Consider the following 72,089-nt stretch of genomic DNA (forward strand, 5'->3'; position numbering starts at 1 on the left):
AAGCCTCATATTTAAAACTTTGCTCGAGCCTTATCAGCATGCCCTTAAGTCTGTAATTAGTTTTTCCAAACTACATTAATATAAAGTGACAAGATTTTTAAGGGAATATGTATCCCCTCATTGCAAGATATAAAATCCTAATTTTTCTAACTACAGGTATGTTTCTGGTCAGCTCTGAATGAAAAGCATTGGTGGGGTTTTATACATTTTCTTACTTCGGAGATGACATGCAATCAACAGAAGAAAATTAGATTTTCTTTAAAAGTGAAAAATGAATGTGTAAAACTGGGAAAATGGAGATGCAGAGGAAGGAACTTGCAAGCAAGGCTAACTTATTATACTATTTGTCCAAGCATCCCCATGTTTCTTTTAAGACTGACACTCGGTCTAAAATTCAGGATATTGAACAAGTTTTAACATCTCAAAAAGAATACAGGCTTTCTAGTCTAACTTTGGTGGTCTACATAATGAGAGACTAAGTGTCCAGAAGCTGTTCAGTCCATGAGGGTGAATGTCTCTGACATCCCAGTCTTAAGATGGAGGCCTGTGAGGTGCTTAGAGAGGCATAGGCTTTTTTTTCAGTCCATGTTGGAAGGCAGATGAATCTGGGTTCTGATGTCAGCAAAGGATAGTAACAGGAACAGCAACAGGGCATAGGCATTTACCAACAGAGAGCAAAGAAAGGCTGGTGAAACATACTGGTTTTCTTCAGATACCTTACATTGGGCCACCACTGAAAGGTACAGCCCATGTATGGAAGGGTTCATCAAGGGAATGCCCTCACAAACCTATCCAGATCTCTAAGTTGATCTCAGTCCAAAGAAGTTGACAACCAAGAGCAATGATCACAGCTTGGCAATGAAACTGAATGTACTCAGTGATGAACTATTTCTTGATTCTCTTGTTCAGGCTATTTTTGACTGCTGATGGAAATGAAATGTGCTCACTGTACGTGCAATGCTCTTTCTTGATACATAGAAGAAAACTTTCCCTTTTCTCCTCTCTAATCCTTTACCACTAGAAATCTCCTCAAAATGAATCCCTGAGTCCTTGTTTACTGACACTTGCTGTGTGCTTTACACATCCCAGCAGTTCGCTGAAGCATTAGATCTGAACAGTAAAGAGAAATAATGAGGACAAGAGAGATGAGACAAACGCCAGTCAAAGCGTGATAAAAGAGATGAACGCTTACTTGAAGGTACAGTGGCCTCAGTTAATGGTGTCTCTCATGCTTTGAACTTTTTGAGTTCACTGTGAAGCTATCTGACGAAAAAAGTTGAAAAATATTGAGCAACCAATGAATGTGGAAGAGAAGTACTTTCTAATAATGTGTAAATTAATAGAAGAAGAGAGAGCAGATATATAAAAATGAAAAGAGGAGTACAGTAGGGTTTGCTGATAATTTTATCTTATTTTATATAGTATGATGTGGCAGTTTTAAATTTACTATTATCATTCTTCCATGAAGGAGTATTTTCCAGACTTCTTTCCTTGAACTTAGCCAACCTTTTGTGCTGTCTTCTAAATTGGAAGTACTGTCCCTTGATGCTAAATGGTATTTTAAAAGAAAATACTTTGAATGTCTGATTTGTCTTATCTGGGATTATTTTCTTTTGGAAATCAACAGTCATGCAAGAAATTGTACTGTCCTGAGAAAGACATTGGGAAGCACAAAGGTAGAAACGAGAGAGAGAGAGAGAGAGAGAGAGAGAGAGAGAGAGAGAGAGAGAGAGAGAAGAAATACCACTGCTGTTTGTTCCCTGGAACAGACAACTTTGTATTGCTATAATTAGATACAAGAGACTATTGTGTATTTGATGAAGAAGTTTATATAGCTTATGCTTTCAGAGATTGAATGTCCAGAGTTTCTTAAAGATCAAATTAATTACCTTTATAGAATTTAATTCAATAAAGCACCCCAAGAATTATATAAAACTTCCTCAGGTCAGCACCCAAAGTAACTTGATGACCATCTATTAGATTTCTCTAATAACATTCCACATCACCTATAAACACAAGCATATTAAGCCCAAGATCTTAGCTCATGTAATCCTTTGTGGGTACACTCAAACTGTCATCAAGCTATACCATGCCTCCTCCTACCATCTAGCTGATAAAGACTTTCCAACTCAAGCTCTATTATATAGGAATTAAGACCTTGACCACAAGGAAAGAACATTGGCACATCTGCTATGTCTAATAAGCTTCTTGCCTATGTTACAAATGTATGTTCTTTTCTTTCCTTTTTTAAAATTTAAATTTGAAACAAACTTGTTTTACATGTCAATCCCAGTTTTATCACCCTCCACTCCACCCCTGTACCCCTCCCAACCACCATACCATTCCCTTTCTGCTCCCCATGGAGAGTGAGGCCTTCTGTTCCAGATCTTCAAAGTCTGTCATATCATTTGGAGCAGGGCCCAGGCTGTCCCCCATGTGTCTAGGTTGAGAGAGTATACCTCTATGTGGGATGGGCTCCCAAAGTACATTTGTAAACTAGGGATACTGATCCACTAACAGAGGCCCCATAGAATTCCCAGTCCTCCTAACTGACACCTATGTTCAGTGGGTCTGGGTTGGCCTATGCTGGTTTCCCAGCTATAAGTCTGGGGGCCATAAGCTCCCCCCTTTTTACGTCAGCTGTTTCTGTGGGTTTCTCCACCCTGGTCTTGACTGCTTTGCTCATCACTCCTCCCCCTCTGCAACTGGATTCCAGGAGTTCGGCTCAGTGTTTAGCTATGGGTGTCTACTTCTTCCATCAGCTACTGGATAAAAGTTCTAGGATGGCATATAAGGTAGTCACCAATCTTATTACTGGGGAAGGGCATTTAAGGTAGCCTCACCACTATTGCTTAGATTATTAGCTGGCATCATCCTTGTAGGTCTTTGAATATTTCCCTAGTTCCAGATTTCTCTTTAAACCTATATTAGCTCCCTCAATTATGTTGTCTCTTTTCTTGCTCTCCTCTATTATTTCCCTGACATAATCTTCCTGCTTCTTAATATCTTCTTCTCTCCCTCTCTTTCACCTAATTCCCTCTCCCCCCCACATGCTCCCAATTTGCTCAGGAGATCTTATCCCTATCTGCTTCTCTGGAAGACCATGTATGTCTCTTTTAAGTTCCTCCTTGTTTCCTAAAATTTATATATGCGTGAGTACATTGCACATTTGTCTTTTTGTGACTGGGTTACCCTCACTAAGGAAGGTTTCTTCAAGTTTCATCCATTGGCATGCAAATTTCAAGATTCTATTACCCCACCACCACACACACACTCCATTGGGTAAATGTACCACATGTTCATTATCTGTTCTTCAGTTGATGGGCATCTAGGTTGTTTCCAGGTTCTTGCTATTACAAATAATGCTGCTATGAACATAGTTGAACAGATGTCCTTGTTGCATGGATGTTGATCTTTTGGGTATATGCATAAGAGTGGAATTCTGGGTCTTGTGGTAGACTGATTCTCATTTTCCTGAGGAACTGCCATACTATTCTCCAAAGTGGCTGTACAAGTCTGTCTTAGAGATGGTTTCTTGTGTCACTGAGAAAAAGGTATATTCTTTTGTGCTTGGATGGAATGCTCTGTAAATGTGTGTTAAACCCAATTGTGTCATAACTTCTGTTAGTTCCTTTGTTTCTTTGTTAAATTTCTCTCTAGTGAACCTATCTAGTGTTGAGAGATAGATGTTGAAATCTCCCACTATAACTGTGTAAGGCTTCACATGTGATTTGAGATTTAGTAATGTTTCTATGTTCCTTTGTATTTGGGGCATAGATGTTCAGAATTGAGACCTCATCTTGGTGGATTTGTCTTGCAATGAATAAGAAATGACCTTCTTATCCGGACGTTAGTGGCATAAGCCTTTAATCCCAGCACTTGGGAGGCAGAGGCAGGCAGATCTCTGTGAGTTTGAGACTGGCCTGGTCTACAAGAGCTAGTTCCAGGATAAGCTCCAAAGCAATACAGGTAAATCCAGTCTCTAAAAACAAAACAAAACATAAAGAAATGATCTTCTTCATCTCTTATGATTGATTTTAGTTTAAAGTCTAATTTGTTAGATATAAGTATTGCTACAACTGATTGTCTCTCGGCTCCATTTTATTATAAAGTCCCTTTCCTTTGCTGCTCTTAATATTCTTTCTTTATTCTGTATGTTTGGTGTTTTGTTTATTATGTAGCAAGGGGACTTTTTTGTGGTTTACTCTATTTGGTGTTCTGTAAGCTTCTTGTGTACTTTCATTGGCATGCCATTCTTTAGGTTGGGAAAGTTTTCTTTTATGATTTTGTTGAATAGGTTTTCTGCAAATAAATATGTTCTCTGTCAAATAAATTATTTAAATACTTAATGTTTTATCGGGGATATCCTATGTGAACAAAATATTATTATTTGCATAAATAATAGTAGGCAATAATTTTTAAGCACTATATTGTTTTACTTATTGATAGTACTTAAAATGACAGTTGCTGATCCCCAGCTCCTGGGATTACATGTCCCTGTATAATTAATTCAATTCTTTCTTGAAGATTATGATACCAATGATATTAAGGTATAACCTTCACAATTAGAGACTTCTCTCTGGCTTTGGTGAAGCAACTGCCATATTCTTTGAAGATGAATTGTTTATATCAGTTTAAGCTGTGGACATGTGTTCAGAGAATTAGCTTGTGTAGTAATAAAGGCAGAAAGTGGGTGACAGCATTCCTTGGCTTTGAGTCCTGGCTTGTTTAGAAAAGGACAGTGAGCTGACAGCAAGCACGCAAGCACTCATTCTGCCTCTGCTTTTTACTATGGTTGTGATAGGACTAGAAGCTTCAAATTTTTGTTGCCTGGGCTTCCTCAAAATGATGGACTGCTAGCTAGAATCAGTAACTAAACTAAAGGAATCCATTCTCCCCCTTTTAATAGCAATAGGAAAGATGACTGGGCAATTAGAGTAAAATGGAGTTGAGCCTTTGGTCCATCAGCCTATGAGAAAAGGGAATCCTATTGACCCTTGTTAGTATGTAATGACTTTGGAAGTAGATCCTGCTCTGGTTTAAGCTCGAAGGCCACATTTCAGAAGAAGTTGACACTGAGGGATCAGAGAAGTAATGATCATCAGCTTCCAGATGTGCAGAAACTGAAAAACTAAATAGGAATCATTTTAAACCACTGGAGCTTGCATAGTTTTTTTTCTTTTCTTTAATGCAGCACTAGATAACTAATCTATCTGCTTGGAGAGTGCTAAGGCATAAAGATTCATACTGTCTTAGTCACTGTTCTATTCTTATGAAAGAGAAAATGACCAAGGCAATTCAGAAAAGAGAGCAATTAATTGAGGGCTTGCTTAGAGTTTTAGAGGGTTAAGTTACCACCATCATGGTGGGAAACACACAAGCATGGCTCTGGATCAGTAGCTGAGAGATTTATGTCCTGACTTAGAGATAGTAGGAGAGAGGAGCATGGAGTGAGGGAGGGAGGGAGAAAGAGAGGGAGAACTAGCAAGAGAGGGAGAGAGAGGGAAAGATACAGGGGGAGGGATGGAATGGGGAGGGAGGGAGAGGGAAAGAGAGAGGGAAAGGAAGAGGGAGGGAGATGGAGATGGAGAGAGACTGGGCCTGGTGTTAGCTGTTAAAACTTCAAATCTCACTCATAGTGACACACCTCCTCCAGCAAGTGCACATTACTACTAATAATCCTTCTCACAGGTCCACTAATTGGTGACCAAGCGTTCAAAAATAAGAGCCTTTTGGGGCCATTCTTATTCAAACTACCACACTTACTAATCTAAAGGATCTTTTTATAATTTATTTATTCTTCTAATTTTCATTAATTTCCAACCACAGTCTCTCTCCTTCCCCCATCCCCTCCATCTCCCCACCCCACCTCCAGTCCCCTTCTCATAGGTAAAGGCTCCTATGGGGTGTCAACAAAGTCTGACACAATACGTTGGGGCAGGGCCAAGCCCAGTCCCATGCATTAAGTCTAAGTACAGCATCCTCTCATAGGGAATGGGCTCCAACAAGCGAGCTCATGTACCAGGGTTAGATCCTGATCCGACTTTCATTCTGCTCAAATAGTTCAAGCGTGACAATGGTCTTCCACATACAAAGGGCCTAGATTGGTCCCTTGGAGTCTCCATAGCTGTCAGTCTAGAGCTCATGAATTCCTCAAGCTTGGTTCAGCTGTGTCTGTAGAATTCTGCATTATGATCTTGACCTCTGTAGCTCATTTGTTTCCTCCTCTCTCACTCAGCTGGATTTCTGGAGCTAGGCCTGGCTCTTGGTTGTGGATCTTTACATCTAGTTCCATCAATTACTAGATAAAGGCTCTGTGATGATAGCTGGGGTATTGTCCAATCTGATTACATTGGTAGGCCAGTTCAGACATCATCTCCAATATTGGTAGATGTCTTAGCTGGGACTCAAAGTAACCAACCATAATTTTAGCACCAGAGAATCCATATTAATTAGAACTACCTTCTATTTCTCTGTTATTTGAAGAAACCAAGGAAACTGCTCTATAACACAGGGATAATTATTGAATGCCTATAACTTTGTTGCTGACTAAATAAGCCAAATCAGAGATGAAATAACTAAGACTTATTGTGAATATATCTTATTTATCAACACTGATTTGAGATAATATGTAGTCAGTACTTATTTACTTATCTATCAATTTATCTATCTATCATCTATCTATCTATCATTGTGTGGATGCATACATGCCACAGTGAATGTGTTGATCTGGGTCAAACTCAGACATGTGGAAAGACTCCTTCCTTATCCAAGGTACTATCTCACCATCCCATCCCTACATTCAACTTTTGACACAAGAGTCTATTATCTGAATTTTTCTAGGGCATTCATTTCATGGAGTTCTTTTAGACAGCATAAAACTTTCATTGTGTCCTTCTTATTGAGATCTGCATTATAGACATTTTCTTCCAAAGGTCGGTGAAAAAGCTCAATCAATAATGAAATCTATATGCCAAAGGTCTAATGTTAATTATGGAGTTCATTAGAGACAATGAGAATTACTGTTTACTGTAGGCAGAACTTGCTGGCTTGATTGACATCATTCACCAACCAATATTTCCCCTAAACTCTTGGAAAATAACCTCATTTCTGGGTCCTCCCTGGTAGATCTGTGGGTGCCACACTGCAGATAGAGATACCAACAGCCTTGAAGCCCTACACTGAACAAATCCTTCCTGGTATAACTGACCATTTTATTCCTTCAAAAAAAAATCTAACACTGCCTTAAAATATGGCAGGATCAGAATGTCACCCTAGATTTATTCTAGCATTGGTTATGTTTCTGTCTCTTTCTAGATGTCATAATATATGTGGCCATCACTGCCTGACTTTCTCCAATTTGTTTTGTATTGTGGAACACAAGCCAATTCTAGCCAAGTATTGAATCTCAGTGAATTCTGTTATACTGTTTTGTAATCTGCATATTCAAACCACTATGTCTGCAATATTATTTCAATATAATTCATGCTAATCAGCTTCATGCAATCAAAAATCTTAGAAGGCTCATATTTAAAAGAAAAATCTCTGAAGTGTTTGCTTCTCATTAGAAACCAACATTACCCTGGTGCACGAAAGGACTTTGGGAGCACATTCCCCATGGAGGGATATTCCTTTAGCCTAGAGGCAGGAGGAAAGGCCTAGTCCCTACTCCAAATGACTTTACAGATTTAGATGCTCCCTCCTGGAAAGCACCACCCTCCCTGTGAAGTGGGGAGTTGGGGTGGGAGGGGAGTCAGTAGGCATGGGAGGGAGGGAGAAAGGGAGAGGGAACTGGAATCCATATTTAAAATAAGATGAAAAAAAGAAAAAGAAACCAACATTACTATGTTCATTTGAATATAAGAGCATATTAATTTGGGTAGAATAAAATCTGACCAATCACTGGCACCAGGAAGAGATCGTCAGTAACTACCCTTGCAGAGATGAAAAAGAAATACTTGCATATAATTTCTCTGGACTGAGGAAAAATGACTGAATTCAAGCACATGATAGGAACGGAATCCACAGCCACTGAAAGTTTGAGCTGGAAGAGATCTTAAGTTATTTGCTACATTGTGCATAATAAAGGCAACATAGTTTAATGTGGTATGGAGCTAGAGAGAAGAACATTATGGTTTAATTGTATCTCAGCTGTGTGACCACACAGCAACATAAGCTCTCAATATCAGTGTATATTTTTTTGAAGTCAGAAGTTCAAATACATGACAACAATGAACTCAGTCATGGTGTTTTTGAAAAAGACAATGTAGAAAAGTATTGTGTGTGTGTGCCTGCATGCGTGTGTGCGTGTGTGTGTGTGTGTGTGCGTGTGTGTGTGTGCGTGTGTGTGTGTGCGTGTGTATGCATACAGGTAGTTAAAAAGTCTTATTGTTTCCTCATCTTCTAGAGTAGAATATCTCCACAATGTTATACCATCTGTACCCCAGACATGCTGATGTAATAGCCAACTGATATCTGATAGTAACAAGATTCTGAAGAGAAGCTGTTATAAATTTATTATCCAATAGGCCATATTTAATTGGAGATGGCATCTATTATCCATTTCTACAGGATGCAAATGAGGCAACAGGGTGGAATGGAGAATAGGAGTTTTGTCCTGTTCACTGAAACTCCTGGCCTTTCATATTTGTAAATATTTCAGTGTTCCATAATATTCTTTGGCTCAAAGATGCATCATATTTCTCATTGCCTACACTATATTCAAAGAAATGCATTTTATAGCACCTAAAATTCTGAAGAAAAATTTTTTTTGAGTTAGAATTCTGGAATCATACCAGAAGCTCAATCAAATTTGACATCTATGCATATTTAGAAGAACCAAGAATGTCTGAATATAGTGTTTTCCTACTGATTTATTCAATAATGTGATAGAAGGACCCTGGGCAGGAATTTGAGGACAGAAGGTGATGTAATTAAAGGGAATCAGGCTAGTGAAAAAGCAGAGCACTCTTAAAATTTAAAACCCCAAGGGAAGAGGCAACAAACAGGAAGTGTTCGTCTTAGTTGTGTTCCTTCTTCTTCATGTACCAGGTAGAAGGAAATAATCAGAGTGGTTCCTATATAAACCCTTCGATGAGGTTGGTCAATGTGAATGGTGTTACTGGTAGAAAGATGCTTCAAAATTTCTTATTGTAACAACGCTTTAATAGTATATACAAAGCTTGACTAGATCTATTTTGTGAATACACCAAGGATTATGAATACATAAAACACACCTAATAATTAGTGGACATAAATCATGTTTGAAATATAAATGGCTCCTTTTCCAGTGATGTTCATGATTTGCCAGTTTGTACAAAGTAAAATTATATCCTAATATAGAAAATGATATTTTTTGAAGCATGCATATGTGAGTTTAAGATTCACTTGGGAAAATAAATTTTTGAATATTGCTGGTCTTTACAATGCTATTACCAGAATTAGTCGTTAACTTTGAACTGATTTGTGTCAATCCTTTTCAACGTATCAAACATTCATGCTGTGAAAACATCAGATAAATGATGCCAATGCCAATTTAAAGCCTGAGAAATAGCAATGGGTATCTGAAAAAGTATTATTATAATCACATTTAATTGTCTGCATAGTGAGTCCCATCTAAAGCCACATAAAATGCAAGTATTTTATTCTTTTTTTCTGCCTTTAAAATGACAAAATGTAGAATATAAGATTATGGTGTGAATAAAATGTAAATGCTTTTGACCTTGGACACAAAGGAAAGTGAATTCAGAGGTCAAAAGAAAACAAACTCAAAGTAAATGGTTGGTCCTCTTACAAGGGGGAACATCAGACTCATATGGGTTGTCAGACAAGAGAACCAAAGAAATATTGATGGTGTAAGATGACAAAGATATGAAAAGAGAAAACAGGAAAGATGGGTGCCATTATTTGCAAAAGAGAAGAATTCTCTGCACATAGCATAGCCACTGTTTACTATCACTGCATGAGGAGAAGGGGGTGCTAAACTTTATAACTAAAAGCAGAAATAGATGCATACATTCAGGAGACATAGTTACTTCAAAAGGGTTCACATATGTACAATATGTACATATACTATCTTGGATATGAGAGAGAGTCAAATTTTTAAACTTAGTCCTGTAAAGGAGATAGAGACTTTGTCAAGATATTGGTTTTGTTAAGTGCAAAAAAAAAAAAAATGTTTCTTAAATATGCCTTTTTACCTGGATTTAGACCCAATATCCAAGAGGGAGGTACAATTACAATTAAATGCTTGTATATGTCACAACATAAAGAGGACACATAAATTATATGTCAAAATTGCATTTAAATTGTGAAATTATCATTCATACATATATAAAAATCTTTTAAACTTGATAGTATTAAAATTATTCTAGTAAATGATTGATTTTAGAAAAAAATATCATCTGAGATTGGAGAATTATGAATCAACAGCCTAGAGCCAATGCTCATGTTAGAGGTGGTGAAGATGAAAGATCCAATCCTAATGAACAGCTGTTTTTCAGCCTCTGATTTAGTATATTTGCCAATTTTCCATCATTGAAGGCAAGTCAGACCATGAAACTTGAAGAACACTTGGCCACAGAGGTACAGGTAGATATAAAGACACAAAGCAAAAAGTTTAGATCAGGTCAAGTGAAATATGTCATGCACAGAAGTAGTCGATTACAGAGCTGATGGGTCAATACAATTTGCAGGAGAGAAATACCAAGGTGTTTATTGTTGCACCTTCTTGAAATTGACGTCTATTCTGCAGATGTGAGAATTACCTTTTGCAGCTTCCCATTTCTCTTGAAATAATGCACATTTAACAAACAAATTGGAATGCCAGCTAACACTAGGCAGATTGATTTCCTTTCTAATCCTTAGATAACAGGTAGTAAAAACTTTAAATTGGGAAAGGTAGGTCCAGCATTCTGTAAATGTTGACTCGGTAATCATCACTCAATTGTTCTGTATTTATGCAAACAAAAAGTTAAAAGTTAATTTTGTTTCATTGACGGAACAGTCATTTGTTTCACTTATAGATGAGCAGAGTAGTTTCACTATGAGAAAGAGACAGAGAGAGAGGGAGAGAGAGAGATCTGTCCATCAGCAAGGTTTCAGAAATAGCTCCTTGGGGCACAGGTTCATATTGGGTGTGAGTGATATGGAGAATACAAAATAAGTGACAGTTGACATTGAGAGTATGAATAAAATTCTTTCTTTTAGAAGAAGAAAGGAAAAACCATCTTTCAAAAGAACACGTGGAAGGAAACATGCTTGAGGCACATGGGATTCAAGAGTTACAGAATTAATTTCTCTAAGTCAAGTCAGACTGAACAACCAGAGAAAGGGTACCAGAGATTCAACTCAGTTTAGAAAGAAAATTCCATCTATGCCAAAATAACAGAAAACCCTTTCAATCCCTCCAGAAATCAGGGGAAGTCAGATTATAATAAATTTGCTCATGTTAAATAATAAACATTAGGAACAAAAATTATAAGTAAAGATTCATCCTCAGGCCTAAATAACCAGTGACAATTGTTTTGCTAAGCATATTAAACTAAATTTAAAATAGTCTTGTGAAGACTCATTATTGTAAGCCAAAGAAAGGAAAAGGTATTTCTGGGGCAAAAACACATGGAGTGAGATGTTACATTAAAAAAGAATATTTGGGTGAAGAGTTGATAAATTATGATAGAGACTTCATTTTGTCACAGAGATTTAATCATAATTTACCATGGTTAGTTACATCAATTTGATTTTATATCAAGAACATCCTAGATCCTGCTGTTTATGCCTAAACTTATAGAAGAATACCATGTGAGAGGAAGAAATAGCAAATATCAGCATAAGTTGAAAAAGATTGTAAATCCACCCACACTGACAGCCAGTGCACATCTTCATGATTCCTGTAAGGTGAATATTTTAGTTGCAAATACAGCTCAATAACCAAATGAATATTTGATACATGTAAACAATTCCTTCTCCATATTATTGGAAACACTTGACCAAACACACATTTTCACATACAACAGAAAGAATTTCAGGAAAGGGCCTCTATAAATTGCCATATATAAAGCTTAATGTGTTTGAACAACTATTCAGAAGTATTGCTCACAAATAGTTATAAGGCCAAATCAAGACCCTGTTCTTAAGAGGTAGATAATTACCAAGATAATCATAGGAGTATGTCCTGAGTGTTTTTGAAGTAAAACAAAGAAATCCCCAATCTTGCCACCTGTTGTGACAGGTTCTAGAGAAATGGAAAACTGAACTGAGTCTTTAAGGAGATGTAGAAGCTAGACAGTGGGTGTACCCGAGGAGTGTGTTCTTGACAGAGGAAGGGAATGCACAAGGAACAAAAAAAAAAAAACATGGCCGCTCCCAATCTGTAGCAAGGATGCTGGTAATTAGGGTAACTTCAGTGTGCAGCAAGCTGGGCCTGGTAGGATATGAGACTGCAGAGGTCGCAATCAGATTCAATCATTACAGACTTTTCTATGGTAAATGGATGCCAGAAGTCTTAATGTACCTTTATAGCTGAAAACATTCTAAGCGTCCATTTTTAATCACTCCCCAGTTAAAGCGCTCTAGTCTCTCTATCATACTGTTCAGAACACCTGTGTCTTATCATCTCTCTCTTAAGTTCAGTTCTTCCTCTTTTCCTTTCTCCACAATTCCTTTGGAACGTCACTGGCTTCTTCTGTTACTTCAGGTTATGTATTCAAATCTAAAGACTTGGATCTGGGATCTACAAATAAAACAGAGTATAAAGTATTGTTTTTACTGGTTCTGAGTTCTCTCACTCAGGGTACATACAACCTTTTCTAGTCCCATTTATTTAGCTTCAAATGTCTTGCATTACAAAAGATGGGCAGAAAGATGATTTGAGTTTGAGACCCAAGACACTAAATAGTGCCCCTTAGGCAACACAAGGAAAACACATTCATTAACCTCAACAATGTGGCTACCCGAACAAGCTGACACAAAGACAGCACCAGTTTAAAGCCAACATGGACAAGGGAAATTTCACATAGTCCTACCCATCTAAGAGTGCTCAGTGACCGCTAAGACAAGGAAAATCAGTTCCTTCCAGGGATGTCCCTCACACATGTTCTCCAATCTCAATGTCTTACACATGTGTCTAAGAGCAACACTAAGTGGTCTCATTGGTAGACATGTAGAGAGGGGTGGTGGTTCATGGATTTGAGTAAGAAAGGCAGGACCCGAGAGGAAGTGGGGGCATAATGTTGTAAATGCAGTGCTCATGAATGAGGTTAAAAAATTAAATAGAGAAATTCCATTCCTGATATTAGCATTTATTTATGATTTATGTCCTACTATTGCTGCACAAATTTACCAGAAACAGTGTAAAAATATACAGATAGTAAATCTTTAAGTGAAAATCCGAATGGTAAAAAACTGACAAAACTTTCATTTCTGACTAAAATTTCAGTACTGAGACTCGGAGAAAATCTAAAGTCGAGGCAGACTTTCTTGCATCTAACATCTAGAATTCTGAAATCAACTACAGCAGTGGAAAAAGTCACACCAAGCAGGAAAGAATTTTTGTTGACCTAATAACTTTTATTAGTTTTGTTTCTTTATATAAATCCAATGTCCTGTATAAATGTTTATTTTGATTTGATAGCACCTCTCCAGAAAAAAAAAAAAGAAAAAGAAAAAGAAAAAGAATGAAAGAAAGAGGTCAGCCCCCCTGCAGGAAGGAGATAAATAATAAAGTAAATAATTGCTGCTGACACATCCCAAAGTAACTGCTTTTGTTCTGTAACAGTGTCTGTTAAGAGACACTTTAGTGTAAGAAGGATATATATATGCTAGGCAATATACATATTGCCTAGTATGGGAATGCATCTGGAGCCAGACCCAATTTGCAGGATCAGTTTCTGCTTGAAAGCTCTGTTACCTATTAAGGGGCTGTCACTGTGGTCAGAAAGAGTCCTGTTAAATGACACTAAAATTTGATATTTTTGCACACTTTCATGAGCACAGGCAGGTGGCGAGTCAAGAACATGAGAACTAAAAGAAACAATGAGCAACCAGTTGATAAAATTCTTAGCCCTGATGGTACTGTGGAATCACAGCTCTGAGTCGAGTCCAGCTTTGGAAGGTTCAGCCACCTGCCAGTGTGCAATATATAATTATCCCCATTTCTAGCTGGCAAAGTATAAATGACAGAGGTTAAGGACTGTGTCCACAAATAGTGAGTCACTGGCAATGGAACATGAAATTAGGTCACCTGCATTTTGCAAACTACATGAGCTAATTTTCAGTAAGCATGTCCCCCCCAAATTACACAATGCCGTTAATGCTATTTGCTTTTAAAACAGCTTTTGAAAAACAAAGCACACACAAAAAAAATTGTTGGAAAGGAACTTACTGAACTGTGGACACACATCAATTTATTCACATGGCGTGCTATATAGCTGTACTTTTAGAAAGCCTATCTTATCAAATAAAACCAGTGAACTTAAAGCCAAATTGAACTACAGAATTATTTTAAAAGAATAAAATAATCTGTGATATATTTTAAATATTTTGCACATTTTATTCACCATATGAAAATAGAAGTCAAAGTTTCCATAGGTATGGATTTTTTCTTGTGTTTTCTTCTTTAGTATTACTGAGGTTTTGTGAGTGAGTGTGTGTGTGTGTGTGTGTGTGTGTGTGTGTGTGTGTGTGTGTGTGTGTGTGTGTGTTGGGATGAGTATGCCCCACAGAGTGTGTGTGAAGTCTGAAGACACATTCAGGAGTCACTACTCTCCTTCCAGCTTGCTAAAGCAGGGTATTTCTTGTTGCTGCTGCCTCTCATTCCTCCCATCCCTGTCTCTCATCTCACTATGGGAATGCTGGGATTACAGATGAGCACCTGGCATCCAAATTTTTATGAGGTATTATTGGATAGGTCAGCTTTCAAAGATAGTACTTGATGGGAGATGTCATTCTGTAAACATGTTTCTTGTATCGGTTAATGAATAAAGCACTGTTGGCCAATAGGAAAGCAAGATAGGCAGGACTAAGAGACTAGAAGGATTCAAGGCAGTAGTAGGGAGGAGTCAACAAGGAGAGACTTGAGATAACATAGGCCAGGACCCTCTCTCTGTTAAGATGAGACCACGTGGAAATACTTAGGTTAATAGAAATGGGTTAATACTTAAGATAGAGTTAGCCGATAAGAAACTAGTAACTGGCCAACAACATTATATCAAAAACAGTGTCTCTGTGTGTTATTTGGGACCAGGCTGGTAGAAAAACCTACTCTTTAACAAGTACTGTTAAACAGTATGCCACATCACTGGATCTCTTGTGTTTTTCTTGTGCTAGACACACTTTTATATTCTGTTGAACAAAACAAAGTGAAAAAACAAAATAAGGAAATGAGGTAGGTAAATATCCCATTTCTTCAGGGTCCAAATCACTCCTTCCAGACACTAATATATCCTGTCTCTTGTAGATTTGAATGAAATAGTACCTGGTCCAGGTGTCCATGGTTAAACACAATAAGTGAGCTCTGGAAAAGCTTGTAAAGAAGATCCGGAGCCAGGTGTACATTTTAAGACAATTATTTTTAAGTACTACTTCAGACACACATTTTTAGAAGGAAAAATAACAGTGCTTGCCAAATTTTAGTTTCTGTAGATATTTTTTGGACAAGACTCCATAAAAGATAAACAAGTATAATTTTAATGTGACCATTTTTCTGTGCCAAGACTGCCTAAATACATTATTAAATGTTTTCAGTGGTAATAATGTGTACCTGATGTCTTTGGAGATGAAAAGATTTGTGAAGAATTGAATATAGGAATTACAAAAATCCTCTTTTTCATCTGTGATTCACTGTAATGTCGTCATTATTTCTTTCTGCTTCCAACCATTTTAAATTGGAAATATACACATTTGGCCAGTAATATAGCTCAGTAGATAAAGGTGCCTGTTGGTATGCCTGGCAACCCAAGTTCTAGCTACAGGATTGTATTAGTCACTTTTCTATTGGTGTGATAAAACACCATGATCAAGGCAACTTGTAGACTGGAGTATTCACTTGAACTTTTTGTTCTAGAGGGATAAGAGTACATCATGGCTGACATTGTGGCCAGAGCAGAAGATGAGTGTTTGCATCTCAATCTGCAATCAGCAAGCAGAGAGAATGACCTGGGAATGGTGTGAGGCTTTGAAATTTCAAAGCCTTCTTCCAGTAACATTCTTCAAGCAGCAAGGAGGCCACACCTTTTAGATGTCCCTAGAATACAACCACCTGGTGAATTAGTGTTCAAATGCAGCAGACCATGGAAGGCATTTTCATTTATACCACAAGGACTGTGACTGCGGAAGGAGAGAGGTAACTCCAATAGTTTCTTTTTGACTGACACACATGAGTAGGCCATTACTTAATTGCGAGCTCTGGGCATGAAAAGAGTCATGTAAGCATAAAGCCATTTGAAGGATGAAGTGAAACTTAGAAACTCTTCTAGGGATCCAATATATAATGTTCTAGGTCAGGAGCTATAGGTGAGTAGTGGCAATATTAAGTGAGGATGGAATGATACTACCATTTCCACTTAAAAAAATAAAAACACTACAACCACAACAGCTTTGTGAATCCACACCCTCCCGTCAGAGTCTGCACGTGCATATCCTATGTATGTGCTAAATTTACACCAATTTCTCCTAAAACATACCAGCACTTAGATACACATATCAGCTTATCAGCTTAGGGACATTCCCATCCATGAATAATTTTAAACATGCTAGGGAATATTATTAATTTTCTGTAACTAAAAGAAGCAGATATTTTAGCAAGAGAACAAGGTAAAACAATTTGAAAAGCTCAGCATATTGCTCCATATGACCTTCTCCTGGAGGATAAAACATTTCAAGGCTTCTTTCAGAACCTTGTCACTTGGGCTGTCATTAACGTGGTCCCTTCAAGTACAAGAAGGAGAGAACATGAGATCAAAGAGAAGGGGGAGAGATATTGTCTCAGCCTGTATTTCCACAACAAAACCCATGAAGAACAGAATAGAATTTTTTCCCACAGTTTTCAAGTTTGGGGGAGTTGTCCAGAAATTGTGTTGTCTGGAGAAGAATGCTCTTTTTTTCCCGAGGTGGCTTTAGATGCTGGATATTACCAAACAAATGACTTCTGTGCCTTCCCACTGTCGATTACTGAAGATTGAGCAAACTAAACCCTGATTGGCCTTTCATACTCAAGACCTATAAGTCTATGTGTGGTTTAATTACTTCTCAATGGCCTAGCTTCTTATGATCACTGACACATTTGAATCTAGGCGAGGGCACCATCAAGACCATTGTTTTAATCATCTCCAAAAGCCTTTAAAAAATCATTAGCAATATAAACAATTTCCCCACACAACTTTGGAAACCGGGAGTACCAAGATCAAATTGTGATACCACTTCCTAAAATGGGATCTTTCTGGCTATAAGATGAATATTTTCTCATTCTGTCCTCATGCATATCATGTGGTAGACAAAGGAAAAATGGCCATTTCTGGTAAATTTCTTTTTATAAAAATCATTTTCTTCTAATTCCCTCTCTGTCTCTCTCTCTCCCTATGTGTGTGTGTGTGTGTGTGTGTGTGTGTGTGTGTGTGTGTGTGTGTGTGTGTAGGTGTTTCCACATATATGCATGATTACAGGTGACTGTTAAGGCTATTGAGATCAGAGATACCATTTACTCTTGAAGCCAGAGTTACAGGCAGTTTTAAACTGCCAGACATAGTTACTGAAAATTGAAAGCCAGTACTTTGAAAAGCAATAACTTACGCTGGAGAGGATGTGGATAAAGGGGAACACTGCTAGTGGGAGTGAAACTTATACAGCCATTTTGGAGATCAGTATGGGGGTTCCTCAGGAAAATGGGAATCAGTCTACCACAGGGCCTGGCAATTCTCTTCTTAGGCATATACCCAAAGGATCCACATCCATGCAACAAAGACATCTGTTCAACTATGTTCATAGCAGCATTACTTATAATAGCAAGAATCTGGAAGCAACCTAGATGCCCCTCAACTGAAGAATGGATAAAGAAAATATGGGGCATTTACACAATGGAATACCACTCAGTGTGTGTGTGTGTGTGTGTGTGTGTGTGTGTGTGTGTGTGTGAACAAAGGCATCTTGAAATTCACAGGCAAATGGCTGGAACTTGAAGAAACCATCCTGAGTGAGGTAACCCATTCACAAAAAGAGGAGCATGTTATGTACTCACTCATATATGGATTTTAGACATAGAGCAAAGGATCACCAGCCTATAATTCACACCACCAGGGAAACTAGGATGCAAGGAGGAACCTAAGAGATTCATATAAGGTCCCTCACAGAAGGGGAAATGAACAAGATCTCCTGAGCATTTTGGGAATGGGGGGGGCAGTGAGTAGAGAGGGAGCTAGGAGAAAGAGAAAGAGAGCATAGGAGAGCATGTGGGGTCAGAAGAGGAATAAATGAGAGCAAAATAAGTAAGTAAGTAAGTAAATAAATAAATAAGATACCATAATAGAGGGAGCCATTATAGGTTTGAAGAGAAAACTGATTCTAGAGAAATGTCCAGAGACCTACAAGGTTGACCCCAACTAACATTCTGAGCATCAGTGGAAAGGCTAGCTTAAATGCCCTTCCTTGATAATGAGATTGATGACTAACTTATATGCCATCATAGACCCCTCATCTGGTAGCTGATGGGAAGATAAGCAGACACCCACAGCTAAAGACTGAGCCAAACTCCTAGAATCCAGATACTGAGAGGGAGGAGCGAAAAGAAAATGGGGGCAAGGCCAGGCTACAGAAACCCACAGAGATATATGACCTGAACAAGTGGGAGCTAATGGACCCCCAGACTGATAGCTGGGAAACCAACATTGGACCAACTCAGACCCCCTCTACATGGGTCTCAGTTAGAAGGCCTGGGAAGACTTAGGGACCTCTGACAGTGGAACCAGGATGTATCCCTGGTGAACAAAAGGACTTTTGGAGCACATTCCCCATGGAGGGATACTCCCTTAGCCTAGTGGGAGGAGGGAAGGCCTAGTCCCTACTCCAAATGACTTGACAGATTTTGTTGACCCCTCCTGGAAGGCACCACCCTCCCTCTGGAGTGAGGGGGTATGGGTTGGGAGGGGGTTGAGGGCATGGGAGGGAGAGGGAACTGGGATCCATATGTAAAATAAGAAAAAAATAAAAATAAAAGAAGCAGTATTGAACATTGACTACATTGCTAGTCCACAGGTAACTAACTCTTTTACTGAGGACATTAGTTACATTATGAAGGCTCCTCTATAATGTTTTCATTTAAACTTGAATACCTCCTAATGAGCCTATCACCATCGTATTCTGAGGACCAATGCTCATTCCATAACTATCTGTGCCACCAAAAGGATACACAGTTAGTGGTGTTGCTTCTGATAATTATGTGCTTTTGAACAGATCCATCTCTCTATAGAGGATTTACTGACTACTCTCTGAAATGATAATGGGTTTGTCTGATTGCCTACATGTGGTGGGGTGTGACAATAGCTTGATTTTCTTGATCTGTCATCTGCAGGGGATCACTGAAGTGGGCACTTCAAAATCTGAGACACTTAACAAGTGATTGCCTTATTTTAAAATTGTTTGAGGTCTTTTCTTTCTTCTACCATGATGGTTAATTCAGTGGCAAACAGGGTGTGAAAATATCTGGAATCAGATATCTGACTCTTAATAGTTTTCATCATCTCAATCTACAAGTAATTTTCCACTTCTTCAGTGATAGAACCTTCCTTTGCCTTTATTATCTCCATGGATGATTTACAATGATTTCTATCAATTATGGAATCAAGTTGATTTTTTGCTTATTTCTACCAGGTACATTTACTAACATGTATTCAAGCCACAGTATTCATTTAAGAGTATGTTTGGAAGCTTATGAGATTCCTCAGTAGAAGAGGTCTTTGACAAAATCCAACACATTTTCCTGGTAAAACTACTGGAGAGATTAAGGTTACAAAAGACATACCTCATCAAAGTTAAGGCAGTTTAAAAGACACCCAAAGACAACATCAGCTTAAATGGAGATAAACTCAAAACAATTTTGATATAGTACTTGAAATATTTGCTACAGCAGTAGGAGAACAGGGAGGGTGATTTAGAAAATATTCTACAGTCTTCCCTACACACAATTTAGTGAAAGAATTTTCTCAATTAAGATTTTCTTTTCCCAGGTACATCTAGGTTTCTTGTCAAGCTGAGAAACACCAAGACAGTATATTTAGATGATTTCCATTTAATAGAACTATTGATGCAGTTGCACTTATGTTTTAGAGTTTTCCCTTATCGAAGTGTTTGTCCCATATATTTTATCCATTCCCCAGTACTCGTTTGCATTTCACTCTTTGCATCACAACCATACTTTCACCATTATCTATTGCATTGCACTCTTACTTTGGTAAGCATTCCACCTTTCATGCTGCACATTATCCTTAAAATGGTGTACTACCACCAATATTTCCTTTCTCACCACAGTGTTACTTAATTTGACTGTGCAAGGATTTGTGCTTCCTTTGCTGACTTGAACAATCACTCTCTTGCTTTCAGTACCAAAATAAGCTTCCTTTACAGAGTTTTCTGGGTTGAAAATTTTGAAATTCTTTTGGTACTATAAAGGTATCTGCCCTATATCATTTATGATAATTCACTTGAAATTTCTGCTTTTATTCCTCTGGGCTCAATGTGTCAAATTCTTTTGGACTTTTGTTCTGATAATGATTTTCAAAAGTGCCTTTCATGTGTAAATGTGATTTTGTGTGTGTGTGTGTGTGTGTGTGTGTGTGTGTGTGTGTGTGTGATATTGTCTTATCTTTTGTTCATTTACCCATTTCTTGAGTATGCAAAATGTTGCATTCTCTTATCAAATTAGAAAAGGTTTAACAAGTGCTTTCTTAAATGCTGCTTTTGTTGTTTCCCTTTTTATCCTTTCCAGTTTTGAAAATACTCGTTTTTATTATTTTTAACTGTGTGTAGGTGTGTGTATCTGCATACTTGGGTTCGGATGTCTGTGGATGCAGATAACTTGGATCTGGAGTTATACATTCTCATGAACAACCTGAAGTGGGAGCTGGGAACTAAATTCAGGTTCTCTGGAAGAGCAGCAAGTGCTCATAACTGCTGGCCAATCTCTCCAGCCCTATGCTTTCATTGTGAAACCACCATTTTAGCTTATGTGTAACCATTTTATATCGATTCATGTTTCTTGAGTTTGTGCTCGGACTTCCTGTTTGTACTTTTTGATTTGTGTATTTATGGCTGTGTTTGATTTGTACTTTTAATTTTGTCTATCCTCAGTTCACCCCATGTCTCCCACAACTCCCTCTTCACCCAACTACATGATCTCTTCTCCCCCCTCTCTCCCAAAAAATAGAAAGCAACAAAAAATCTCTTCATCTCTATACTTTTAAGAACATCAATTGTTTCTTAGTACATTTCATTGGAATGGTTTTTTTTTAATTTGCAATTTTTGTTATTTTTTTTTATTTTCACAAGTTATACTTGGTTTTTCACCTGTGATTTTGTAATTTACATTTTCCTTTACTTCCTTGTATATATTTTAAACATCTAAATACTAAATAGATATTTTCCCTTTACTATTATGTGATAGGTTTCTACTGATACATTTTTTGGGGGGAGCATGGCCTTATGCCATATCTTCTTGCTCTTATGTATATGTTAGTAATGTTCTGTTTTCATTAGGATTCAAACAATTTAAGTCATTTTTTAAAAGGGTGTATCAGAGCTATTTATATTCAAGAAAATGTATTAGGTTCTGATTCAGCAAGATATTTATTGAAACAGTTTAGTCATTTGACACCTTTTCTGAGTTTATTTTCAATTGCATTTTTTGCATTTCTATCCCAGTCCTCCCACCCCTCCTTTTGTCCCCCTCTACCCCCTCCCTCAGCTCCTGCCCCATCTACTCTTCCCACATGAAAAGAGCTCCCATGGAAGAGGACAAAGCCTGACCCAGGAAATTGAGCATTTCACTTCTTTCAATCATACTTTTTAAAACAAACTGTCTGTTGATGGAGGTTTTTATCCAACACATTCCCAAAGCAGTTAAGTCCCAAATGAATACACAGAGGCTTATATTAATTATAAACTGTTTGACCAATGGCTCAGGATTCTTACTGACTAGCTCTCTATTATTATTCCATTTCTATCAAAATATGTATTGCCACGAGGCTGTGGCACATCTTACTCCTTCAGTGGCTGCATGGCATCTCCCTCACAACTCTCTGCATATCTCATTCCCAAACTCTCCTAGTCTAGTAACCCTACCTATATTTTCCATCTGGCTAGATCCTGCTTGTCCATAGTCTGAAACAACTTTATCCATTAACCAATAAGAGAAACATACATTCACAGCATACAGAAGGACAGTCCCCATCAATTGTCAATGGGTTCATGCCAAGCATTTTGATGCTATTTTGTCTCTCCCCCAGATTGTCCCAGATCTAACAATCTATCCCTAGCCACCTGATTTTGTGTCATTATTAAAAATACAAAAACTATTGAGTACAAATTTTGCTGCCTATATACTCCTAGGTCTGTGGCCACTCACAGAAGCTTGTTGAAGCTACCAGGGGTCACCTCTTAAAGAATGTTCATCTCTCCACAGTTATTAATTGCAAATAGTTCCTCAGTGGTAGGTGGAACTTGTGTCCACTTTCCTTCTCCAAGTTGGGATTTTGCCTGGCTTGTACAGGTTTCGTTCATTATATTATATCTGCTATGAGTTCATATGTTCATCTGCCTTGCTATGTCCAGAAAATACCATTTCATTGTAGTCACACACCACCTCTGTCTTTCTTCCTGGCTGACTCTCTTCATCATGTCCTTTCAGACTTAGGAGAAGGAGGAGGAGGTGTGATATAAATGTCCTCTTTAGGGCTGGGAAAATTCCACAGCCCTTACTCTCTGGACCTGGACCAGTTGTGAGACTCCATGTTAATTATTATCTATTACATATAGAAATTTCATGGAGCAAAAAGAAGCTGAAGACTCTCCCTCAACAGTTTTGAAATGCATTAACCTTTGTGTATAACCTTAAGTAACTAAGAGTTAGTTTATTACTATGTCCAGTTCCAGTTATCAGAATCATACATAGTAGGCTTTGCCTAAGACCTAATCATTTGTCTCGCTACAGATTCCCCATTCCAATGATTGTTCCAGATATGGGTTTTATCCTCTGGAAATGAACTTAAATTGAAGCAGAACACATTTGTTTACCCCCAGAACATTTGTGCCTCCAACGCCAGTCCAAATTTAATGGAATAAATTCATCTGCTTATTTTTTTTTTTTGTATTTTCAGCATCACAACTAACAAACCATTACATGTCAAAAGTAAAGAAAGACTTGAGTCGTTTTTAATTTTTTAAAGAAATATTTGTTTTCATTTTATTGTTTAATTATATGAACATGTGTGTATCTGTGTGTGTATTTGTGAGTGTGTGTGTTTATATGCAAATGAGTTCAAATGTTCTGAAATGAAGAGGTATCAGAATTCCCAGGAAGTGGAGTTACAAGTGGTTGTGAGTCTCTTGACATAGTGCTAGGAATAAAACTTAGCTTTTCCACAAAAGCTCTACATGTACTTATTCTCTAAGCCATCTTTACAACCCAGACCTTATTTTCCTTAAGGAATTTTATTGTTCTACATTGTGTGTTTGATTAGTCGAGTTAGCTATTTTTTCTTGGTCTAATACATGCATTCAATTTTATTTACGGTATGTGGGTATCTTGTCTAAGTACTATTTCTTGAAAGTATACTACTTTCTCCAGAAATATCTCTTGACATTAAGATGAAGCATGAATGAGCAATGTGCAGATTTAGTCCAGGTTTCAGTTGCATTCATTGATCTATAGGATTGTGCATATTCATCTAGTATACAATATTTACTTCCATAGGAAGATTGTAAATCAAAGAACACCAATTTTACATGTTTTTATTTTCTAAGATTTTTGTGCTATTCTTGGATTTTTAATTTTTCACATGCCTTATAGGATTATCCTATACATTTCTTTCAGTAAATGTAGCTGTGATTTCCATAGTAATACCGACAATCTGTTGATGAGTTTGGAGTTTATTGCTATTTGAGTAACAATAATTCTTCTGATCTATGAATATAGGATGAATTTTCATCTATGTATTCTCTTGCTAATCCTATCAAACAACTTAGATTTCATTTGCTTTTTTTTTCTCTTTTTCTACTCTATTTCTATACTGAAATCTTTTTCCATCATTTTTTGCTTGCTTTTCGGATTTTAATATTGACACACATATGAAATACAACTGAAATTATTTTTTGCAGCTATAAACTCTATAATGATCCAGTTTTCTTCATGGTTTGTGATGTGTTGGGATATATGCCTTTATACTGATGTTATTCTGAATATATTGTAAACTTTTATGATATTCTGATGCCATTTTTGATCACTCAAACAGCTATATTATTTTTTTTTTGTCTGATGTTCCTTGGTTTGCTCAGTTACCATCATAAATTTTTCTATGCTGTATCTATCAATCCATTTTGTAACTTTACATGAAATTACGATGTTTGTATAATTTTATTAAATTTGTTCAGATCGTCTCTTCTAACTGTAGAGCTTAATAGATGTAAATTTATTGTAGCTTTTGGTGCCCTGCTTAGAGTGTCCTGAGGACTGAGGACTGGGTGCAGGGAGCCCACCCTAGAGTACCAGCCCATCCAGAGTCTGCCAGCATTCTGGTTCTACCTCTAATCACAGGAGGGGGTAAGTGTGGGCCTGTTTCCAGCCTGCCTTCCAGTCCCTAATTGGAGAGTCCTGAAAACAGAAGGCTGAGGACTGCATGGAGGGGGGGGGGGTTGGTGAGCATGCCCTAGCTGACCACCCCATCCAGAGTCTGCCTCAAAACACTTGAGGAGTCCTACCACTTATGGGACACTTTACTAGCAGTGCAAAGAGGAAAGTTCATAGCCCTAAGTCCCCACATGAAGAAACAGAATAGTCACACTACAGAATTAACAACACAATTGAAAACTCTAGATCAAAAAGAAGCAAACTCACCCTGGAGGAGTAGATGCTAGGAAATCATCAATTTGAGGACTGAAATTAAAAAGGTAGAAACTAGGAAAACAACACAAAAAAATCAATGTAACAAAGAGTTGGTTCTTTGAGAAAATCAACAAGGTGGAAAAGACAGAGAGGGAATATGCAAATTAACAAAATCAGAAATGAAAAGGGATACAATAACAACAGACACAGAAGAAATACAGAGAATCTTAAGGTCATCCTTTGAAAACCTGTACTCCGCAAAATTTGAAATTTTAACAAAAATGGACAATTTTATGGATATGTATCACTTTGCAAAATTAAATCAAGACTAAATAAGCAATTGAAATAGACACTGAGATCAACCATTAATAAATGGAACCTCCTCAAACTGAGACTCTTCTGTAAAGCAAAGCACATAGTCAACATGACGAAATGAAAGCCCACAGATCTTCACCAACTTCACATCTGACAGAGGGCTGAATTCCAAAATAGTCAAAGAACTCAAGAAGGTAGTTACCAAACACAACGTAATCAAATTAAAATTGGGGTGCAGAACTAAATAGAGAATTCTCAATGGAGGAATCTAAAATGACTTAAAGACACTTAAGACAGTGCTCAACATTCTTAGCCATTAGGCAAATACAAATCAAAACAACTCTGAGATACCATCTTACTTCTGTCAGAATGGCTAAAATCAAAAACACCAAAGATCGTTTATGCTAGAGAAGATGTGGAGAAAGGGACACACTCTTCCACTGCTGGTGGAAGTGAAAACTTGTACAGCCACTTTGGAAATCAGTTTTAGGGGTCTCAGGAAATGGTAATTTGTCTACTTCAAGATCCAGTAATTCCACTCTTAGGTATTTACCCAAAAGATGTACAAACATACAACAAGGACATCTGTTCAACTATGTTCATAGCAGAAATATGTGAATAGCCAGAACCTGGAAGCAACATAGATGCCCCTCAACTAAAGAATGAATGTAGAAAAAATGATACATCTACTCAGTGGAAAACCACAATGGAATCCTGAAATTCACAGGAAAATGGATGGAAGAAAAAGAAACCATTTTGAGTGACTTAACCCAGACACAAAAGTACAAACACGTTTGTACTCACTCATATATAGATTTTAGGCATAGAGCAAATGATTACCAGCCTACAGTTCACACCACTAGTAAATGTTGGAAACAAGGAAGACCCCAAGAGAGACATACATGGTCCCCTGGAGAAGGGGGAATGGACAAGATCTCCTGTGCAAATTCGGAGCATAGAGGGAGGGAAGACGTAGTTAGAAGAAAGAGAAGGGGAGAAGAGCAGGGGAGAGATGGGCATGAGGGAGCAGGAAGATTGAGAAAGGAAAAGAATAGAGGAGAACAAGAACAGAGATACCATAATAGAGGGAGCCATTATAGATTTAAAGGGAAATTTGGAACTAGGGAAATGTCCAAAGATCTATAAGGATGACCCCAACTAAGAATCTGAGAAATAGTGGAGAGGCTACCTTAAATGCCCTTCCATGATAATGAGATTGATGATTACCTTATATGCTATCCTAGAGCCTTCAACTAGTAGGTGATGGAAGCAGAAGCAGAAGCAGGCACCCACAGCTAAGCACTAGCCGAACTCATGGAATCCAGTTACAGAAAGGGAGGAGTGATGATCAAATGTGTCAAGACCAGGATGGCGGATCCCACAGAATCAGATGACAAGGAGGAGCTCACACACCCCAGTCTGATAGCTGAAAAACCGACATAGGACAGAGCCAGACTCCCTGAAAGTAAGTGCCAGTTAAGAGGACTGGGTAGTTTATGGGGCCTCTAGTAATGGATCAGTATTTATCCCTAGAATAGGAATGGTCTTTGGAAGCTCATCCCAAATAGAGGGATATTTACTCAGCCTAGACACATGGGGGAAGGCCTAGGCCCTGCCCCAAAAGATATGAACCACATTGAATACTCCCCATTGAAGGCCTTACCATCCCTGGGAGCAGAAAGGGGATGTGCTGGGGTTTCATGGGGGTGATATAGGAGGATGGGAAGGTGAGGAAATAGGAATAGACATGTAAAACAACCTTGTTTCAAATTTTAATAAGAAAAGGAAACAATAAAAGGAATACATTTTGTGTAATAACTGTGAAATTCATACTTAACTTGCCCCTGTGATATTTTACTTTTATATCTATTCAGTCCTATATGTTACCAAATTATTCAATTACTGAATTCTTTTGTATTAAATACATATTTTTCATATTCCTTATTTCTCATATAATTTCTAAAATTATATGTCCTTCTGCTTAATGAGTGCCCAAAGTTTTGCAATTAACATTTTAAATATATTACCACTTAACCCAGTCTAATTTTAACCTGTCTTTGGTAGCATACAAAATATTCTCCTCTATCGCCGCTCTTTACTTTGGTTCTTCATTTGCTCTATTATCTTATAAATTATGTCTTTGTGCAGTATGTGCCAATCATCTTAAATTTAGACTTGTAGTATTATACAATTATCGTTTAAATCTAATATAAAAGTAGGGTTACAAAGAACCTTGTATATGCTCCGATTCAGTTATGAACTTTGCTGTTACCTTTCATAGTTGTATAGAGATTTAGGGTCAGCTATAGGTAAAAACTCAAGACAGTCTGGAGCATAGATACAATTACTAACATAGGAAAGGAAATTAAGCTATTATTTCTAGATGTACACATGAAGTAAAAGCTTTGGATATATATCAGCTAAAAACTTATTTGAAATATTTCTGTAAAGGTTGAGGTCATTGAGAAGCTCTAAAATTATTTTTTACCAAGACTTTTGCCAAAAGGAGAATTCTGAGATATTTGTAATGCTAATATTCTTTATAAAGTCTCCCTTGATGAGAGTGCTCAGCATTTGTAATGGTTTATTACCAATACCAGCAGTGAGTGACTTTTGTTTTTATTGTATACAGTATGTATTTTATTTTACTTTTTTATTTATAATTAAATAAATGTATACATATTAGTCAATAATCTTAGACACTGAAGACAGACACACACACACACACACATACACACGGTGTTAAGGAGGTCAATAGAAGTGAGAAACTATTCATCCTTCCCTTTATGATGTATGATAAGGCCAATTACATATTTTATATTTTAGTGATGCAAGTAGAATGTTTCATGTTCTCTGACACTAGAATTAATAGCCTCTCTGAGTTTCCCACTGTGGTTGTGGGACCAAAGTGTAGGTTGTTAGTCAGTGTTGTCTAGAAGAAAGGACTGATAAAATAAATATAGTTTACATAATATTCTCTGAGAAGTCCAACAATGACTGTTACATATCTATATTTGAAGCTGAATGTTTCACTTGTTCTAAAACCCTAACCATAACCATAGCCTATCCAATCCCAGAGGGATCATGGAAAGTCAATGATCTTCAATGCATGTCCTAAAACTGAAGCTGGACCCTAATATCAGCAAAGGAATGCAGAAACTGTAGCAAAAATATAAATGAAGTTGCTACAAGATTGAAGGGAAGAAAACAAAAGCAAAGCTTCTCTTTTATCTTTGATCTGGGCCACTGCTAGACAATGACACTCACATTTCAGATTGTTCTTCCTACTTCATATAATCTGATCTGAAAAATCCTTTACAGAAATACCCTGTGGTTTACTATCTAATTTATTGCAAAATCAGTCAAGTAGAAAACTAAAATGAACCATCACAGTAGTTCTTGTGGTGTAGCCATTGTGTAAGAAAACTCTGGAAATTATGTGAAGGTAGAAATAGAGGATTCCATGTCTTGGTCCTTAACCTCTTGAGATTCTATCAGAGAGCCAGAATTAGCCTGTCCATCATTTGAGACTGACATACTGAAATAGGCCCTTGCAGACCCTATCTGAATGGTCAGTGGTCATTTCTGTTGAGCCTTGATAAATTGAATATGTCTAAATAAAATAATTATTTTTATTACTTTAAGACACTCACTTTTACCACTGTTTGTTCAACTAAGTTTTGAAACCTATCAAAAGCAGATGATTATTGTAGGGAAAATAATGTAGAATGCATGACATTAACATTGGGGCAAACTAGAAAGCAATGGTAGATACTGTTAGGGGAAGCCTCATGATCCCCAAGCAGATCGTTTGTAAGATCTTAATGAAATAAACAGGGTTTGTTTACTTGCTTGTTATGGTTTTTATATAGAAGGAAATTAGACCCTCACTATGTAGTCATAAAATGTTTGGCAATAGTCTTTCTTGAAGCTATGGAGAAAATGCAAAATGAAAATTAATTATTCAGATTGGGATAGTAAACTAAAACAAAAACAAAACTAAGAACTAAGGAGAATGCTTAAAATGCTATCTGGCATATTTTGATTGCCTATAATAAGACATAATGACCTAAAGGATACCTGTTTCATCTATTCCATGATACCTAAGTTAGAAAATAAATTCTTCACTATTCTTTGCTTTTCCTGTTTAGAAAATTGATCTCAGATTAGGTGTGAGTAAAAGATCATTTCGATAGAAGGAATCGAAATTGTGTGCTTTGTTGTATCAGAATGATGGTTGGAATTGCCTCGGTGGACCATTCAGAAAGAAATACTCTTTGAAAAGTATAGGTATCAGATGATATTAACACTAATTTTACTAGGATTAAGAATTATCGCCCTTCAAAACAGCTGGACAAAACAGCCCTACAGACTACAGCTAGGATATCTGAATCTTCTTCGAATCCCCCAAGACAGCGCCCCTTACCAGCAGGAAGTAGTTTGGAAAGAACGATGCCCAAATTCCCAAATATTGTGTATAAATGTTTGTTTTCATTTAATTGGACTTTGTTATATAAAATTAAATAAAAATATAAATAAAAAAAGAATTATCGCCTTATCAAGTTTCCTCATGAAATATGAATTTTAAACTTTTTGTTCATTTATTTATTGATATATAACTGAGGTATATGATATGCTCATATATATGTAGGTAGCAAAATGATTTTTACATTAAACCACAACATATCCATGGTATCACAGAGAGAGAAAATCATTATAAAATACACATTATAAAAAATTGTCTAAACCCACAGATCACTGTGAGCAAATTTTCTGTATTTAGTGCAATATTTTTAAAATAGACTTCATGCAGTATTTTGTTACCATAGAGCTATCATGCCTTTAGTTTTATACTCTCTTTGACCTACATTTCTTGATTTCTTTTGATTCCCAACTTGGTGGCCAGCATTCAAAGCTATTCTGTATACTCCACACATCCATGAAACAATGAAACATTTATCTTTTAAAAATGCATTGTAATTTCTTTTTTGTCGAAAAATATTTTTCATACAGTGCAGCCTAAACTCAATCACCCTTCCCCCAACTCCTCCCTGATCCTCCCCTCTTCCTCACAGACCCAAATCCACACCCTTTTGTTTTTCATTCTTTCACTGAAATACAAACAGGAATTTAAAAAAAAAATGGTAAAATAAAATAAAATAGAAAACCCAAGCATATAGAATAAGACAAAATAAAAAAACAAAAGAAAAAGAACAAGAGAAAAGCAGATGAAACACATATAAATGTAGAGACATATACTTTCACACACACACAAAATCATTTAAAACTCATAAACTGTAAACCATAACAATATATGCGAAGGACAAAGAACATCATCCAAAAATGCCTTTGGTTTTGCGGTCATTTTGTGTTAGTCAGTGACTGCTGGGCATGGGGTCTGGCCTTAAGAGTAGTTTGTTTAAGTAGTCAGACTCGATTCTAGAAAACAAATTTTCTTATTTGTGATAGGCTATCAGTTGGAGATTGCTTCTGAGAAAGGCAGGCAGGCTCATGTCCCCTTCTCTTCTTCATCCTGGAACTCCTTCTGGCCCACATCTGTACAGATCCCCATAGTCTCTGTGAGTTCATCTGTGCACTGATCCTATGATCTTCAGAAGGCATTATTTACTGGGTCTTCCCTAGCCACTCTGGCTCTTATACTGATTCCATCTCTTCTTCTGCAGACTTCCCTGATCCCTGAGAAGAGGGATTTGATGGAGATATCCATTTAGGACAGAGTGTTTGGAGGCCTATCATGCTCTGCCTATTGTCCACATGTGTATCTCTGTATTTGTTCCCCTCTACTGCGGGAGGAATCTTCTCTGATGATGGCTGAGTGAGATAATTGTCTATGAGTGTAGAAAAATATTGCCAGGAGTCATTTTCTTGATGTTCTTTTAGCATCTTTGGCTTTGTGCAAGATCCATTACCTATTTGGCTTCACATTCTTACTTTCCAGACCTGTGTCAAGTATGGAATGGGACTTACATTCAATCAGATTATTACTTAGTTATGCCCACAGGCTTTGTATCACTGTTGTCCTGGCACATTTTGCAGGCATGTCACCATTTGTAACAAGTGGAGTTTCGAGCCAGATGTGATGGTACATGCCCTAAACCACAACAATCTACACATTTAATTGCAGCACTGAGAAACTGATGCAGGTGAACCTCTGTCGATTGCAGGAAAGTCTGGTCTGCATAATGAATTCCAGGCCAACTTGGACTACACAGTGACATCATACCTTATTGATGGATAGATGTATCGATCTTAGTATTGCTTCTGAAGAATACACTTGTGGGTGTTAGATAACTGTCTCCTTGGATCTCTAAATACAGTAGAACAGAGTGGTAAGTTACTTCTGTGCCTGAACCTGCTTTAGATGAACACATACTATATATGGAATGAATAACTTGAAACCTCAGTCCTGTTGGAAGGATGAGTGGAGTCTACATATGGAAAACATATAAGTAACTAAAGTCATTTGTGCAATTTTCTCAAGATATGTATGTTTGTTCTTAGTAAATATTATTAAAAGTCACAGCAAGGACAGCATGAAAGAATCAAGACTATATGAGTTCAAGGCTGGGCTAGCATTAAGAATCACTTTATTTTGCTCTGTGGATGGTTATTTCTTAAAAACATCCACTATGCTATTAATAATCCTAATCTGAGGCTGAAGAGAAGGGTTGAGAGCTCTTCCAGGGGACCCTGGGTCAATTCCAGTCCCCTCAATGGTCAGACACTTAAAAGTGGAAAAATCAATGATAGCAATGTTTAAAACATGAAAAATGACCGAGAGAAGAGATAACAGTTTCCTGAGAAAACAGCTGGAAATACAGAAGAAATCTAGGGAGTTGTGTTTTTGTAGCATCTATATTCTTCAACTATGTTTTCTTATAGCATCCTTAAGTTCTAGAGCATTGGGATAGTCTCGGTGAAAAATCCATTGTCTAATTGAACTTTGTTACAGTCTATGTTGTGCTACTCTGTGCTTTGTACCCCTCATATATACTTTCAATTCTTTTTAATACTTTCATGCTTAGTACAAACATGATCACATATACCTTAACCTTTCAAAAATGCAAAGACAAGCTAAAAAACTAGGTAGTACCAAGCATTTCTGCTGATAGCAAACTAGGCTAGAAACAAGCACAGTGACACAAATGATGAACTGAAAAATGATCAAGTTATGGCAGGAAGAAAGGGCAAAAGAACAAAATGGATTTTAGTTTTGCAGAGGAAGTTTCAAATGAAATCCCAATAGAAACCCAGAAGACATGAAAGTTTGGAAAATTTTTCAATTCAAGATTTTTTTTATTTCTGTGTATGTGTATATGCATATATATGAAGAGTCCAGACTTGTGTGTTATGATATGTGGAGGTGGAGGTATCAGCCACTGCGAGCCTATTCACTTGTTGGGAACAGAATTAATATTTCTGCCAGACCAACAACACTCTTAACCACTGAGCCATTTTTCTCTCCCCAGAAATCAGAGAACTCTTGATGTTAGTGAGATATACAGACTAGTTGGACAGCTACCCTGGATGTCTCTTGGTAGCCTGTGAGAAACATGCATGGGAGTCCCCTGAATTAGCCAGTCTCCATAACCCTCTCTGTTCTAATCCTCACTTTCTGAGTACAGACAGTTTCTAATACAGGGGAGAGTAAGCCAAAGCTGAAATGAGTTTGACTAAAATCTCCCAACTTGGGAGAACAGTCATCAATTTGCTTAAGACACTTCATAGATGCTAAAAGGGACTTCTGAATCCCCAAATAAGCACCCATCTGCCCCCTGACATCTGTGAGTGGGAAATGTAGCACATTAGACATGGTTTAATTGACATGAAATTCAGCAGGGTTTGCACAGAGCAAGTCATTTTAAGCCAATCTCAATCTCTTTGCTGACAGAATAACAGATTGTTTATGACAGGGACCTAGTAGACAGAGCTGAACTCCAGTGATGAAGTTGTCATGGGCTCTTGAAGTTGTATATGCTACCCATGTGGCCAGATAGAAAGATGTTTGGGATAGAATTTAGCTCCGTCATCATGAATATGATACCACTGATGAAAGCACTGTCAATCCAAACTGTGTCTGTATATTCACTTGAAGTTGACATCTGTTCATTCTTATCTGTGCTAATAAAGGTTTGGTGGCCACAAACATATTGTGTAAGTCAAATGTTCAGAAAGTATCGTATAAGTCAAACATTCAGAGAAATATGCTAAGTGACAAAAGAATTCCAAATGTTTCAGTAGGCCAGGACAATAGATTATTGTGTTCACATTTATATAACACGATTTGCTCTATTCATACCACTTACTGCAAAGTGTCAAAAGAATGACACTGTTTACCTTAAGAGTGGTGGACTCAATGTATATTACACAATGATGGGTCACCTTCACAGCCATTTCTTTTTTACATTTTGGCTCTTTATGTCCAGTTTTGAGGCATTATTAAGAAAACATGAAGTGGCAGACTTTGATGATCCCCCATGGGAAGTCTCATTCTCCCTGCGGAGTGGATGGGGGTGGGATGGGGAGATGTCAGGGAGAATTGGAGGACAGGAGGGAGAGGGAACTGGCATTGGTATGTAAAAATGATTGCTTTAGTTTAAATAAAAATTAATTAAAAATCAAAATAAATCTCTAAGAATAACTCTACAATTTTATATTCAATTATTAGGAAAGCAGGATATGTTCATAATATGAACAAAAGTTCCTGATACATCAAAACTAACAAATATGGTTTGGGTATAAGAGTACAGATATATTTATATTTATCTAAAGAGTGGAGTGGCCACTTACAAAGGCATTTGAGTGGCTCTCAATGACTATGAAGTACAGAGGGTTATAGAGAAGAGGTAGGAAGCTATATATGTAAACTCTGTTCCAGTATTTGGTTTTAATAAACTGTTGCCTTTTGTTTAAAATGTGCAGTATATATGTCCTTTCCTTTAAATTTAAAAAAGGCAGTTAATGAGAACTATTTGATAAATTTTAGGATCCAAAAAAATTATAGTGAAGATTGTTCATTTAGTAAAGTGATTGCCATTGTGGAATTAAGAGGACTTGAATTCCTTTCCAAATCAGCATGGTGTTATAAGTTTGTAATTCCAGCACTGGCACCAGGAGGAACAGCTAGCTGTCTAGGGCTTGCTGACTAGCCCCATATTAGCCTCCCTGGTGATCTGAAGACCAATGAGAGTTATTGTCTCAATAATAATAAAATAATAATAATAATAATAATAATAATAATGTGGATGGTGCCTGAGGAATGACATTCAAAGACTGTCCTTGGCATCAGCATCTACATTTTATATATGTGACATTCCCCTCTTGAACACACACATACATATACACCCACACTCATACACTAATGAAATAAAATCTTTGTCATATAAACAGTGATTTAAAAATTCTCAAGGTTTATTAGAGCTAAATCCAAACTTCCAACAAACTGGATTTGGCTCACAGCGTTACTGAGATCAGGGTGCCCATCACCTTTGCAGGACCTAGGATTTATATTTCCTACTTCAGATTTCCTCTGCATCAGACTGCAGCTGATTTCTGTCTCTGCTTCTTTAGATTCCACTAAACACCTGTTTATACTACCCCTTTGTCTCCACACCCTAGCAGAAAGCATCCAACCAATGGGGCAGTCAGTGTTTCATCCTTATTGTCCTTCAGTAAAGGCCATGTGAAGTCTGGAGCCAGTGCCCTCTCCAAATCAAGTCACCTCTCTCCCCTCAATGGAAAACTGTCATCATATATTTCTCACAAAAGAAGATTGGGGAATACAACAACTCAGAGTTATAGGAACTATGAGGTCAGACAGATATCTATAACCAAGAACATAGTCAATAAGATAATTTTGTAATCTCAAAATCACTATCATTTTCTTATGGTCAGTACCATGCAGCATTCATGAACACATTTTAGTTTCCTTGGTTGTACACTGTGCCTTGTTAGCATACTGATTCAATGATGGCTGAGTGCAAACAGTAATGCGATAAGAAATGGACAATTATCTGCACATATAATAATATCTGTCTGGTATATTTGTTCTGGAAGAACGTCAGATCAAGAAAGTAAAAATTAATGATGTGTTCTGTCTTTATTGTTGAAGTATGGTCTAGTCTGTGGCTGAGGAGAACATCCATACTTTTTATTGCCCACCTGATGTCGAGTTTTCCTTTTTCAATCTTAAAGGCTTGCAAAGTAACATAAATCTTTCAATCTTAAAAGAAACATAAAGTGCATTATGTTTCTAGGGGGCCAATGCAGTACAATCTCAGTCTTGAGGGTTATCAGAAAGCATTGCCAATTCTATTTTTCTCAAGATATTTAGAAAATAATCTTGAACCAGATATGTTATTAATATGCAATTATATCTCATCTGACACCATACTGATGACTCTATGGGATGCTTGGAGTGTTTACACCATTGAGTAGTTTGGACAAAGCAATGTGTATGCTTGTAATAGTAACACACAGATTAGGTTGATATAAATGTGTGTCCTAGCTGGTGTCCCCTCTTTCTGTCTCATTCCTTTACTTTATTAATATATACATACAGTCCAAATATTGGGGCTAAGTATTTTCCAATTGAATCTAATTATAGCATAGAACTGCTGACAGTGAGTCCCAGGCTGTCAAAATTTCATATTCTCAAGGACGTGACAGAATCTGAGTCATTGACTTCTAGTGTAACATCTGCACCCTCAAGTTGTTGGAGCTAGATTTCAGGAAGCAATGGCTGTGATTGGCAAAATAAAGTTAGTCTTGACCTAACTTTACCTGGCAAGCTGTTTTCATTAATGTACCAATATTAGATTCGCCATCATTGGATTTTCGTGAACTTAACTTCTGATAGGTATGAGACAGTGCTATTGTATAGTTAGGCCTATGTTTCCTCTTAGCATTATTGCTCAAATTGAGCTCTACTTTTGGGGGGTGATGGCATTTCTGGCATTTCTGCTCTGTGACCTTGGAAGGGATGACAAGCTAGACCACAGACACAGGATTTCACAAATATCAATGTTAAGGTGAAGTTACTAAAGAAAAAAATTCCTTATACACAGCTTATGCAGCTTATGTATAATTTCTAAGGTCATTTCTGTTGCAGGTAGTTTTGGTGGATATCAAGTATGTTCCTATATTCAGTTGTGTAGTTTCGATTCTACACAAAGAAACTAGCTGGAAAAAAGAAATACTTAAATGTCTCAGATAGTTGAGGAGTGAAAAGAGGGAGTGGCTGATAGCTTTGGAAAAATGGAAATTATATATCCTAAAGAAAACAAAGAGGATCATTTTATTTATTGTATCACAATATTATAGGTTAAACTTGGGTCTTGTGCATTCTAGATAAGTACTCTGACCAGAGAACTATATCCTAAGCCAATTTTTTTTTTTTTTGGCCTTTCTTATTTGTGTGCTTTATTTTAAAATATTTTATCTCTAAGTTGCCTATTCTGACCTTGAACTTGTTCTGTAGGACAGTTATGTATTTAAATTGATGTTTCCTTGTCCTAGCAACTCCAGAGTCAAGCTCAAAACAATGCTTCTCAATATCTCAACGGTTATACATTTTGAGATCCTTATCTAGAGAGAATTATTTCTATGTGAGGATTACTACTTTAGGTATTTAAATAGTTAAATATTTAAATAGTTTAATTCACCGTATGAATAAGTTTGAGGTACAATAGCCTCTGAAACAAAAGGAAGTTCCTGAGAAATTACGATGATTGAATAAGGAGTTAAGGGAGATATAGAAGAGCTCTTTGGTAGGACAAGAGCAAGAAGGCTGAGGACAAGGGGGAGCTCATGCACCTCAAGAATGATATCTGTAACACCAGCATAACACCGACCAGACATACTGAACGTGGGTCTCAGAAGGCTTGGGCAGTCTTTGGAACCTCTGACAGTTGAACCAGGATGTATTCCTGGTGTATGAAAAACCAAACAGCTAGTTTGTGGCCATATTCTACAATACACGGGTCACTGGGTCCCTAAGGAAGATGTAGAGAAACTGGATAAGAATATTTGCAAGGTTTAAACAAGAAGATGAGCATAGGGTGTTGTGAAGGCACAGTACTCTATCCAATGTGGTGTCATTCACAAACCTGACCTCCTCATAGTACATACCTACAACCTGACTTTCTTAATTTGTTTTGTATATAAAAGCCTTTATAAATCCAAGAAGTTATTTTTAAAAGCAAACCAAAATAGTTCACCCCAATGCTTTGAAGTAAGCAAGCTAGGTAGCTTTAAGTGGGCTTACTTATCTAGATAGAAAGTCCCACAGGGCAGCGTCATTTGAGAATCCATGAGAAGGGAGACAGGCACAGTTTGACAAAGCACATTCAAGTTCATATTCTATTTATCTTGTTTATTTACTCTATTGATGTTATTTTATTGTCATATTAGAATAATTCTAATTTCAGTGTATTTAATTGCATTTTTATAGTTTGATGATGAGCATATGTCTCGCCTCCAAATATTTCCTCTTCCACCTCTGTATTAGTTTTCTCCTTTGCTTTCTTTCTATTCCAGATACTAATCAAGGTACTTTATTCCAACACACACTAGCTTAAAATGTTGAAATTTTATGTAGATGAAATGATACCATATGCCTTTATGCCTTCTTTGGCTTTTCACTTAGTGTAACTGTTGTGGTTTGAATGAGGACTAGCCCTTCCAGGCTTACATATCTGAACACTTGCTCTTCAGCTGATGGTACCATGGGGGGGGGAGAAAGAAAAGAAACAAAAAAGCAAAAAACAAATGCACAAAGAATTTATTGAGCTTTACAAGGTGGAGAGCTGATGGAGAAATGATGGAGGGAGGCCTTAGGTTTATGGACAGGCCGCCATTCCCTTTCAGGCTGTTTCCTACGTTGCTCCTCCATGCCAGTAAGCCATGGTGGACTGTACCCTTGGGAATAATAACCCATAATAGACGTTTTCTTCTTTAGTGGCCTTCCTTGTTGCTTTTAATCATTACATGTCTTTCTTTGTACATGTTTGTAGGTGCATGTATGTTGGTCAGAGAACGATTTCTCCTTACACCCTATGCATTCAGGTATCAAACTCAGCTCCACAGGAATGGCAGCAAGCCTTTACCTACTGAGCCATCTCATTAGCCCTTTGCAGAGGTTTCGAATGTAGTCCCCCACATTTGCTATTATGAAATACTTTTCCAGATGTACGTGTGCTTCTTCAAATAAACAAGGAAATAAAATTAGATTCTAAACATGTTTATGTTTATTCTAAACATTCTTTCTTTCTCTCTCTATTTTAGCTGCCTCTCTCTCTCTGTCTCTCTCTCTCTCTTTCTCCCTCTCTGCTCTTACTTTCTTTCCCTTCTCTCTGTCCTTATCTTCATCTGCCCTCTCCTTGCTATAGTGTAACCCACATTTTGTCTCATTATTCATCTTGTTCTTAGACTCAAGACACTCATCCCTTCCAATGATGAACTAAACAAGAAATGTGTATGATCACTGACAGTTGCATTAAGCTGAGTAACTCTGAATCTATCCTAGAAATATAGGAAGTCTCTCTTGAATTCATTGTGTAACCTTAGTTATTTTAAAATTGTCTTGCTTTATTTTTCAGTATGCTGAAAATATAAGGAACAACAATTTGTCAATGTCTAAAAACTACACACACTTGAGTAATACTATTATACAGCATGAGAAAAAAATGTCCACATTTTATTTTCTCTTATGCCAGGCTGATGGGTTCTTTGCTATTTTTACTAGATAAATGTAAGAACTATCAGAAGATAAGCATGTCAAAAAGGGATGAGGGAAGAAAGAAAGAAAATCACTTCTTTCTTTTCTTATCTCAAATTCAACACCTTTTCAGATTTAGTTTACATTTATTAGAACTGATTGAAATTACTTATTGGAATTTCTCAGTGCTCTTGTATAAGCCCAATAAGCAGGTGTAATTGTGTTTGGTAGATCAATTCATCTATTGCATGATGCTTTGAAAATGTACCACAGTTACCAAACAAGAGCAAAGAGTTTGCTGGTTTAATTATATCAAGTAAATCTATGTCTACTGAGAGATATAATCTATTCAAAATGAAACAATAAATCTTACAAGTTAGATAATCTACCCAACTAGGTATATTTTTCCCAAACTCCTATTTCAAATTAATGGGCTTAAATCCAGCACCTATACAATCCACTAATGGAATCTTATCATTTTAATTTGTGTTAACTTCTACATTACTGAAATCCTACCAAAGCAGAAAAGATTGAAGAGAACAGGCATAAAATAATCATTTAATATTAATCCTAATGACACGGTCTGTTTCATAGTAATGAAGAAATTCTCTTGTTAATTTGTTTTCAGTTCCATAAACAAGAAGTAACTCAGGGTATTCTGTTTAGACATGAACCTTTAATTGGAACACCTTAACACAGCATTATTGAGTTGTAATGTACATTTTTGTTTCTACTGACATCATTTTCTTCACTTGTTAAAGTAATGTAATGATGAACATAAGAGTAAAAAGGATGAATCAATAAAAAATAAAAAAGAAATTGGCCGCAATATGTACTTTTAGGGCTAGCTCTCCAGATTGTGGGTATGGCTGTCTAGATACAAGGAAGGAAGTTTTTCTTAGGCCAGCTCCTCATGAACTCTTTGAAGTTGATATAAACACTACCAGCCAGAAATTCATTTACACCCTTCCACATGAATCCCTAGCACAGAAGTTATGATTTATTCATTGACACTAACTAAAGATAAAGGAATCAGCTAAGATATAAGGTAATTCTCTATTTTTTGTTATATATGTTAACTTAGTATCACAAATGCCATTAAAAACAGGTGTCAAAGATGCTAATTTTACTTTCCAAAAATTTATTTTTATTTATACAGTTTTGTGTGTGTGTGTGTGTGTGTTTGCATGTATATAGAGGCAAGACATGGGCATCAGATTTCCTTGAGGTACGGGCCAGTATGTACATCCTGGGAATTAAACACCAGTACTTGGCAAAATGATTTTAACTACCAAGCCACTTTTCTAGTTCTAGTGGTTCCCTTCAGAGGAAAAAAAAAAGGGACTTTGAAATTTTCTATCCTAAATGATTTTTTATAAGATCTGGTCCATTTATTGGATATCCTTGGTTCATGATACTTTATCTCAATAATCACACATTGTTTCCATTTTCCAGAATGAATTAGAATTGATATTCAAATTTTACTTTAAAAGTAGAGATAGGGAAATAATTTCTCTACAGCAGAAGATCTTAGAATCTTGAATATTGAAAATGAAATGACAGTCATAAAAGCAAAGAGAAAACAATTTTGTATGTAGCTCTGGGGTTCAGGAAAATGTGCTTGAACAGACATGAAGGATTTTGAGCCAGGAAGATGCCTTGTTTTGGTCAATATATTTTATGTCATGAAAGTATAAAGACTGGCCTGTGGATGACCAGCGTACACATAAAAGCCTAGTTGTCATGATGACTCTCCTTTAACACTAGGCTGTGGTGACAAGGTATACCAAGGGCTAGCTACAGTATCTGAATTGACATGCTCTGTGCTCATTGAGAGATCCCGTCTTAATAACGTGGAGATAGAGTGAGGAAAAGAACTATCATTAACTGCTGGCTTATACAGAGATGGTACTCAAGCTCAAATACATACATAAATGTGGGCACCACATTTATGATCATGCATGTGTACATGCATATCACACACACACACACACACACACATATATATATATATATACATATATATATAATTTTAAATATTAAAATAAAGGAAAGGTTTTTTTTAGTTGTTCTGATAAATGGATACAATAATTAAGAATTTATGGTCAGGAACCTGGGCCAGAACTCAGCTTTGTAATGAAACCAGACATGCAATTAATAAAATGAATAAACTCTATACACATATGAAATGAGGAATGGTATGCAGATGAATAGAAAATTCAGCCCAAGGGAATATGTTGAACCATTAATAATTTCTAAGTGAGGTTGTTGAACCATACATAGTAGAGCATGAAAAAACAGAAAGTTCCTTAAACTGTAATAACCACTGTTGTGGTGGCTGCTACCACACATTCCAAAGGTTTACATTGGATTTCTGCAGTAGGCAACATTGCTGTATACAAACCTGAGCTTTGAACTTGTGTTCATTGACCAAATCATTGCCAGAATGTATTATTCTTTTCCAAGACAGTATCTTGCTGTGCATATTTGTGGGGCAGATGGACCTTGACCTTGCTACACTCTTGTCTCTTTTACTTAATGTTCTGATTATAGACCTGAGGCACCATATTTGTCTACTTTCTGTATTCTTCATTATTACTACTCTAAGTAAAAAGAACTACTAGTATTCTCTTATTGAAAATTTGTGTATACATTCTAAAGAAAACTCTATTTATCTCATTTTCAATTTGGTAATTTCATGCTGTGTGCAAAGGAAAGACAGCCTCTCATTCTTTTGGTTGACTTTTCATCATGGTCATTGTTCTCTTTTCTCTTCAGAAACTTTTAAACTTGAGACAATTTTCTCTGTGACATTTTCCTGAAGTGTTTTCAGGCATTTTCCCCCAATGGTACTTTCAAAGTTTCAGGGGTACATTAGAATATTTCATCATTTTGAGTTGTGTGTGAGAGATAGGAGAGTGTTGTGTGTTGTGTTTTTCCTACATGTGAACTTCAGTGTACTTCAGAGCACTGTTAGAAATCCTCTACGCTTTTTTTCTATACAAAACTTAATTCCTGGGTAGGGAATCAAATGATCACTGCCATGTGTATTTCTTTCTGTACCTGTTGTTCTACTTCACTGCTATATATGCCTGCTTTTATTTTAATATCATTATGATTATTGCCATGACTCTGTGATGTTTCAAAATCCCATATTGTTGTCTAAGTTCCTTTAGTTCAGGGTTGCTTGGAGCAGTAGGTCTTTTGTGACTTTTCCCCTGGTTATATGGAAACCATTATTAGCATCTGTAGAAACATTAAATTGTATATCCACATCACTTTTTTTTTTATTAGATTAAATTTGTTTTACTTGGGTACCTCATGTATATTGCAAGCTTTTGTCAACTTGACACACTTAGAGTCACATGGCAGGGACCTCCAATTGGGGAAATACCACAGTCAGACTCAAGTATAAGAAAGGGGTATTTTCTTGATTGCTGATTGATGAGGGAGGGTTTAGAATACCGTGGATGATGTGATCCCTAAGCAGGTAATCCAGGGGAGTAAAAGAAGGGAATCTACACATTAGAGTTAGAATAAACCAGTAAGCAGCTTTTCTCCAAGGCTCCTTCTTCTTTTCCTGTTTGAGTTCCTGTCCTGAAGTCCTTCCATGTGGTCTTTCAATCAGGATGTACCAGTCAAATAAACTATTTCTTCCCAAAGTAACTTTTGGTCAGTGTTTTATCACAAATGCAGAAACCAAGCTAGAGCATCATACTTGTTCTGTCTGTAGGCTTCCCTATATTTCCCTGATTCGGGAACATTCTTTTCAATTCTAATTTTAATATATTTACCTTATTTTTATGTGACTGTGTTCCTGGAATACTAGTCACATTTATGTTAGATTTTTTTATTCTTCTGTGATGTTTTCAGACTTTTGTGCCTCTGTTAACTGGTAGCATTTATCAATATTATATTTCTCTGTCATCCATTCCATTAATTCTCTTCAACTTCTTTTATTCTATTGAGAATTCCATCAAGATAATTTCATCTAGTTAATATTTTTGCTACCAGAATTAAGTATGTTCCTGCTTTAATCCCTGGAAAACTTCTTCCCTGTAAGGTCATGACCCTCTTTCTTTGTTCGCCAAATTGCATAAATCCATTGAGAGTTTAGCTTCATTTCAGTAATTATCTGACCTAATTTTTTCTTCCTGTCAGCTCTTTTATATTCAATCACTTCTTTTCATGGCTCAAGGGAAAACTATCCTGAACAATTAGCATCATTTCTAAGAATCTTGTATTTTCTCATGTTTGACACTGTAAATCCTAGTTTCCTGTGATACCTTCAGATAGGAGATTTTCTAAATGTCCTCAGCATAGGATTGGTTCAAAGAGACTAGTCATCAGTGGCTGAGGCACAACTCCCTTTCTATCCATGAATTTCTTAACAAATTATACCTCATATATGCCTGCAAAGGGTCATAAATGCTTCATTATGCCACAGTTAGCCCTATTTATCTTGATCTCCATGCACTTACTTACAACAATGGTTCATTGAGCAGAGTTTCTTTCTAAATGAATTCAAGTCTGAAGTGCAATAGACCACAAAAGAAACCCCCACCACACATGGAATTTTCCAAATATGAGCTCAACGATACTTTTATCAGTCATGTTTCTAATCCATTAGCAATATTGACTTTGCCATGAAATGAAAGTAATTCAGTTTCAGATTATACTATAAAGCTGAAATCATTATAGCTTTGCCTGTTAGTTTTATAGTAGCTAGGCTCTGTCAGAGTTCTCTTGATAAAGCTTTATGTTTCATGTATCATCATCAGATATTACAAAGAAAAAAATGATATCCCCAAGAGTTATGAAATAGCACAGGGTCTTATGAGAATTCAATGTCAAGCTTTACTCAGGAATGAACATTGTATTTGATACTAAGGCAGTCTCGATTCCAGATACAGGAGCAAGAAAATTTCCATAAAACAACTATTGAATTTTAAGTGAAATTATTGTTAGAACTGGGCCATACTCTTTGGGATACTTTACTATTCCTGAACTCCAAACCTGTGGGTGGTCTCTCAGTTGCACTCTTCAATACATTGAGGACTTTTTATATTTTGATTTTTAATATTTTACAAACCTGTATACTGATATTAGGAAGTACTCCGAAGCTATCATATCATGTGATATGCAATCTAGACTATAGATTATTTTGTCAATGAATTAATAGTATCTCTCTTTCTGTCTCTCTCCTCCTCCATCATCCCCTTTCTCTCATCCATGCCTTAGATATGACTCACAATTTGTGTTACTGTTTTTTACTCTGTTGAGGGTATAGCGTTGTTTATATTAAATATGTATTCTACCAACTACAGATAACCAATTTTGGAAGATGCATAGTTATTGATGGAATTTATTTTTAAAGTTATACTTTTAATTTTTTTGTAGGTGTGTACTTGTAAGCATACATGCCACTAACATGGAGGCAACCACATAAGATAAGAAAGCATCAAATATCCTAAAATTTGAATTACTGGTGGTTAGAAGCCAGTGGTGATGTGTACTGAACTGTGGTCCTTTGCAAATATGCCCAGACCAAATAGTAGGCTTTGCAGTAACAGAATATATACACTGCTAGCAGAAAACCTCTTAAAGGACAATCTTTAAATGATGCATGTCTTTTTGTGCATAATTGTTTGTGCTTGTTTGTTTCTTGCTCCCCTTTGGTTTGGCGATGTTTTTACATTTCTCTCTTTTTCTAGCACTTAAAAAACAACTTACACATTGCACTTTCTTGATCAATTACAATAGAAGAGGAAATTAAGCTAATCTTTATTTCACATTGCAGGAAAGTGATAGAACTTCACCTCTTATGTGCATTTAGCACAAGTGCTTGTCCGCCTTGAAAGAGTACCTGTGTTTAAGAATGATTGAGTCCTAATGGAACTTTTCAACTTATGCCTTAGTTAAACAAATCAAGTAAAACCAAACCTCAGTTACTTGAATTAAAAATAACTCTTCTTTTAAAAATTAAAACATATTATTTATAATAAAAATGTTACAGACTTCCTTCTATTCACAAAATAAGTTCTAAGTATAGAACAGGGGCTGAAGAGATAGATGCATTAAATTTATTTTCAGATTATACTAGGAACAAGGTCCTTATGTGTACATCTGGCAATGGACTAATGAGAGCAGCTTTTTTCCTATTTTTTTCTTTTTACTTTTTTTTTAGTTTAAGTTTACATTCCAACCACAGTTCTTCCTCCAACCCTCCCTCACTTCCCCCATACCAACCACTAGTCCACTCCTCCTCACAGGTAAAGGCTTGCATAAGGAGTCAACATAGTCTGGCACAATTGGTTGGCCCAGGGCCCGGTCACTCTCCTATGCATTAAAACTGAGCATGGCATCCCACCATAGTGAATGGGCTTCCACAAGCTGGCTCATGTAACAGGTTTCGATCTTGGTCTTACTGCCAGGGGCCCCTCTGATAGTCTAAGCTTCACAACTATCTTTCCACATTGGAGGGTCTAGTTTAGTCCCCTGGACTCTCTAGAGTTGTATATGTAATGTCTAGAGTCCATTAGTTTCCATGAGCTTGGTTCAGCTGTATCTGTAGATAATTTCTCCATTGCCCTTGAACTCCCTTGCCCTTTCTTTGACCAAATTCCCAGAGTTCAGCCTGGTTCTTGCTTGTGGCTCTCTGCCTCTGGCTCCATCAATTACTGGATAAGGGCTCTGTGATGATGACGATAGTCCGGATATTCATTAATCTGATTACAGGGGTCGGCCAGCTCAGGCATCCTCTCTACTATTGGTAGGAGTCTTAGTTGGGGTTCTCCTTGTGGATTCTTGGGAGTTATGCTAGCACCAGGTTTTCCCTTAAGCCTACATAGTGGCTCTCTCTACTAAGTTATCTTTTTCCTTGTTCTTCCACATTATCCTTCTCAACATAGGAAAGACTGCAGCTTTTGTAGTGGTTTCATCGCTAAATAATTATTCCAGATTACAAATCATATCATAAAATCATAAAAACAGATCATGAATTTCTATATATAGGTGATTTGCTTGAATGTGTATGTATCTGTGCACCACCTGCATGCAGGGATCACAGAGGTCAGAAGGGGGCATCCGATCTCCTGGAACTATCATTACAGACAGCTGTGAGCTGTCATGTGGGTGCTGGGAACTGAACTGGGGTCCTCTTAAAGGGCAGACAGTGCTCTTAGGAGCTGAGCTATCTCTCTAGCTCCAGAGCCTCTCTCTTTGGGAATCCCTAACTCAACACATTTACAAACTCCTTTCTGAAGGAGGTTTTCTGTCTTTTATTTAAACTCTTCTTTTCCCTTCTCTTTCCAGGATCCTTTAGGAGGCATGTTGGGCGTTAAACAAGTTAGTTTCATTGTTGGCTGTTCTACAATATATACTGCTATCTTTAGGTTATTATTTCCATATACTACCATCAATCGGAAGCTTAATACATTGTCTATTGAATAATTCTGAGGTGAGATAAAATTAAGAATGGAACAACTACATAATTTTCCCAAGGTAGATTCCGTTCTATATATTACTTAGTTTAGAAGTAAGTCATCTTATAATTTGAATATGAATACATTATAAGGGTATAATACCTGGATTTAACTTATACTGTTGTACAATTATATGAAATTTCAATGAGATTATCTTATAGGTATTGCAGAATTTGAGTTTTATTCTGTCAAATTCAGAATATGTGTGGCATCACAAATATTAATATAAACTTTAATATTGTGCTATATTTACTGTTTTCAGAGTAAGTTATTGTCTAGAGTTTTAATTTTTCTAAACTAAACACCTAGAATCTATAATATTTGTTATAATTAAAATCTGGAATGAGTATTTAGTAATAAAACCTTTACAAAACCTGTCATCTCATTCTATTGCCATATTAGCACATGAGGACCTTGCTCCCAGTATAATCTGAAAATAATTTTAATGCATTTTCCTATCTTTTCTGAATCTGCTTTTACTTAGAACAGCTTTTGATGATAGGAGTTAGTATGTAAAAGTAGGGCTTCGTCCGTAACTAACTTTCCTCTTATTAGGTGAATTTCTAATTCATCTAAGCATTTTATCAGCTTATTTACACTTTCTATATTTTCTAAAGCTTTCTTTCTATTTTAATCATATGTATATTGGTGGAATGTCTATAAATTTGGCCATTCATGCAGTCAGATTCCCTGGAACTGGAATTACAGATGGTTATGGGCTGTCATACGCATGCTAGGAACTAAACCCATATCTTCAACAAGAGCAGAAAATCTAGTTAACTGCAGAGTCATCTGTCAAGCCCCTACACTACATTTTTAATTATTTTATGTTCTGCAGATTTACTTATTATAAGATGAAAAGATCACTGCAAAATATACCCTTTCTATTTCAAATAAAGCAAAACATGGCAAGACTGTGTACAGAGAATAGTTGGTCAATGTGAGATAATTGATGCTCACGGTTAGAGTTGGTGGTGAAAAATTCCAAGTAGGTTCTTCCAGACATGACATCTAACTTATTTAACATTATGTTCAGGGTGGAAAGAAGTCATATAAGAACAACAATAAGAAGTGTTCTTGTTCTCCAAAACGTGCCTCGAAGATATTCAGTTATCATGCTACCTTACAAAAAGAGGGAAAGAAAGTCTGAGCTCCTGGAATGCAGAGGAGAGAGACTGCATTTTAGGATGAGGGAGAAAAACTGGATGAGTGATGGGTCCCTAGTGAATGAGATTGGTGCTGACTCCCAGCCCATAGTCCGAGCTCCTCTAGGACATCACAATGAACACAAGAGAGTGAGGAATCTCATGTGACCAAACAAAAAAAAAAAAAAAAAAAAAAGCATAACAAAGCAATTTCCTATGTTATTACCATGCTGTCCCTGCATCTTGGGTCTCATTGGTTCAAATTCAATTTCTCAACTGTATTTGCCATTATGCCAGACCTCTAGAAATAGTTTTTTTTAAGACATAATTGTACCCAACCAACAATGTGTCAGCTCTAATTCACATTTGTGTTTTACTGATGCCCACAGCATATGTCACCACTCAGAATATCTTCTAGAAAGAAGCAGAGATGCCATGTCTTATGGAAGAGGGACTAAACTTAGGGAAATTGATCAGAAACCATAGTATTCTGATTAAGTCTGAACTTAATCTACTTTTGACATTCTAATTTTTGTGCTTCTCAAAATCCAATTAGCTTATGCAGATGATTAGCATTTACACAGCCTACAAATTTCTGTTGTTGTAACCTTCTTTTTCATTTTTGGGATTTTAACTCAAATATGACAAGGAAATTTGGCAAAGTACTTGAATATTAGCTACTTCAGAGCATATGCTGCTAATGCAAATTATGCATTCAGATGTCAGAAATTCATTATTAAAATAGATAAATAGGAACAGTTATCGAATCAAATGACATGAAACATGTAGTAATAGCACATATTTTCTCCATGTAGCTTTCTATTTTTTTTTTTCTAAATAAAACAAACTACTAATACTTTAATGTAATGTTGAAGATCTTCTTGCAGAAAACCAAAAAATTAGTCTCCTCATATCATGGGAAATTGACTCTACATTCTAAAAGCCTCAAAAGATGCCATGATCTGTGTGACACACTTTTCAAAGTACAAGAACCATATGCAGAAAGAAAAGGTATATTTCTAGCTACTTCATAGCTCACCTGAAAACATTTGTGAAATTACTAGATTAGGATGTGAAAAATTTCAATATCAAGGAAAGAACACAAACTGAGCCTATATGCAGCTAACCTTTCCCCTGAGGAGATCTATGATTATTCACTCATAACATTCTTAGTATATTGATTATTTTACAGTTGACTACAGGCAATAGGATTTCTTTCTTTTAGCAACCAAACAAGCCTCTAAATGTTTAGAACAATCAGAGAAGCTCTTAAAGCCACAGAGTGACAGAGTAAGACTGAGACACAGCTTGATGCTTTGCTGTACTGCCTGTGGCACAGCCTGTTTTCCATTCACCAACACATTATTTGACTTTCCTCCTAAGAAAAAGAATCACCTGGCAGTAGGTGTTTACTAAGCAATGAAGTAGTCTCCATGTTTAGAAAGCACATTTTCCCCAGGGTCATCAGCCTGGTACCTCCAGCCTGTTGAAAAAAGTCAACATTCTGAGGTTCTTCTGAATACATTTGAATTACAACGAAGGTAACAAGATTCCTACAGCCTGCAATTTATCTGTTTTTTGGTTATTTATCAACACAGTAATGGGATTATTAGTAAATTGCTTTTTTTCCTCCAACTTGATCCATTTGACTTCTTCCATTTGCTTGCATTATTGGGAAAATAATTTAATGCATGCTAATGAATTATAAATTTGCATAAATCATCTCCCTATGTGATTTATAATCCTGAATTAAATATAACCCCAAATACCCACATGCAAGGAAAGCCTATTATATGTGTAGGCATAATTCTCATAATCATGCAATTTATATTGAAAAGATTATGTGACCTCTAACCACTCAGAAATGAACCTTTCCTCTTACTTTTTGCCTCTTTATTGGCCTGTCAATTAGAGAAATTCAGCATATTTCCATCTTGTAGTATTTTCTGCAGTGCATTAATGTTGGTCAAGTAATTATATTTCTTCAAAATCGGTTTGACTTTTTTATACTATAAGGACAAATAAATATGATTTCACTAATTTATTTATACAAACAACAATCCATTTTGTGATGCCTTAATATTTCTGTCAAGAACTAAAGTGTGGAAATGGAATTATAAATAAAAATGTATGTAACACACTATTTTCTAAGAAAAGAGAAGCTGAGTTGATTCTTAGTGAGCTACTCATTGCCTCATCTTTGATATCAACACTTAGGAAATAATAATTACTTAGTTGCAGGTATTCTTTTAAGACATTTATTCATGTTACCTATTTAATTCACATGATTATTTTTCAACATCAGTGCAATTATTAGCCATAACTTACCGATAAGTGTACCATAACATGAAACGGTAATATAGACTCAATAAACTACAAGTACAGCAGTAATGTTAGTTGTTGTGCCAAACATCTCAATGTATCTTCCAAAGTGACATAAATTTTAATTCTGATGTGTCTTTTGCTAATCATCAATAGGTTAGGTCTTTTTATGATGCTCTTTTTTGTTATTGTTGTTTTATTATGTATAATAAAATGTGTATAAAGAAAGTTACACCGATATCTTCTGTTGGCTAATCCTACAAGTGTTTTGTGGCACATGAGTATGGAGTGAGAATGCTTAATCAAAAAAGGCATTCAAAGACATGTCAGCAAGAGAAGAAGATCTTGGCATTCCTGTTGGAAGGAAATTGAATAGCATATTGAACTTGTCATTAAAAAGGAAATAACCTATCTTAACAACATCAGGAAGAACAGCTGTTAACTATTAGAAGAGGAAAAAAAATTAAAAATTTGAAAGAAAGTACAACACATCTCCAAATTAAGGTCTTACAAATGAAACAATGTAATATATTTGTAAAGAGGATAAAATTACATGATTATTAAGTTTCTCACCTCACCGTGATCAAAGCATATTTTTCACGTTCTATGGTTTTTCAAGAGTGTCAGATTTGCTTTGAGGGTGATAGGTGAAAACAGGCAAACCTCTCAGGTTCTGTTATTCAGTTTCTTAGGGGAAGTCTTTGTTCTGCTTTGACAATAGACTGACCACTTATCAGCTGATGATATTAGTGATGACAAAGGTGGAGAATAAAATATACCACTCTTGAGGTAACTACTGGACCAGGGCCATTCAGAAATGCTCAGGGGACCATAATAACCCACTCCAGGGACCTAAGATACACAGCAAAACAAAATGGGAAAAAGAAAAAATAATGCACTCTTGAACCATGTGATACTCAACAGAAAAACACCATATGGAGGAAAGAGGTGGCATAAATAAAGTTGAGATCAGGGAGTGAGAAAGGGTGAGATAATAGTCATAAGTTTGTCAAGAACAAACAGATATTCTCTTCAGCTGTCAAGTCTCTAAACCGATAATGTGTTTTGTAAAACTTCAGATGTATTTTTAAAAAGTAGTGATAAATAGTGAATCAATACCAAGAGGTGTCCTAGATTCCAGCAGTCTGACTAAATATGATACTGTTTGTCTCTCATTGAAGATATTTAACAATGTGGTAAACAAATCCAGCAGTTTTCCTTGCATCTTTGGAACTGAAATAGCAGGTGTAAGAATAAAGTTACCTGAATTTGGAGCTCAGAAGGCTACTTTACCAACAGATTAGACATCGCTAATGGAAAGTTAAACTTTGATATTTGAATGGGGTGAGTGGAAAAGGACAGGCATGGGTTTCTGTCGTTAGAGCTGCAGAAACACAGCAGTTCTATTCAGAGAGAGATGAACTCCAGAGATGGCCAAGGGCTAAATATATTATAGGTGGACAGACATGAGTCAGCAGAGGTTGTGAACACAGGAGCTGGACTGTGATCTCTGGGTCATTTTGGAAGTTCCCATTACAACCCCGGTGAATGGCAATGCTGAAACAGAAAACTACCCTGCTAATCTCAGGGTAGAAATAAAATCCAAATATAACTTGAACGTTTCCACTCCAATTGAGTTTCAAACTGCATCTCTCCTGTCACTATAGCATTCTACATGAATCAACAGAGGAGGGAAGAAATTCAAACCTCACGAGGGAAGAAATCCTGAGTAACACTGGGATCTCATTTAAATTACTGTGCTCTTTTTATCTTAAGTTTATTGCTTTGATTTTTATACTACAGTATTAGATTTTTGATTGTTGTGAATAATTCTATATCTGTTTAATTGCATAATGTTTGTAATTGTTTCCATATGCATCTACATATAGTCCCCTTTATTCTTGCTTCATTTCCTTTATCTTTCTAGTCTGCTTCATTTCTTTATTCCTTTAAATTATTTTCATTAAATGCAATTAATTTAATGTGTGTGTAGGGCACATGCCCAGGTGTTAATATGCCATTCAGAGGACAATTTGTGCATGCCAGGTCTGTCTTTGCATCTTGTTAATTATGGGGATAAAGCTCACTGACAAGAGGCAGTTTGCACTGAGCCATACTGCCAGCTACACATTACTTTTATTATTGTTATTTTAAGTGACAAAGTTTTTTTTTAATACCAGAATTAACATGACTGATGAAATCCCTCTAAACTTAATGTCATCTCCAGAAGATTGTACATGATTATACTGTACTATAATTAATGATAAATTAAAAAAAATCATCTCCCCGGTATCATTTAGAATCCAGTTTCTATTTACTTTTTGACTACAATCAATATTTCTTGGCTTAACTAACCATCTTTAAAATATATAGATCTTTAAAGTATTCACATTTCATTTATTCCATCCATTTTTCTTTTTTTTTCCCTCAGATGATTTAATACTAGTACCAATTCTTGTTCTTATTCAGCATACATCCCTTCTATCCTGAAATTTAGTAGCCTATTTGAGAAAGTGAAAGATCTCTCAAACCAAAATTATGAACACTGAGTAAAGACATTTAAGGAAATACTAGAAAAGAAAGATCTCCCAAGTCCATTGAATGGAAGAATTAGTATTTTAGACAAAACTTTATTTCTAAAATCACGAGACTCAGTGCAACCTTCATCAAAATTACAATGATACTCTTTTCAGATCTAGAAAAGAATTAATTCAAAAATTCATATGCAAGGGCAGAAATTCCTAGAGAAGCCAAAACAATCTGAGCAAATCGACAGTGCTGGGTATATCAGCACATTAGATCATAAAGCTAAAACAATGTGATTCTTCCACAGAACTGGTAAGTAAATCAATTCAATAGAATACAGACACCAGATATGAATCAACACAACTACAATCATCTGATTTTTGTAAATAAAAGGGGGGCACCACAAATACTCATAAAAGTAAAGATACCCTCTTCAATCAATGGTCCTGGGAAAAAGAGATGTTCCCAGGTAGAAGAAGTGGTTGGAATTAAAAGAACCAGTGAGGGGCTTTTTGTTCATCTTTCATCTATACACCATCCATTTCCAATGTATCAAAGAGCAAAGTGAGAAAGCTGAGACTCTGAAATTTATAGCTATCATTTAAGGGAGTGGATTTGCAGCACAGCATAGAATAAAGACTTCATGGAAAGAACCGAAATCACTGATGAAATAATTCTAACAACTGGCAGAATTTCATGAAATTAAAAACTAAAACTTTTTGTTCAGGAAAGAGAACAACCAGGTGAAGTTACAGAATATAAATGGAAAGAATTTTGTGTAACTACAGAAATTGAAACTATATCTAGAATTTCAAATACAGAAACAAATAACAGCTAATTGAACAACCAATCAATAAATGTACTAAAAATATAGGTGATCAATAGACATTAAAAATATCAAACATTGTGGTGGTTTGAATAAGAATGCTATCCATAGGTTCAAGTATTTGAATGTTTAGTCATCATGGAGTGACACTATTTGAAGGATTGCAAAGATTAAGAAGTGAGGCCTTGTTGGAGAAAATGTGGCATTGGGGGTGGAATTTGAGGTTTCAAAAGCCATGCCTATCCCAGAGTTCCTCTCTCTCTCTCTCTCTCTCTCTCTCTCTCTCTCTCTCTCTCTCTCTCACTCTCTCTCTTTCTCTCTTTCTCTCTCACTCTCTCTCTGCCTATGTATCAGGATACAGTTGTCAGTTTCTGTTCCAGTGGCTTCCTGCAAGCCATCATGCATCACGCCATGATGATAATGAACTAAACTTCTGAACTCCTAAGCAAGGCCTCAATTTGATGCTTTCTTTTACTAATGTTGTTTGTGTCATGGTGTAGTCACAGCAATAGAACACTAACTAAGACTGAAAAACATTCAGTTGTACTAAACTTAATCTAAAATTATATGATAAGAAAATTTGTAGGAGTGAATGTTTATAATATGACATCATCAGTCTTTTTTCATTTACATCATTTACATTGTTTGCAATTAGCTCATATTGCACTAACATATTACTGTTCAATATTAATAAAAGAACTGCTGGATCACAAAAATTGATGAATAAATAAATAAGCACAAAAATCCTTACAAAACTCACCAGGATGAAAGAATTACATGTCTTGTTCTTTAAATTTGAAGGAATAGACAAAAATGAGAACAGAACAGAGAATAGACAACCAAGCAAATAAATTTAGAAGATTAAATAAATAAAATAGTAAGATTAAATGAGAAGAGCTGTCATTATTAAATATGATATACTTAATTATGTAAGAAATTCAATTGAAATTACAGATGAAATCACAATAACTCAGCAAGACTTGGTCACAAGAATCAATATATAAAATCAAGTACTTCCATGGCTAGAAAAACAAAAGGAATGGATAATGGGAGAGAAATACGTTTCATAAAGCAAGAACTCTAAGAATACAAAATTTACTTGAAATATGATTATAATAGTAGAATGACACAACACTTTGTTTGCAAAATCTGTTCCAGAAAAGGAATGTTCTTTTACAATTTAATTCACACAAATAAAGAAAACTTCAGTCAATAGAAAGCTACAGAACTTTTAAAGTTCAAAGAGAGATGAAGCAAGTTCTACTTATGTCTATCAAGCCACGTCCCTGCCCCTAAAGGCTAAAAATATTAAGAATTATGTAAAATACCAAGTGCAACTGGAATTTAACAAGCTACAAATGAAAAAGGAGGAAAAATAGAAGTATTTCAATTTCTATAAAAACACAAACTCATCCCCTGCCCCCATCTGTTCCTGAGGCAGGTTGGAAAGCTAGCCATGACGTGAGAATATGAGAGCAGTTCCTGTCCTCCACCAGCTGGAATGCTCAGGAGACCAGGCTCTGCACCTTGCATAGGCAGCACAATTTAGCCAACCTTATTGGCAGAAGTGAGGGAGCATGGTATATACATGAATACTTTGTCTTGAAATGGATTTTCACTTAGAGATACAAATTTAAGGTCAAATTTGTGATTTGTATATTTCTTCTCTTGTCTAGGTATTGTATGTATATAGCTCATTTAGAAATGCAATCTATAATTTAGTACAGAATATAGACAGTTACCTATGATAGTTAAAGCTTAGAGTTAATTTAGTTAGGTTTTCAATATCTATTTGAGATGAATATGCATTCTTCAAACCTTTCAAAGACCTACAGAATATGGCATTTAAAATGGTTTAGGGTTTTTCTTAACAGTGAGGCACAACTGGTCCTGGCAACATCACTTGTGTCAAAAAGGAAGACAGACATCAAAGAAACGCGTTATGGAGTTTGCTTTCAATATGGCAAGACTAGCCATTTGGACAAGATACTGCTCTTGTCTGGACTGTTTGACTTTGTGCTGTATAAACTGGACATGCAGGACCCACAGGAAAGTGACTGCTGATGCAAGATGAACAGTGCTGCGGGGTTCCTGCTTCATGGAAGATTCTGTCAGACAGTCTGCAGGATACAGTGAAAAATGACGGACAAACTGTCAATACAAGAAGACAGTTTAAAGTTTCTTGCTTTGCTGAAGAGTCTGCCAGACACACCATGGCCTATGGGCTGAAGATGGAAGATTACAGAAGAACTTCGGGTGACTGACAAGTTAGGGAGATGTCTCTGTCATTTTTAGAGTTTATATATTTTCCTTCTGTGGTCTTTGATAGAGTTGAAGACAGATAGTTATGGTTATAGTTTTCCTTAGTTAGGATTAAAGGTAAGTTACATATAAGACTTTACACTCACAAAGACAGAATAGATGATGGAATATTTTCTTTAAATCTTACTAAATGTTAATGGACTAAATATTGTTAACTGTGATTCTTATTTGATAACTGTGGTGTGATATATTTTACTATGTTAAAGCAAAAACCCTTATTTTTATTTTAGACAGAAAAGAGGAGATGATGGGAGATGCCATTCTGTAAATATGTTTCTCTTATTGAATAATGAATAAAGCACGGTTGGCCAATAGGAAAGCGAGATATGTGGGACTAGGAGGAGAGAGGAAGTGGTAGGGAGGAGTTTCAGGATGTAGAGGTACAGGCCCTCTCTCTGGTAAGATGAGACCACGTGGAAATACTTAGATTAATAGAAATGGGTTAATACTTCAGACAGAGCTAGCAGATAAGAAACTAGTAACAGGCCAACATAATTACATCTAAATCAGCATCTATGTGTGTTATTTGTGGCAGGTGCAGGCCCAAACCAGCCAGGAGAAAAACCTACTCATAACAAGGGTGAGCAAGTTCCAAAGTTTTGGGCATGCAGGAGCTGTCCTCGTTAATCCCTTGTCTTGAGGTAGCAGGGGGCATGGAGAGTTGCCTGCCCATCAGTGCCTGAGGTAGAAGGGACAACTGGTCCAGAAGTCAGTAGGGACAGGAAAGCTGTTCCTGCCCCTCATCAGCTGCTGCCCTTAGGAGTTTGGCCCCTATACCTTGCCTGGGCAACACAGTAGACCTGGCCCTGAAGTTGTAGGTGTGGGGGAACTGATACTGAGTTCTTGACAGCCTGAGAACAGGCCCTGCACCTTGATCATCATTACAAGAGGTGAGCCAGCATGTATAATCCTGGAGTGCCCACCCTACTAGTAAAGAAAAGGGGTAGCTGGTGGGCTGACTGACCCTGCAAATACCCAGGCCCAGAACCAGGATTATATGTTGGCTCATGGAAAATCCATGCCATCTGTGACCTGTTGGAACACCAGAGGAGAGGGGGTGGCTGCTGTCAGTCCTGTGGACTTAGGGCTGCAGGATCTCCATAACACAGGGCAGCAAACTGGACTTCCAGGAAGAGACCTAGAGATGGCCTGTGTTGATGGTGCAGCAGAGACCTGAGGCCTGATACCAGACTAATGCATCTTTTCTATGAAAGCCTGCATGTAAAAATAAATGGATGAAGGTGTTTACAGTGCTGGATCACATCTTTCCCCATGAGATTCCCTCCCCCCATTGCTTTTTATATTTTTCTCCTTTTCTCTTAAATTTTATCTTGATTTATTTTGGGATTTATGTATTTATTTATTTGTGTGTGTGTGTATGTGTGTGTGGGTGGTTTGTCTATATGTATGTTCTACATCACACAAATGCTTGATGACCTAAGAGGCAAAAGTAGGTGTCACACCCCTGGAACCTGAGTTACAGATAGTTGTAATCTACCATTTGGGTGCTGGGGATTTGCTGTGGATGCTCTAAAAAAGCAGCCAGTGGAGTTTCCTCGATTCTTGGGGAAAGATCTGGGAAAGCAGGGATTTGAAGGTGAATTAAAGGAAAGGAAGCTAATACATTTTCCTAATAAACAAAGTGGATAGTAACTGGCAGAGGAGGTTTCAATGTGTTTTGACACTTACTGCCTTTGTCATGTTTTGCATTGAAATGATTTATTGACAATGGGCTCCCCTTAAATTTATAAATTAGTCTTATGTTCAAATAAACTATAGAATTCAGTATGGATTTATAGAGAGCCATTTTAGGTGACAGAGCTTATTTTAGATACCTGGAAACCTAAGGTGTTCTTATAAACAAATGAAAAAATAATCACATCATTCTATTTCTACCTATTTTTATTATATTATACAGATTTTTAGATCCTGTTTTTATATAGAACTTTTTTGTAAACATATTATAATGGTTAATTTTGACTGCCAATTTGGGATTGGAATCCTCGGGGAAAGATACTTCTGCGAATGTTTCTGAGGATGTTTCTAGACTGATTTAAAGTAGAAACATTCACTGTAAAGGTGAACTATACATTTCCATGGGATTGAAAATTTCTTGGACTGAGTCAAAATAAGAAATGGAGCTGATCACTAATCTTCATCTCTCCCAGCTTCATGTTTCTGGACACAATGTGATCAGCTGCAGCCTGAAGATCAGCTGCAGCCATGGTTTGAATCAAAATGTATTGTTCTGTGAAAACGTGAAACAAAATAATCCTGCTCTTCCTCAACTTTCTCTAATCAAATTCTCTTTCCAGCGACAAGAAAAGTGCCAAATACAAATGTAAAATCAATTGTATGCATTTCTCCTTTTTTATTCACATAGTTTTCAGGAAGAGTCATTTATGTTGTTAATTGCAGTGCAACCCATTTATGGTGCAGTAGATTTTGAGAATAAGCTGACAAAACAAGAGACCATGCCAAGAAAAGTGCTTTGTGAAGTATCTATGACAAATTTCCCTTCCAGTGACTCTAAGTAGGCTCTGGTCATAAATAAACATCATTTTATCTTTTGAATGTATTACATGATCAGTTGATCACAATATAGATAGATAACAATTACTTAAGTGACGTGACAATTTTACAGTTTTTGCTCCTTTGAGTGTTAATAATATTATAGTGATATTTTTAGTCAATTTTGTTAGAAACATAATTTGACATTTGTGGGCATTGTTATATATAAATCTCTATGCAGAGAAACATATAATTTCTAAACTGATCCCTACTGTTTTTAGATTTAACACATCTGTTTCTGACTATTATGCCAGTTTCTGTCTCTGAGTAACACTTCTGCAGTCAGCCTTCTCTTCTCACCCATAAAAGTTAATGGTTTGATGGTTTGTCCTGCCGAAAATGCCTTTTCAGGGGAAGTGACTCAAAGCAACCAACAACAAAAAGCAGGAACAAACAACACTCCAAGACTTTTCAACCAATGAGTCTGCTGTTGCTATGATGAAATACTTTGAAATGTGCCTTAGGTGAGAAAGGGTTTCCTTTAACCCACAATATCAGATCACAGTCTTAGTGAGGAAATCAAGAAAGAACCTTGCAGCAGGTCACATAGCATCCAAAATTAAGAAAGAGAGAATCAATAAAATAACACAGGCTAATAACCTTAAAGAATATATTATACTTGTTTATAAAACTCCATATTATTCCTTTCCATGTAATACTGCTTCCATCTTACTTTAAATCTATTATTTTAAAAGTTGTTAGGCTGCAGAAATGGCTAAGTGGTTAGGAAACCTTGCAGGTCTTGCAGAGCAACCAAGTTCAATGCCCAATACCCACACTTTGTGTTTCAAAACCACCAGTAACTCTGTTTCCAGGAGATCCAATGCCCCCCTGTGACCTTCACTAGTACCTATGATTCCATCCATATATCCCTGCAAAAGCATATGTGTTCACATAAATGAAAATCAAATAAGCCTTTAAAAACAACAGATCATGCAATGGTTCACAAAGATCATGAAGGGAACACAGACACATGCTGATTAGTATGTAATGTCTAGGACGACTAATAAAATATGGCTTGCCAAAGTTTACTGATCCATGAGAATAGAAAATAGATTAAACAAGTAGAGGTAATAGGGATAAAAATGGGTCCCAATTTTATGAGTGTGAACACTGGGAGAACTTATAGATTGAACTGTGTAACTGGTCACAAAAGCTCACATCACCATGAGTACTTATGGATTATAATCTATCTTATGTAACTAGGGATGGGAGGGTGAGGAGCAGAGATAGAGAGATAAGGAATAAAGGGGAAGGAAGAAGGAAAATAGACGGAGAATGAAAATATTTGATGTGAGATGAAGGGAAAACGAGTAAATATTAGTAATGTTTCGTGTTTAAATACTCTGCTTAACCATATCTGATGAGGCAACTATTGTTTTCTAGTTTTAAATTAAAGACAAATTATCTTGAAAAAGAAAGTAAGAAGTAAAAGAGCTTCAAAAGAAATTAAAATACAAGGAAGGTGAAAAAATTTCTACATTCTTCTGGATGGGAAATAATAGATGAAAACTTTATTTTAATGTTTTATAACATAAATATTAAGGATCCAATTAATTTGGATAAATAATAGCTATTTAATTGCCATATATTTATCGTAGAGTACAAAGTTGTTGTGAAGTCTAGCATACTAAAAACTAACTTAGAAAACTCAGAAAATGACCATGTTATACAAAGAATGGCAAATGTTCATAAGGGACAGAAGACTTTATCATTTCTTGATAGTCCCTGATACTAGGATGCCTAAAAAAAAATAATAAAATAAAATACATTATAGTGAACAACAAGAAAATAACCCAAGATGTAACCGAATCTGATTTCTGCACTTACCCTCTATTTTAGATTGGAATCAACAACAAATCCTAAGCTGTACAGAGACAGATGACAGAAAACCACAGTGGGCTAAGGCAGCCTTAAATAGGTAGCGGGCTATGGCAGCCTTAAACAGGTAGCCCTGGATTGTGTGGGGTGCTACACTGGTCAAGTCATGTGGAGAAGGCCAGTAAACTAGGTTCTTCCATGGCCTCTGTTTCAGTTCTTATCCCCATATTCCTGTCATGAATTTCTGTGTTGATTTCCCTTCATGATGGCTCAAATAAACCCTTTCATCCCTGTGTTGCATTAAGATGAGATATTTACCATAGCAATAGAAGCTGTCAAATAGCAGCAACAAACAATTCTGGAAAAAATTTACCACCTCACACAGCTGCAAAAGAGCCTTGTGACACTGGATTTGGCTATGGTTTACCATTATTAACAGGTAGGTAACTAAAGGCAAGAGAGATGTCCTAGCATTATAAAGGGCTTGCTTCTCTTGCAAAGGACCCGAGTTTGGTTCCTAGTACCCAGGACAGGTGGCTCACATCCACTTGTAAATCCAACTCCAGAGGATCTGACACCATCTTCCAAACTCTGAAGGTATCTGTACTCATAAGTGCATTCCAAGACACATATACCATCTTAAAAAGAGATAAAGCAGATGACAAAATGGATTCACAGAAACTAGATTTTTCTGTACTAAAAACCAATGACATAAGAATAATAGCGGAGACTCGGCAATGAGAGCAACTTTTCTGGAGGATCAAGAATGAACCAAAGGCTTTGAATAGGCATTTCTATGAAGAGGGCATGTACTGCGTACATGAGAAGGTGTTCAGTATCACCAATTCTTAGGTAAATGCAAACTTACCATGTATTCTTTAGAATGAGAGTAGTCAAAACATAAAATTGTGGAGACGATGCAGCAAAACTGAAGCCCTGGTAGGAAGCATACTCCTGGTGGGAACTGAAATGAGGCCGCCCCTCTGTTCCTGCAAATGAAAAGCAGAACACTGACATAGCAATCGGAAACTCAGTGTGCGTGCGTGCGTGTAAAAGAAAGCAAGATTTTCAAGAGACATTTTCACGTCCATGTTCACATCAGCCTTGTTGACAAATACTGAAGGTGGGGAAGAAGTACAAGTGTGTATGAATGCATCACAGACTTACGATTTTATTCTGACAAGGCGACATCCCTCAGTCTTAAAAGGGGAAAGACTCTGACACAGTTGGACTTTGATGCTACTGTATTATACAAAGTAGGGTAGCTACCAACTTTTTTTCATCTATGTGAAATATTTAAATTAAACCAATTCATGGGGACACAGACCAGAACTCTGGTTACTGGGAGCATGATAACATTGACATCCCAGGAGGATGTAGTTTTACTTTGGAAGATAAGAAAGTTTAGGATCTGTTGTATGATGGTTTTGTACAATCAAAAATACTGTATCTCTCACTTAAAATTTAAAAGACTCGATTTCATGTTCCTTGTCTTTAGCGAATTGAAGAGCATATGAGGAATGCACATTTCCATGGAGTGGGCACTGCCTGAAACCCACCATCTTGCTACTTACTTGTTTCTTTGCTCTGGTGGCTTTTACCTTACAAGCAAACTATTTATTGTATGAAAGAGTTTCTTTTTAAGCATTATTTAAAATCTTAATTAATTCATTTAATTCGTATCATTTTTAAGTGGAATAATTATGGTGAAATAGGAGTCAGATTAATTATAGAAGAAAGAAGATTATATGGGTTTACAGTGACTTATTTTGGCAGGTTTGGCAGCAGTCAGGTTTCAAAGACAAAATTTATCTACTTAACTTTGAATGATAAGCAACAAATCTGATAAAAATTTTAATTAGATGAATGCTGCAAATGATTCCCATTCTAGGTAGGTTATACCTTTTTTCTAATAATAAATTAATAGTAAGCATTGTATTTTGATAATAAAATATTCTCATAATTTACATGTTTACTTATTGAGTCATCTGAAAAAATTATAATATAGAGTATTTCTCTTCATTCTTTGATCTATGAAATCACAAAAGTCATTTTCTAAAATTTCAGATAAGATGTTACTGAAATAAATAGGGATTTTACTGGGAACTATATAAGATATATTCTGCTAAGTGATTCAGCAATGTAATGTGTGTGAAAACATATTCAAGTTAGAGGAAACAAATATTTTTAATGCAATGACTAAATCATTAACATAAATTCCATTTTATTAACCAAATTAAAACTTAATTCAGTATAAAACAGCAAGATTAAAATCTTAAAGGCATGTAAAGTAAAACAAATATGTAACCTTACAAGTTTCTCTTAGAACTTGCCATTGAACCATTAAGGTAGCAGAGTAAATATTTTCAAGTACCTTTGTTGAATTACTGACAAATGCCTATCATATGATCTTCTTGTAATTCTAGGATCTTCTAGCCAAAGCTACCAGGAGGAAAAGTGATGCTTCAATCATTTTAATCTGGAGTCTATTGCAGTAAGTTACATAGGCCAATGCCATTCTGTTGGAGACCCCAGTTTTCAGGTTAATTTAGCCTTGTCCGTGCATTAGAGCCTGGTATCATCAGCAGCATATTATTTTAATAAAAGAGAAAGGAAACAAATGGCTTAATGTGTGCAGATATTTTTTAACATTTAAATTTCTGAGATTATGTCAGAGGAAAAACAGCAGAGGGTTGCCCTTACAAATTTTCTACAAATGATCAATGTAGACATTTGTTTCTCTCTCATTTTACTCTGAGTGAACATTAACCACATTAAGGTCTGTGGGCACAGTACTGTGTGGCAGGTACTGAGAGAGGATGACAAGGATGGGGTAAACTGATCTCCACTCTCTCTTATTCATACACTTGAGTGTTCTTTTTTTTCCAGTTGTGCTCTGGATACTTCAGATGCAATTTAAGGCTACCATATCCATCCTTATGGTGTTTGCCAAAATATGTGTCTCTGTAGGAAAAATTAATATTGACAAGTAGTATTCTTACTGAATCTCTGGTATCTTCAATTTTATATTGTTTTTCTGGCAGCCAAATCTCTCTTATTCTCATCATTCCTAACATATTATACGTTACAAAGGTATTTAAATTTCTTCCTTTCCTTGTATGGCTGAAATGCGTGATTTGTTTCTTTTTATTACATGGTATTGATGGAGATCACTTGATTACAACTAAAGTGGTGTGGTTATCCTTATGCTAATTATCTTACCAACTGAAACCAATAGTAAAATCTAAGTCACAACTAGGAAACACTCACTGTTCGTTACTTTTGTGAATACTTGATCAAACAGTTGAAAGACTGCTCACTTGGGGACATCTACTCATTTAAATATAGCCTGAATGTATGTAGTTGAATGTAACCAGGTATATTCCTGGGCTGTGCTTCCTCAGTACTTCATCCTGAACGGCTCTGGCGATGAGATATTTATTGTAATCGCTATTTCAAGTAGGAGTCTGCCTACACAGGAATTTCTATACCTTCTATTTAAGTATGTTATACCTACACACACTCTCTCTCTTTTGAGACAAGCTCTGTCTTGAAACCCAGGCTGGTCTGGAATTCCCTGTGTACAGCAGGCTGGTCTCAAACTTGTAGAGATCATCCTGCTTCTGCCCCTGAGTGCCAGGATTAAGGCTAACACGTGCAGCTGTATCCTTTAAAAATCAAATACATATATATGACTTGTGACTCATATGACATATATATGACATATATATGACTTGTGAGTCATCAGAAAAGGCAGGCTTTGCATTTTAAAACAGTATCAGAACTAACAATAATATTGATAGAAAGATCTTCAGTTTTTTGCACTGTGGTCTATACAAAGGAATCTTTCCTGTTTTATTGAATTTCTGGGATAAATGCAGGTAGTTTCCACATTAATATTCCATGCAATATACTGGGCTAAATTTCATTAACCTGAAAGTCTCTATTGGTTATAACTCAACTGACTTTTAGGTTAAAATCAAATCAATTTGAATGAAATCAACTACAGAGTTTGATCTGACCTTGATGTCAAGAAAGATTTTCCCAATTTGGCTGAAAAACTGTGCTTTCAAAAGCCAAATTCATTTCCAAGCCTTATTTTTTTTCTTTTCAATCCTTTAACTTCATTTCCCTCAAGTCAAAATTAATTGAACTTAGAAGTGTTTTTTATTATATTAATTTGATAATTTCAGCTGACAGGTTGTGTTTCAAAATTCTAAACCTAATCTTGTCAGACCTAAAACATTGGAGAACTTCGTGGAGGGAAATGGTCAACTATAAATACTATTAGTTTCTGAGAGGAATGGAATGCATTTAGAAAGAGTGTTGCCTCTTGCAATAAGCCTAGACAAAAGTAGCGAAATAAAAAACTTAGCAGTCAGGAAAGAAATCCAAAAATCTGTCCTACTTGGCAAAGTTGCTATTTTCATTTCCCTTGGATTGTCTTTAGAAATGTAAGGATTAGAAAAATTAAGAATTAAAATAAGACTTTTCTTCATATAACAAGTGTGGTTAATCTTTCAAATCAGATTAATTAGGTTCCATGTCTCTGAGGAAACTGGACATCAGGATTTTCATGGTTTTATTACAATGGCTCAGGCATGAATTAAGGCAACAGAAACTTAACAATGTCATAATACTAATTTGTTAATGGAGTTTCTTTGAGGAAATATCAAGGTACATTTCAGTAGTTCAGTCTCCACCAAAGGAATTCATATTAAGTCTTCTTATAATTTTTCTTTCTATGTCTTTAAAACACAGAATTAATTATCTAACCTTCCCATGTATATTCTAATAAAACTGATACACAACAAAATAATTTTTAGAACACATTTCTTTAGAATCAGGGCAATTTATCTATTACACTTGGCAATTCTGGCTCAGCACAACTTTAAGGGATGCAGACATCCATTTAGGAACCCTCAAGCAGTGCACTGATATATTTTCTGGTGCTGACAGTATACTGGAGCAAAACAATGCCATTATTGTTCATATTTGCATTTTCAGAGCCAGCATGAGCTAGTGGTACAAATATTAAGCAATACATATTGTAAGGTGACTGCATATATTTTCACATCTGTTATTTATTGGTCTCGTCTTCACTATTATCAGCTTTTGTAGATGTCGGTGACATACAAACCAGTTGATGATTAATTCTATTCCTTTCATTGTGGTTATTATCAATATTATAATATTACCATAATGCCAATATTCTAATCCATTCCATAGTAAGGCTATTAAATATAACTTGAAAAGGAAATAAAGTATACATAGACCTCAGTTCCTACACATGTGCTAACAATTTCATTCCATCACTGTAGTGTATAGCTAAAGTGTCACCCAGAATGGAACGTCTGTTTTGTTTACTCGAGTGGGAACGGTCTCTCTAACTTACGATTTTTATTTCCCCAGTAACCATTTTCTTTTCAAAATTAATGTTCCCTTTTTTCATTCTCCATGGTTTTAATATTGTTGTGCCTCTCCAATGCGTTCCTTCTTTTCTCCATTTAGGTGTACCTTTTTGTGTCCTTAGGACTTAAGTACACCCTTTGCTGTTGTCTTGGTTAGGGAGTCTATTGCTGTGAAAAGTCACCATGGCCATGGCAACTCTTACTAAGGAAAACTAACTGAGGTGTTGGCTTACAGTTTCAGGGGTTCAGTCTGTTGTCATTATGGCAGAGAACACGGGGTATGTAGGCAGACATGGTGCTGGCTACATCTTGATTAGAAGGCAAGTGGACTGTAACACTGGGAGTCGTTTGAGCATAGGGGCCTGAAAACCCACCCACACAGTGACACACTTCCCACAACAAGGCCCCATCTGCCAGTAGTGCCATTTTCTTTCTAACCAGCACAAGCGTTCTTATAAAGTATTCTTACCCTCTGAGCCATCTTGCCAGGCGCCTTATAAAGTATCCTTATTCAGTGGTTCTGACTGGCAATAGGAACAAGTAGCAAAATTCTTATTCTAAGTCCACTCAATTCATTTGAGACTCCATTAAGGTGGGGTTCTTTATGTGTCTATATAGGGCATTATTGAGCAGTAGTGATACAGTTTCATTTATTATAGAACTGTGATTTTTCCCAAGCTAATAAAGTTAAAACCCATGACATAAGAATTTTTAAGTCTAGGCACCATTAAAATGTTTTGTGTATCATCTCCTCTTCTAGCATCCACAGCTGTAGCCTGAGTCATAGAACTACTTCACTAAGGAGGGAAAGAATAATGTCTGCCCAATACCAGAAATTGTATCTAATCTATCCATTGAGGAAAGAACTCTATACTAGCCTCTTCCTGTATCTTCTCGTCTTCAAACTCTTTCCACAAAAGCAGAGTGGATTTTCTAGTGGGTGTCCTCCTCTTAACAGCTCTCAAACCAAGTGTGAGCTCCCATGAAATAATTCAAGCCAAACATTCATGCTTTACTTTGTCTGCATGCATGCATCATGTTCACTATAGTTTTCTCTCACCATAACCTAATGATGCAGTCAATCTCTATAACGACTTGGGTTTGTTTTTTTTTCTTTTTCTTTTCTTTTCTTTCTTTCTTTTTTTTTTTTTGTCTTTTCATACCATTCTACACAACATTTGCATTTTCTCATTTTTGCACATATGTACATATGACATTTCTCTAGGATATATTATTTTCTGGAAAAGTGATAACAACAGATTTGATATTTATATATCAAGCAGGACATTTCTGGCTGGTTTGAAAGCATATATACCAGACATATGCTTCTTCCTCTGGGCAGCGATACAGACTCCTTTAGTATGCATATTCTAGTTTTCATGGTCTTAAAAGTTTTTTACGTTTTACTCTTGCTTTAAACCTGTGAGGGTAAAAGAGAATGAGCCATTACACTTACTTTATGATTATAAAATAATGCGTAAAGAAGCTCATGGATGGGCTTAAAATAATCTAATTCATCAATAGAAGATGAGTCATTAAAACTTAAGTATGGTTTTGATGTTTCCATTTATAATGTGACTATCTCTACATCCAGTCTCCTAAAAATCCCTACCAGTAGAAAAATAAAAGTCAGAATATCTTAAAAGTACACAAGTACTTTCCTGTGTGAGCCATGTGGCCAGGATGATACACCGAGGAATAGAAAAGTATATTGGGTGACTGTTCCAGAGAATAACAATAGAGGGGAGGCAGAATATAAATTCAGGAAAAGTTAAGGAGACCCGGGAAGAAAAGATGTCCCACCCCTGTAATATGGATTGAGTTTCTCACAGTCTGAGAGCCAAACACAACATAACTTATAATACTTTTCAAGATATCACAGATGAGGTTGTTAAAAAAAAAATCTCCATCATATGCCAAAGTGTTGCTAAATTTTACACTTAACACCCTTAGATCTCCTCTTCCATCAGCACAACAGAAGATTAACCTCACAAAGCAGGTTATAATTTCGTTTGTAAAAGCAAAAATTTTAGATAAGTAAAGTATCTCATATATTCAAACTTAAAATTTAAACACAGTTTCATCTTTGAAGCTGGCTATAATTTGTATTTTTGAACAAGGGAACTTCACACATTCAAATACAACTGAAAGCAAACATTTACCTACAGATCTACCATGAAAATGCAAAATAAGAAATAAATAAATTAATTAATTAAAAAAGACAGAAAAAAAGAATTGAAGCCCAGTCTAGAATACACACTAGTTAATAAACTAATAAATTAAAAAATGATATATTATGAAAAACATTTTAAAGTACTTTTGAAATACTCTAAACAATAAATATTGCTAAGATGTAAGACACAAACTGCTACTATGCAAAGATGTGTTATCAGATTTCACAGGCTTGACATACATGGGCAAAATAAAGATATTAGAGCGATATCACTCAAAAACACTTTTTTGACATATAATAGACATACAAAATATGTTCATTTGATACATACTACTTGATGTGCAGAGATGTATACATTTTAAAATCCCAGGTATTGGCTTAAAAATAATCATTCCCTCCCCAATTCTCCTCTTTAATTGAAGACCCATCTTAACAGATGTAGCAATGCCTTTTGCCCTCTAGTTTATGTAACAATGATGAATATGTGGCATAACGTATTGGCTTTTAGGTAACAAATAGAATGCTATTAGGAAGATAGCTTTTCATTTAAAATAAAAAGGAACATGCTTTTAATGTGTCTTATACATCTATGTATTTATGTTATTTACTGTAGTTGGTAACTTACTATTTATTTTCATTATTCCTGACCTTGTACGTTCATTTGTTAAGGTTTCATTTATTTTTATTTACATTGAGTTAGGAAACTCATATGGCAGTGCCATCTGAGGCCGGAGAAAGACATGAAAGACATTGGGTCCCTGGAGGGAGCTGTGAGCCCTGTACCATGGATTTGGGGATGTAAACTTGGGTTTTCTTAAAGGACAAAGCACTCTTAACTGCTTAGCTATCTCTTCAGCATTCTCTACTCATTTAATGTGCATGTCTCAAGCATTCGCTACTCATTTAGTTTGCATGTCTCACATGCAAATGTAGAAGACAACGTCTTGTCTAGAAATTGACATAACAATGAAAAACATGTAAGTAAACATCAAAAAAGTCAGCTACTTATTTTAAAAGGAGGTTCTGTTTGTAGCATTGACTGGAGCCCTAAATGCAGATGCTTCCAAGATGCCACTTTTAAGCTTTCACTATAATTGATGTCACAGCACTGGGAAGCTTTGCACAGTCTGTTCTTGCAAGGTACTGCAAGTCAGCTGCTTAATCTCATGGATATTGTCAAAATATCTTGGTTTTTAAAACCAAGCATGTTTGTCACTGGATAGAATGATGGCTAGAATCATGGGGCCGCATCTTGGGAACGTTTATTTATATTTTGAGAATGATAGTGCGGAATAGCAGTTTTGTGGCAACTGAGAGTCAGTCTTTCATTGTGAAGCACACCCTCACCTCCTAGATTGTGGATTCACTGAGTCAATCATTTCTGTCACATCACAGTTTCTATGTGCCATCACCATTGATACGTTTTACCTGGGGGATATTTCACTAATAGAGAGCGATAACTTTCTGTTCTAATGTGGGACCACAAAGATTTTCTTGTTCATTTGTAAATTTTCTTCAGTCTGCTACAAAAACAAATTATGACTGAACTCAGTCTCTTGAATGATACTTTTGATTAGAGAGACTTAAACAAAACTGGGAACTATAAGATTGTTCTCCTTACAATGAGATTAATGACATATCATTAAAACAAATAAATTTGCCATGATGTGATGTAGGATTCAGAAAGTGTCTTGAACGAATAACTGTACCCTTGCAAATTTGTAATTATAATTCCTTTTCTTTCAGGTTCAGTATCTACATTTTTAGAACCTTAATCAGATCAATTGCTTCTCTTTACTAATACACATAAGTGAATTGTGGTTGTGAAAATATTTAGTCTCATTTCTTTGACAAAATAACCACCACTTGTTTTATATATGTATTTTTTTTATTTTGTCTTGTTTTAAATTCTCTCAGTATCTGTAACTTTAGGATCAGATATATCAGATTAGTCAAAGTTTACAGATAGGTAAATATTCTTATTTACCACCTATAACATCAGACATACACAACATTATAAATGAAGAATGAATGTCATATAGAAGTCAGAGACAAGGTGGCTGGCTCTGTTGACCACACAGGACACCACATATCTTATGTAGACTCATAGTTACGATGGTACCTCACATTCAGTAAGTGTGATAAAAAGGACTAGAAGAAGGTTCACGGGTTTGGCTCACACCTGGGCAGTCTGGAAGTTTAAAAGGCCTTGTCTCTGTATGTGTGTGTGTCTCTCTCTCGCTCCTTCCCCCTTCTCCCTCTCCTTCCCCCTCTCTTTCTCCCCTTTTTGTGTGCACATCTGTCTGTCTCCATCTTGGTTCTGTATATTTAATGCTTGTGTGCTTGAGCATGTATGGTACCTATCGTGTATATGAGTATAACCCTCCATGAGCAGCCATCTTAGTCTCAGTCTTTGCCTTCCACTTCTCTTGAGACAGGTTGACTTGTTCACCACAAACCGCCAGGGATTCTTCCATCCTATCTTTTATCTCTGGGACATATGCCATTTGGCTTTTGTGTGAGTTCTTAGACACAGACCTGAGGTTCCCTTTAAGCATGTGAATGGGGTTACCCATTTGATCAATGTCCTCAGCTCATGATCTTTCACAGACCAACAAGGACTCCTCTACAATGGCATGTTTATCGGTATCTTCCTTGTTGTTGAGACTCCATGGGTGTAGCTTCTGAGATTCCCAGGAGACAGTCTCAGCGAAAACTCTGGCCTTTATGATCTGTCCACTCCCTCTTCTCCAATGTTTCCTGAGCCTTGGGTGTAGGAGCTGGTTTGTGCGATTATTTCTGCTTGTTCCCTTAACATTTTTTTTTTTAATTTTATTTTACATTCGAAGCAAAGTCCTTCCTCCCGCCACTCACCCTCCCCATGCCAACCTCCCCTCAGCCGATCTCCACCCATCTCCTCCTCCCACTATGTAAGGGTTTCCATGGGGAGTCAGCAAATCTGGCAAATTATTTGGGGCAGGACTAATGTGGGTTTGCAGAGCTACCCTGAACTCAGAACATTTCTTAAATCCCATTCTGTTGTTTTTTAGTTGATGTCCTGTTGGATATAACCATTGACCTTTTGTATCAAAACTTTTCATATAAATTCTTCTCTTTTCAGCCCTCTGTGGTTGCATTTAAAAGCCAGATCAAAATGTTTTATATATAATCCTGTTGGATTATGTTTCATGACCCTCTTGTTAACCTTTTAAAGTGCTTTGGACTCCACTTCGTCATCTGAAATATCACAGTCCCCTCCTGCCAGCGTGCCATCTGCAAGCACATATGGTGCTTTAACTTCTACAATATGACCTGAAAGAAATGGCTGCATCACTGTCAGCCTGAATTCTAACAGCTACCCAACCTGAGCTACCTCTCCAGGTACAGAAACAAGGGATTTTCAATTAGTTTTTCTCTTCGTTGCTATGATACAAGTGAAATTATTTATTTCAAGAGAAAAATAATGGAACCCTTCAAATATTAAACACCTGGTATTTAAATGAACTACTTACTGTTTAAAAATATGAATGTTTATTCCTGATACTGGGGTGGTAATAGCAGGGGCGCTGTGATTTGCACTTTCATGTTGTACCCTCAGCACTGGAGTAGAATGAGGCTTGATTTGATAGCTCACATGTCCTCAACATTTTAGTTCCCTGTTCTTTCCAATGTTGCATTCTCCTACTGATTTAATATATTATCATATCCCAGCAACTTTTATTGCTCATATATCCTGTATCTTATATTTTTCCGCTTGTCTGCTTTTTCTCCGGGGAACAATGGTGCTTACTACAATCAAGGCACAATAAAATATTTGGGGCTTAGTAATTATGGTTATTTAACTTTACAAACACATTGATGCCTTCCAAAATTTTCTTTCTTTCAGGAAGGAAAAAATTCAATGCTAAATTCTAGGCATTTCATCTGCACTAAGACAGTGAGAAGAGAGAATTCAAAGCCAGGCCCCTATGCCTTTTCCATAGGTTTAAGGTCTGCCACATGGCCATGTACAGCTGACAGAGAGATGAGGAATTATTTTATTATAATATTTGATTTATATTCCCCTTTGTGTTTCATCTTAAAGCTAATAATGATAATAACAATTATTATTATTATTATTATTATTATTATTATTATTATTATTGGGGCAACTACTCAAACAGGAACCTCGAGACAGCAGCTGAAGCAGAGTTCACAGAGCAGCACTGCTTACTAACTTGCTCCCAACTTCATAAACAGTTACTTTTTTCCCTGCCTAACAGGGAATGGCGAACCCGCAGCGGGTCTTCCCGCATGGATGGAGAAGTGCAGTTCATGCCGCAGTCTAAACCTCATGATGTTCTACTAGTTC

The sequence above is a fragment of the Phodopus roborovskii genome, unplaced genomic scaffold, assembly GCF_943737965.1.
Source record: "Phodopus roborovskii unplaced genomic scaffold, PHOROB, whole genome shotgun sequence".
Lineage (NCBI taxonomy): Eukaryota > Metazoa > Chordata > Mammalia > Rodentia > Cricetidae > Phodopus > Phodopus roborovskii.